Genomic DNA, 72,089 nt, shown 5'->3' on the forward strand with positions numbered 1-72,089 from the left:
GTGAGTGGCATAAAAATATTACTAGAGGTTTATTAAAGAAATCCGGTTCAGGTCGTAAAAGAGTTTATTTAATCATGGGAAAACGGAGACGGTGCCCCACAAAATGTAAAGTTTTTTTCAGAATTCCCAAGAATGCTTTCATCTGATTAAAATAAAGCGAAGATTTTTCAGATGCGTGAATGCTGTCACTGGGCCCATTGTGTGCGTGCCGCTTTGAGCGTATCAGGCTGGGGTGGAGGGGTCAGGGGTCAGAGGGTGGTCAGTAGTGTGGACAGCTTGATGAAGCTGAGGGGAGAGAGGGGCCTGCTGTTCCCACAGCAGGAGCGCTCAGAGCTGGGCAGGGACAGTGGGCAGGTCCCCAGGGGTCATGCTGAGAAATGGGTTCCACTCACCAAACAGCAAACACAAGGACAGACCGCAGAAATATGGGGGAAAGGGATGACGGAGTTTAGTGTCTGTTTCCTTGCTCATCATGGAAGAAATATGCATGTGGCTGATGCATTGAACCTGAAATTTCCAGCACAAGTAGTCTAATTTTGATAAAGGCAAAGAGTTTAAGATAAATGGATATGCATTTTTTTATAAAATACATTTATAATGCCATACTTTGTGTTTTAGTGCATTTATATCAGAAAACTAGAGTATTTCTCAGTCAGTGACAGATGCTCTTTGTAGTTTTTCCTCCTTTGGAAAGGAAATGTTATTTAAGGGTCCATTGTAGAAAAGGGCTTTTTTTATTGTTTTTATTTAATTGACTTCCATTGTATTGACAAAAAATGCAATGGAAGTAAATGGCATCTGAAACAAGTTAGTTACCAACATTCTTCAAAATATCATCTACTTGTGTTCAGCAAAAGAGAGAAATACAGACAGGTTTGGAATGATATAAAGAGGTGTATGATAGAATTAAAATTTTTTTTTTTGGGGTGAACTATCGCTTTAAGTTATGTAAAGATATTTATTTTAATTAGAATCTAGAAGCACTTCATTTGCGCTGAATGTCTTATTTTAACTGAAGAGCTCTGTAATTGGAATACTTGTCATGAGTCTGTATTACCAATGAGTCATACTTTTAATGAAAAGTGGTTTGCAAGTCTATTCTAGTATAATTCGTTAGCACTTCTTTGCAAGGATTTAAAAGCATACTGAAACTCAGAAAAATCCATCGGTTTCACTATGCCAAAACCGGCTGGTAAATAAAAAGGCACTGCAAGATGCAAGAATTGCAATAAACAGATTTTAATTTATCACTGAAAAAAGCACAACACTACAATCTCAGTGTTCCGGATTTCTTAATATGAAGCAGGACTCGCGTGGTTTCACTTTTGATGTTTTAAATACAAACTTTAGAGATCTTGCATAATTTCTGTACAGATACATGAGAACGTGGACATACCACATCTATAACGTATAAAACCACATCAATAAAACGGTGCAAAAAAAAACAAAAAAAAAAGTCCCTGCACATACAAAAATAAATTAATACACTTTATCCAGTCACCAGTCTTGTGGAAAGCCTGTTGGAAAAGATCGGAGCACACCGACAGTGCTTGGAAACGGTCCTTCACACCACTAATATGTATTTACAACAGAAAAGAGGTAAAAGTGTGCTAAACTAAATCTTATTTATTCTGACAGCTTATTCTTAATCCAATATGCATCTGTAGATTTACAAAGCAACAAAAGCGAAAGGGGTGGAAAACAGGCGTATTTACAAGACCACAGATTCATCAAGTAGGCTTTTTTCTTGTTTTAGAACTTCAGACACCAGGCAGACATGTTCATCAAAATGTTTACAAGACTCAAAAGAGCTGAGAATTTTGTACAGTAGTATAAAAAACATTTTTGCCAGTCGAGCGTTAGAATATATTACCTTGCGCCCAACATGTAATGAATGCAAATAAATAAAAAAGGAATAATAGAAAGTTGGCTTCAAAAATGATCAATGCAGCGCAAACAATCGAAATCATTTTTTTTTTTTTCAGTGTAGTCAGTCACTGTACAGGCAGAGATCTCTGGGACTCTCTGAACTGGTATTGCCTGAGCGACGCCGATTGGTATCAAATCATTTCACAAAAAAACATTGGATCAACTGGAGGGAAAAATAAAAAGGAGAGAGACTGGCAGCGTCTCCAGCTAAAAGCAGCATGGAGATCGGAGCCAGGCACTTGGGTTCAGGGCCTGGTCTGTGTGTCCTGGCTTGAGAGGTAGTTGCTCTTCAAAGAGTGCAGCAGGGTCAGTGAGACAGTTTGTGGACTTTTGGGACGCCTCCTCACAGGGGAAGCTCAAGATCAGGATGCAGAGAAGGCCTTCGTGGTGCACAAATGTCTGATCACTTCAGCTTTGAAATATTTGACGCAGACGGACAAATACGACAGGTTTTTATTGAGACTATCATTACGTGTTTCTTATTAAAGGGGTACAGAGAGGTAACAACGGTGGGCAGATACTGTTCCAGAGGCATCTCCATCTTACAGTCCCCATCCGTGACCTCGCTCTACACTGTCCGCTCACAGCGACTCGCACCAGCATGTCATTTCCAGCACACTGGCAGGGTGAGAGAGACTGTGTGTGTGTGCACATATGTGTGTGAGCCTGTCTTTTGGCCCCCATGGGATCCAGTACGGTTACAGCAAGTGATTTACTCAAACTCAGTGCAGCATGTTGTTTGCCAGATGGGCATCAAACTGGCAAGTGTGTGTACATATAAAGGCTGGTGCATGAATGTTCTGGTCTTGCTGCTCAGATTGCAAGTCTCTTGGGGTGGGGAGATGAGAGGGATCCATAAGGCAGAACTCCTCCAAAATGTTGTTTTGTACGTCAGGTCTTTTCTTGTCCTGTCACAGACACCGCCTTCTCCCCCAGTCTCTGAATAAAACACAAGCACGATTTCAATCAGTGATCCTCAAAATCTATGAAAAATTTTAATAATAAATATATATCTAAATTGTTATAAGAAACCTGTTGTAACAACATAAAAATAAACAATATAAAAATAATTATAATAAAAAATTAAATTATTGTAAATAAAATAAAAATTATATTTATAGTTATAATAATGCAATTATACTATATATATATGTGATATGTGACCCTGGACCTGGATCCATTAAAAAAATAAATTAAAAAAAGCTGAAAATTATAAGCTTTCCATTGATTTATGGTCTTTTGGGATATGACAATATTTGGCCGATATACAACTATTTAAAAATCTGGATTCTGGGGGTGCAATAAATAAAAAATATATACAATTTGAGAAAATCATCTTTAAAGTTGTCCAAATTAAATTCTTAGCAATGAATATTACTAATTAAAAATTAAGCTTTGATATATTTACAGTAGTACATTTACAAAATATCTTCGACAAACAATCTTTACTTAATATCCTTATGATTTTTGGCATAAAAGATATGACCATTTCGACCCAAACAATGTATTGTTGGCTATTGCTACTTATGACTGATTTTCTGGTCCAGGGCTACATATACTATAAATAAAATAGATTAATATTATTATACATTTTATTTTAACAGTGCTATATTTATATTATAAATGTGGTATAATTTTTTTTCTTCTTATAATTATTAATGTAAAACATGCCTATATATGCACACACACACACACACACACACACACACACACACACACACACACACACACATATATATATATATATATATATATATGAAAATAATCTTTTTTTATGAATGTACATTTACAATAACAATAATAATAAAATTCTAAAATATTATATACTACCACAATTTTTTATTAATTTATATATTAATTACATACTTAAAATAAAAAGACATGAAAATGAATCCAGAAATACTATGAGTGAATACTTTAGTCTGTTTGAAAGCTGCAGTACTAACTCCAGTTTTAGGAGTGTTGCTGTCGTTGTGTAAGGTGAGGAAGGGGTTTGTAGTGGTGGCGGGCAGGAGGCTGTTGATTGGCAGCTGCTGCAGCTGTATGTCATTCTGCTGCTGCTGCTGCTGCTGCTGCATTAACTGATAGAGCAGAGCCTGCTGCTGTTCCTAAACACAGACAGACAAACAGAGTATGATGAGATGTCTAGACAAAGACGGCACACCCACATACTGCTCACAGACCGTATGATGCATATTGCACAGAATAGTGGCAAGAATTTCCTCAAAATTGCAATTCCAAGCTGCCAGGATGCTGAAATAAACAATTCTGAGGAAGAAGCCGTTGTGACCTATGAGAGTTTTGTGGCATTGAATTAGCAAAGGATAAGGTTTGTTACATTATATTTCATTCAGACAGAATCATCTTGACTAATAAGAAGGATCATGGCTAAAATAAGCTGTTGTGTGGACTTCTCTGTGTGATGGAGCGTGTTAGCGCTCTTCTTACCGGTGTGACCTGCTGGGAGCTGAAAAGCTGCTGAAGTTGGTGCTGATGGAGGAAGATCTGTCTGTGCTGATCGCTGAAAAGCCTTGCCGCACTGCAAACACATGCATAAACCTTCATAAGCAGACTACATTTTCAGCATTTCAAAAACGTCTTGGCCGTGGCCACACAAAAGTATTACATATAAAATCAAACTTGAGACTTTTATCATAACCAGTGGTCTTGTTTTTGACAAAGGGAGGGCTGTTTAAACTGGACCTCGCTTAGAAAACATCAGCTGTTCAGTGTTAAGTACACAATTCTGTTTCAGAGACAGGCGTACAGGTGCAAGAGAATCAAAATGAGCATGTGAGAAAGAAGCAAGCGATCCTCACCTGGTTTTAACAGCGGGCATGCTGCTGCATTCCACAGCGCAAGCCAAAAGAGAGATCGGGAAGCAGAAAAGAGGAAGAAAAGATGAATGCAGCACACAATGCCAAGTAGTATGGATGAATCTAACCAACATGTCCAATAAATAACATTTAAATAATACATTTAATAAAAAGTTTAATTAAAAAGTTAAATATATCAATACATTTTAATAATATATATTGTTCTTAAATAAAGAGATAAAAAAGTATTTAAAACAGCAGCATAAAATATTAAAAAGTAAAAGAAAAAAAGCAAAAGAATTTAAAAAGCAAAATGTCTTTTAATAAGAAATGTTAATCATGTGACACTGATGACTGGAGCAAAGGCTGCTGAAAATTATGCTTTACCAACAAAGGAATAAATTACATTTTATATTAAAATAGAAATCTTTCATGATATTCTTTCATAATAAACTTTCATAATATTTCAAAATAACAATACTGTTTTCACTGATCAAATAAATGTGCTTTATATGGAAGCCTATTTCCACAACTGAATCAAAAAAAATTTAACAGTTAATTGCGAGATTACATCTCTCTAAAATTCTGTAATACAAACTCGCAGTTGACTTTTTTGTTTGAGTTTTAAAGTCAGAATTGTGAGATATAAAGTCAACAACTGTAAGATAACTCACAATTCTGAGTTATTTATAATTTATATTTATATTATACAATTTATAATTAATCCAGACTGTGGTATCATAACCCTGAAATATGCCTCCCAAAGCATTTGAATATACTATTTAACAAAAAGGACTCTCAGTGCAAAGTCTAAGTAGGAGAGTGCAAGTTTGTACCTGTTACTGAGACTGTTGGACATGGGCAGGGATGCGCTGGTAGCTGCTGAGGGATGGGGCAGGGGGCTGCTATTCTGGGGCAGGCTGGGGGAGGTCTGGATGACTCCGTTCAGGGTGCCCACGATGCCACTCATGGCCAGGTGGTTCCCCTGCAGAGCGCCCATCAGACCCGTCACCCCGGCTATGGCAGGGAGAGTCGAGTTGGCATTGCCAGGCTGGACGGCCAACCCGGCCATGCCAACTCCGTTCACCTGCTGCTGGGGGGGACTGTGGGCCGCAGACGGAGGGGTGGAGAGAGAGGACGTGCTACTTCCGCTACTATGGCCACCAGACAGGGGATGCTGAAAGAAAGAGAAAGAATAGAGAAAGCACAAGAGCATGAGAGAGAGAGAGAGAGAGAGAGAGAGAGAAAAGAGAGGTCAACGTGAGAGAGGCGCCTCCTGTACCTGCCCAACCAAACAGATAAAACATAACTCCAATCAGATTTATTCTGCAAGTCATTTACACATATCACACAGCCACCAATTATCCCATGAATCTGTCATTACGATGCAATTACATACTACACCACCACATCACTGCCACACACTCGACTATGTACAGATATACATAATATAACACTTGACTCAACTAAAGAGGTGCTCAGTCCCAGCAGATGGCATCTGCAGAGCAGGGGTAGAGGAAGTTACCTGAGTGGGCAAGGGTTGAGAGGACTCTGTTAAAACACTGCTGCCTAGCTGAATGCTCTTGCTGTGCAGCATGTCTGGAGGAGAGAGAGATTTTGCAACTTGACATGAATGCGGAGACCAGATTAGCTAGAGTTGAGCTGGGAGAGGAGGCTCCGTGAGCAGAACAGAGGGGGAGGAAGGGGGTCTGACGGGGGCTTGTGTGCGTGTATGTGTGAATATGTGGATCGGGGTGGGAGGTGTTTGGGGATGGGATTAGACTGTGACTGTCCAGATGGAGTGTGTGAAAACTGTACGAGTAGACGAGAGGCAGAAGGAAGCGTGTGTGTGTGTCTAACCTGCGTGAGTGTTGCTGGGGTACAGAGGAGAGGAGGCAGTGGTGGCCGTGGTGCTCGCAGGGGTGAAAGGCACAGAGAGCTGAGCGCTCAAGAGCTGCAGTCGTTCCTTCTTCATGGTGAGAGTTCGGATTTGTTCCTCCAAGCGCCGGTTTTCCACCTGCAGCTGGTGCAGGGACTTTAGCATTCCCAGAACTGGACATAAAAGCACACACACAAAACATACGCATCAAGATTTGACAGCAAAATAGCGGTGGTTAAAAACCACCGAGATGAAGCAGCGAACCCAATACCACAAGGCTGAAAACTACACTGGCACACATGTGGTTCAAGACCTCCAGAAAAAACTACAACGACAGACTTCCGCTCTCAGAGGAACACACAGCACTGATCGGGGGCCAGCAACCCCAAGCCAAATGCAAACCAGATGCAGTGTCAGCTAAACCGCACCACTGCTCTCATATCAGTGGTGAACAGAAACACAACTGCTTCCTGCTCTGTGACGGTCAGACTTCCCCCGTCGCCAGAAGAACCTCTATCATAACAGAAACAGCTGCTGCTCATCCACACAACTGTGACACTACAAACCAACCTGCGGCTACTGAAAGATCTGCTACCACCTCTGCTACTACACAAGTTACACACAGACAAAATACAGGTAATGAAGCTCATAATTACTGCACTATTAACCTATGCATAAATTACCCACATTACGGGGATGGATGTAATTACAGGCTTCAAATCGGCATATTATTTGATTGATATGCAGTAAAATAAGGTTTTTATGATGTAATTATTTTTGACTTTAAATCAATTATTTTCAGTGAAAGCAACAGACACCGGTTTATCACTGTGCACCCTAAGATTAAACTGGACAAATTAGACTGAATTTAAATGCAGCCAGTTTGCAATGACCATAATTAATAAAGGCTTTTAGCGTACTAATGAGAAATTCATTTGAAATGCCTTCTGATATCTCTACAACCTTCTTTAGCAAATCTGTAAACCCTCTCAGCTAGACTCTGAAATTGTTCTAACAGGAATTAATTGATTTTACATGCAAATTAAAAGTCATCACAATGATGCTAGGGTGTGTTGAGTGGGTTTCCAGGCCCACGGTGCTATATGGTTTTCTAAGTTGTTCTGAGTGGGTTTTTAGCATGATGCTGTGTGGTTGCTAAAGTCTTCTTGCATGGTTATTTACTGCCCCCGGGTCAAAAGTGTCAACTTTCAAGTCTCTATGACACTCTAATAAATATGACTTTGCTTTTTCATTTAATGCAAGTCCACCATTTTTTTTTGCTCCCTTTATTAAGGGAAAATCCTAACTCTCAAAAAAACAACAGCACTTGACTTCTCAACAAAGGCACATGATTAAAGGTATTATTTGTGTCTGTCGCACAGAGCGCAAAACCTGGAAGTCTAATACACCATGTATTCCTATGAAATTTTCTTTCATTTAAAATAAGTTCTGTATAACTTGACGATACTTGGACATTTTGTTGCATAACAAATTGCATTCACTCACAATCCAAACTTATGTAATTAATTAAACATACATCATCAGAATTCACTGCAGAGCAAAACATACAAATAGCAGCATTTTATATTTACCACAGACCTTGTTTTACTCATAAAAAACCCCAAGACATCATAGAAACCATCATAGAAATTGCTTAGGGAACCTAAGGAGAATTAGACTTTTGACGTCAGGGTTGCAGCACTCGATTTAGTGGATGAATTTGGCAAAGTTTTATACTCAAGCAAGCATTGTCCTAAGCATGCAGCACTAACAAAACCAGCACAACCTTCATTAGCTGACAAAAAACACCCATGTGGCCTTGTTGATTTCATATAACGAAAACCAAATGTTTGTCTACAACCCTTTTTCTATGACTAAGACAACATGGTGATTAAAAAAAACTAACTCTATGAACATGCAATGTTGTCAAAAAAATTATTTGAATGTAGTTTAATAAAGGTTGATAACATATAATAAAAGCCTACAAAGACATCTGACAGGACTAATTTAAAAACATAGGTGCCAAAATGAGCACTAGTGCAGGCTTATGTTCAGAAAGCCATCATTAGAACTGACAGGATCCTTTGGCTCAACAACATCCCCAGCAAGACCAGCGCAATGACAACCACAAAACCAAACCGCTCTGTGCTTGAGTTACGGTTTATTACTGTAAAATGAAGCAGCACGCATCATTATATGTAAGATAGCCTCTCACCATCTCCTTGTGAGCCCTGTTGGAAGAGGAACTGCTGTCCATCGTTCCATTGCCGGTCCAACAGCTGGTCAATGCTGGTGGCCACTGGGGGCAACGTATCAGATCCAGATCCCAGCCCCGGAACCAACGGTCCTGACGAGTCATACCGGATATGAAGCCCACTTAACGGAGACCTAAAGTCATTTATAGAAAACAAGTTAGATGTACATACACACACAAGCTCATCAAAATTCATTAAAATGGAAAGGCATGTCAGATCTGTTCACATTAGTACAATTCATAAATAATCAGCTTTCGCTTATAAATACAACACAGTTGAACTCCTGGTTTGGCATCCTGCCTTCAGAGGGAAACTGAGTCCACAGCTCGTCCAAGTGAGAGAGCCTGGGCCTGCCTCTCTGACACCATAAATCTCAGTACGCTCTTGTTTGGACAGACAGAGATCTGTGTTATTATGAATGCATCCAACCCTGGGCTCTACATCAGGGCTCTCGGGCGAACGGGAATCTATCTCTGGGGTAATTACGGCTGGGCAGAGATCTGCTCCACAAGGCAATAAATCTCCAGCACAGGACTGTGAAGCCATATCCCCCTGCATGGCTGCTCCGGTGCGGATCACAGAAACAGCACATACAGATATTCACATTTAATCTGACGACGGAGCAGAGCTCTTCTGAATTATATTCATGGATATTTGGCACACTTTAAGGCCCCTTCACAAGGAATTGTTTTTTTTTTTCATTTAAAAACATGCATGGATGGCAATGGAATTTAAAAAAGGCATTTTTTTAAGTTGAGATTTTCAAATTAAGTAACCTGTTTTTAAAACGCCGTCATGTGCAAGATGCTGCAAAAGATGCAGAATTTGAGATCAGCAGACGAACACAACCGAAAACAGAAAAACAACCGAAAAGCAACACTTTGGAATGCCAAAACGTGTTTAGTGTGAACAGTTTCTTGTAGCTTCAGTATTGAAAATGCTGCCATGCAAACACACAAACTGACAAGCTTGAGTTTATAGCGATATTGTGCTAAATGCATTTCTCAAACTCACATTTTGACAAAAAAAAAAAAAAAGAAACGACAAAACCGATCTGAAAAAAGTCAAACTGAGCATTTGAAAAATGTATGTTAATACTTACATCCATACATTAATATACTTAAGCAGCAATGAAAGTACACCAAATAAACCCACTTTTTAAATAAAGTGATCAAAATAAAGTCAACATACCTTTTCAACCAAACATTATATCCCGGAGGAATTTTTGTGTAGTATATATATACATGCTTCCACAGAAATCCGTTTTATATCCTCAATCACAGCGCAAAAAAGGCCACATCTCAGGTTACAGAAAACGAATGCACGGTTTCTTTCCGCGTTCGGAGACATCACTGCCAAAGTGAACTCTGAAGCCGGTTTGTAACTGCGATATGGACAACAGCTGAGTGCTCAAAATGCCTGCTGTTCGGAAAGCGAGCGCGCAAGGGAGGAAACGGAGTGAGTGAATGAGTGTGTTCTGTGGGGGAGGGAGGGACAGCCTGGAGGAGGGGACGTCTAGCTCTGGAATGTAAATAGGACTCACCGAGGGGAGAGGTTTGTCTTTGGTGAGTTTCCTCTTCTGGAGAAGCCGAGAGCTCCGTCTCCAAGCTCCTGATCTGAAAGGTAAACAGAGAGCAGTCGATAAGGAGCCGGCAAGAAGATGTGAGCGTTAGAGGAGCCTGGGAAATGCTGGGACGGGCAGCGTGACCCAAAGTGAGCCTGGTAGCCATCAGATCTTCCTCACAGAAATCCATCTAGGGGCGGCAGAGTGGTCTCTCTGGCGGCTCAGCTTGCACACTGACACCACTGAGTGTGTCACTGAGTCACCTCTCTCTCTCTTTCTCTCTCCCCCTCCCTCCCTCCAGCTCTTTCTTCCCCGTGGAGGCTCCCATCACCCTGCCTGCAGGCCCCATGCCAGACACTGCTTTTCATTTTCTGCAGTGAAAGTAATGAATCACATATGCGCCTCGCCAAGCACAACCCCCTCCCTCCTCTCTCTCTCTCTGTCTCGCTCTCTCTCTCTCTTTTCCCCCCCCCACCCCCCTCTAGTCACAGTTAGCCAATCCCATTTTCTCTTCCTTCCTGCTTCCTTCCCCCCTTCTTTTCCCTTTTCACCCCCGTCTTGTTCTTCTTAACACTTTCCAGCCCACTACCACCTCGAGCGCAGGCTGGCTCCAGTGGGGGTGTGGGCACATCAGGAAGGGGCCGGGCAAGGTCTGGACTGACTTATTATAGGCTGACCCCTTGTCTGACCCTGGATCAGCCCCGGGGCTACAGTGCAGACTGGACCCGAAGGCGTCGGGTATCACTTTATAAAATAAAAATAAAAAAATCAGAATGAACAGGGACTGAAAGACACAGTGGAAACCTATGAGGAGCAACAGGTGACCAGCGTTGAGAGGGAAGCACAAGTAAACAAGCCTTGTTCCACAGCCTCACTCATCCAATTAAACATTTTTAGACTAGGATTTTTATTTATTGACCAAATGCCACTATCTAGACAACAGGGAGGCCAGTGTATGATATATACCTGACTTTTATTAAATGACAGCAAATTAGATGAGGTATAAGAAATTTGCTCAATTATGATTAAATGATTATGAAAAATGCACTAAAAACAATAATGTATATATTATTACTACTAATATATTTAAAATATAGAAGATATATATTTTAAGAAATTGACTTTTATTAGTTTTTATTATTTTTTTATATTACAACTATAAAGTTATACGTACGTTCAAAGAAGACTTATTCTCTCCAAGGCTGCATTTATTTGATCAAAAATACAAATACAGTAATATTATAAATTATAAGCATTAAAATTGAAAGTCTAAAATATATTTTAATATATTATAAAATGTAATTAATTTCTGCAAAGCTGAATTTTTCTGGAATGCCAAAGCGGAATTTTCTCTAGCCATTACTCACTCCAGTGTTCAGTTCACATGATCTTTCAGGAATCATTGTAATATGCTGATTCGGTACTAAAAAACATTTCGGATTATTCGCCAATGTTTAAAACAGTTGGGTTTTTTTTTTCCAAGATACTTTGATAAATAAAAAGCTCAAAAGAATAGCATTTATTTTAAATATAATTTTGTTTTAATTATTTATAAACACCTTTACTGTCTCTTAAGATCAATTTTATGCATTTTTGCTGAATAAAAGTTTTAAATTATTATTATTATTTTTTTTTTTTAAATCTTACTAAACTTCAGAATGCATCTCTCTCAAAATGTCGACATACAAGCCAAATCATTAACCTGTTAATGTTTAATAAATATCCCCTTCTTTCTACATGCTGCGCTGTAAACTAATGCCAGATAAGAACTGGGCTTATGCTAAGAGCATGCAAGCTTTCCAGTCTCAAGCGGTGGTCTCTTTAAGGACGGGTGTTCTTCCTCCTATTGTTAGTCAAATGACCCCCTGACCTCTGTTTTAGGAGGAGGGCATGACTGATCCATTATTCCTCAAAGGCTGTGTTCCCCTTTTTTCCCTCTCTCTCTCTTGCTTTCAACTACACCCCACCCCAACCCCCATGACAGGGTCCTGCAAGCCCATTCGCTCATGACCGAGACCCCCAGGGTTTAGGCAGGGTCCGGGGAAAGTGTTGAGTGGTCTGGGAAGGAGGGAAGGAGGAGGGAGAGGGCTGAGTGTAAGGTAAGCCTGCCTCCTAAACCCAGGGCAATCCCCTCTGTGTCATCACTGCGGTCATTGTGCAGATTAATGAAATGTTTGAGTGCTAGCATGCTTCATTTAACAGGTATGCACACTTTCAGATTTCTGTCCCGGGGAGTTTTGTTCTCTGCCTCTCCCTCTCTCCGCGACCTGAGGAGGTTAGGAGGGGGGGATACAGCTGACCACACATTCCATATGCACAGGGGAGTGGAGAAAGAATGGGAGGATGAGGAGAAATGGGAGAAGAGAGCGCAGGAAGCAGGAGGAAAGGATTTGAGAAGGTAATCCTGCGCCAGTGGGAGGTACCGGCTAAAGATCAGCATGGTTCCTCGTCTGTGCGTCTCACCTGCCGGGGAGCCCTCGGACTGAGCGATCAGCGCAGCCATGGCGGAATTCGGATTTAGCCTGTTTCCGAACATATGGGATGGCGCCAGGTTAAAGGATCCCGGTAGAGAGTTTGACTGAGGAATAAAACACATAAGAAAGAGAGTTAGACTATGGAACACTGTCCAATTCTAATTGCTGGTGAAGCGCAAGTATACGTCTCTGCATGTGTGTGTATGAATGTGCGCGAGAGTGTTGGGCCAAAGAGCTGGAAGATAAAACACCATGTCAGCTGTATTTCCTGTGAGCCAGGAGAATTGGCTGAGCCTGTAACAGCAGACCCACAGCCCTGAACAACATACAGACCATGTGCTTCTGCAGCTAATTATTTAATCCAATTAAGCCATTTCCCTAATAATGGTTGGGATTGGTTGCGGTGTTGCTTCTGAGGTAGCAGCATATGTGCAACAACAAACTCGGTGCATGGTGTAAACCACAGAAAGGTTTACATGATTTTGCCCTTAAATTACACTTTAGCAGTGGAACAATGTTGTAAATAGCAGGAAACTGCTGGGAAAGTTGAAGAATTTTTACTCAAATTTTAGCTCAATATAGATGATTACTCGTTTATTCATATTTACAGATGACATTACCATTTATCCTGGTAAGGTTGCAGTATATTTTCATTTATTTATTAGAAAAGATTTCTATTTCAAATAAATACTGTTCTTTTGAAAAATAAAAAATAAAAATCATGAAAAACCAAAACTTCCAAATCCCTTAAGCACTGTTCAAAATGGGTAATAACAGTAAATGACTCTTGAACCCCAAATTAGCATATTACATGATTTCTGAAGGATTATATGACACTAAAGCCTGGAGTAAATGCTGCTAAAATTCTACTTTGCAATCACAGAGAAAAAAGCATTTTAAAATATATTAAAATAAAAAAATTAAAAACTAAATTGTAATAATATTTCCCAATATTAACGTTTTTACTGTATTTTCCATCAAATCAATATAACCTTGGTCCTTTAAAATAAAAATAAAAGACATGGGCTTCATACAACACATCCTAAATATTCAGTCCTTTCCCTCACTGCTCAAATCAATAAATTCTTTCCATTTTTTCGCTCGCTTCGAGGCCTTATCTGATCTGATCTGAAACAGGAAATAACACTATAGCTGAAATAACACTGTATTGGATTTCTTGCTCTGTTCCTATAGAATAATGTCTTTATGTTTAACTTAAAGATTTCTGACCGTAATGGACTAAAACATATTGGAAATCACACCTACGAGTGACCAGTGAATAGACAACCATACAATGCCAACATTTAAACCAACCTTGAAAACATGCTTCCCTTTATGGATCTTCTGCTAACAACTAAAGGATATAAAAATGTGATTTGTGGTCCTAAGACATGGAGCAAAAGAAACTGTAATCCTAAACGTGACATTGACTGCCTTAACTATTAAAGAAATCAGTTTAATAATAAAAAAATTTATTATTATTATTAATTATATAATAAAAAAAAATAACAAAAGTATTGGAATGGCTAATATTTTTTGGCTACAGACTTAAGATTTTTTTTTAAGATATCCTACATTCCCCTGGCCCCTCATGGCCCCCGCAGGTCCTCCCCGTTCCTCAGCCTCCTCTCTTTCAGGCCGTGTGGAGAGAGGAGGGAGCATGACCAGTGTGAAGAGAACCCCTCATCCCACTACACGGCTCTCTGTCCAGCCTGTCAGCCCTCATCCCGTCAGTGAGCTGGGCTCAATGCGCCCACACAGGGAAAAGAGGGACAGCCGGATTGTTTGAGGCTTAGGGCTCTCAGCGCCATTGTGGAGGTTAACGAAGAGTGGGACAGAGGTGGGTCTAGGGGGTGTGCGCTAGGGTTGAAGGTCACTGCTGCCCTGCTTGCAACCACTGAATTTTTTCTTCGAACCATTCTTCAATCCACAAAGAAAAAAAAAGAAAAAAAAAAAAGCAAACACCTAAGAGACAGGCATGCACGGAATAAAGGATGATTGTTTGCACAGATTATATTTGATAAAACACCACGTTATATATCTAATAAAAAATTTATTCTACTCCTGACCCCGGACATAGTTTTAAAAACCTCACCTGTTTACTGATCTGCTAACTACAACCTAGTGAAGAAAAAGGCTCATTGTATTAAATCTCCCATGCCATAAAGCTTAGGACTAATGGGGGATATATATTTGCAAGCGTGCGTAAGGAGGGGCTGGGCTGCTGGGAGCCCTGCAGCATTAAGGCCATCAGTGGGTCTACTTCATCTCCTAATGTAAGGCCACCCTGCCTGGAGAGAGGGCAGATCTGCACAAACAAAGCCCTGTTGCCTGGAAACGACCGGTTGCTACAGCAGCGCAAGTCAAGACAAAGATGCTCAGGAGAGCGGCAGAGACGGTGCTCAGTCTCTAGTGCGCTTCCAAAGGGCCCATTTGGAGCTGCGCTGGGAGCCTGTAAGAATGACTTGACTTTATTATTGTCATCCGTACACATGCAGTAGCGACTCTAAAGTCAGATTCATGAGGGGGTTTATTCACTATTTTTTCAAAAATCTTACCAAATTCAAACTACTATGCATGTATAAAATTACTGACTCCAAGGAATAATAACATTGCCAATTTAAAGCCAATGATGGCATTTTTCTCACAGTCCCATTCTGTTTATTTGACCACACATACTGCTCTGACTAGCTAATGCAAACACAATCGAAACACCCTGACGTTCATCCCTTAAGACCATATACTTAAGCAGCCAAGTCATAAATACCCTAAATGACTCAAAACACTGTCTTTCAAGAGCTGAAAAATGAGGTCTGAAGTGACTAACTTTACTTCTCACACTGACATGTTATGTACCGTTGTGGCCCTCACACGGCCTCCTCCATACTGATGATATACTGCTGCAATTATATAAATATTGCATTAGCACAAACCCGGGCACTTGCGAAGCAAATTCATTTGTTCTGTAGAAAGAAAAAAATCCTGTCATGAAGAAAAATACGAGTTACTTAATACATAAATAGCTGCAACCCAACGTTTACATCTGTGCCTTTTAGGAGTTAATTACTATTTGTGCCATGAACATGCTCAAACAGCATTTATCTTGATAAAACTGGAGCAAATTAACACGCAGTACAAAGATGATGAGTATAATTCTATTTAATTGGTTAATTTTGTGAGAGATGATATATAAAGAATACGTGTGAACTGAAAGCTCTGTGCGATTATAATCAGTACAATCTTTCTTCGCAGATGTTGCTTTTTTAAATAAAATCTAGGTATGGACTTTTTGCAGATATACAGTTCTGTTCAAATGTTTGGTGTTGGTAAGATTTGTAAATGCTCACAAAGACTGCATATATTAAATAAAAACAGAACTATTTTGAAATATTAAAATTTCAAATAATCTATTCCTGTGATAGCAAAGTTGAATTATCAGCAGTCCTTACTCCAGTCTTCAGTGTCACATGTTCCTTCAGGAATCATTCTAATATGCTGATTTAGTGCTCAAGAAAACCATTATTTTTCATTATCAATGTGTAAAATAGTTCTGTTGGAAATTGCAAAAAAAAAATTTCAGGATTCTTCAATGAACAGAAAATTTTTGTGAAGGTTGGGAATAATGTTGTGACAGTATCACCATGGGGGCGGGGGCGTTCCCTCTTTTTCTCACATTCCTTTGCTTTTAAATAGCATGTAAAAGCGGCATGCGCATTTTACTTTCACTTTCAAAGAGCGGCAATTTGGCGTAAAGCAATTGTTAGTTTTTTGTTTGTTTGAATTTTCCTCGCTTTCCTTCACTTTTAAATAGTTTAGCACCAAGCGCCAAGCCTAAAATTAATGGCAGTTATTTTAAACAAATGTCCCTTTTGACCAATTTAATGGAACCTTAAAAACCTGACCCTTAAATGTTTTAACTGCATCATATTTGCAAATGACTCTCTTAACCCCTTTGCGTGCAAACATCGCTGACGGCCCCAGTTTATTATTGTTTCACTTTCACAGCACATTAAACATCACTGTCTTACTTCATCTGGACAAACTGTGCATCAATGGAAAGTTTAAAGACTCAAGCTTCGATATTTGACCAATATTTTGATAAAACATTGTTGCAGTGACAGATATTTAGTGATTTATGTCAGGAGTGCAAAATAATAAATCCGTATTATGCCACATTTTGAATAGAAATTCACAACTCACTCATATTCAGTCACGTCAAGAGCGGTTTATTTGTGTTCACATAGACTCACTGAACAGCGTCAATAAGGATTTACAGACCAAAGATGCATATCTGCGGAGATATATGGATATATTTACTGATGTTTACTTCATATTTCTTCAGACAGAATCGTCATTTCTATTCATTTTCCACGGATTTACGCGATCAGATGATAAACAGCCTCTCCCAGCGATCTCTGTGTGCGTGCAGTAGTCACAGCTCGTGCGGTGTGTGACTCAGACTCTGATTGGGTCTTTCAAACGTCAATCTTAGAGTTTCATATCTGGACACCGCCCCATCGTGTCACATGCTTCCTGCACACTTCCTGGTAGTTATCTGGCCAAAACAACACTGAAACACCTCTGTACACACAAAATATCCGAATAATAAACCCGCGATTACGATAGTAAAGCTTGGTATGAGAATTTCTTGAGATCTGGGGCGTTTTTATAAAAAAAATCGAAAATGTACATCGGAAATGCTAACTTGTGCAGCGATGAAAAAGGCTACAAATAACATATTTTTACAACAGTAAACGACCAAATTCCACCCCTGATCGCTAAAGGAAGTTATTATAAACACTCGATCGGGGTTTAAAGTGAGTTTTGAGTAAAAGTGTACTAATAATTTCATAAATTGTCAGATGTAGCTTGATGCTAACGTTAGCACCAATGCTACTAATAGCAGGTGCTTTTCTTCTTCATAATGCATTTTTGTCTCAATAATTCACGTAAGGTCGTAAGAAAATGTTTTGTTGTATTTTTATAGTAAGACTTTTGATAAATAAGGGCTAAATGCAAAGAGAGACTGAAGTGAGATCGCTGCTTTGTTGCTTTGTAAAGCCTGAAAAACCACAATCAAGGCTAATAAAGGTGGAATAAAAACAAAAGAATAATGATAAAAGAATAATGCGGATAATGTGTCATACTTGGCGGAGGTGTGAAAGAACCGTTTGGTGAGAACAATACAATCATGATTCGGGCAGTTTTCAACAGTGAAACATACACAAAGAGCACAGGAAAGTTTACATGTGAGATCTTACAGAGATGACAAGGGCCATAAATCAATCTGATTAGCCTTCTCTAAAAACACACATGACATGGCCTTAGAAAATATTTCATAAAATTCACAGTTTTACAGATTCGATTATGAAATTTTTTATGAAGTCTTGGAAGACTTGTGGCCTTAGCTACACTGTGTTTTCAAACTCATTTCCTACATCAACATTTTTTTAAATACATTTAAAACATATGTTTTTAATATTTTTATTTTTGTTTTTATGTTTGAGCTTATATATCTCTATTATCATAACAGTCTGAGTGATTCTGATTCCTGAACAGTAAACTTTAAAGTGTCAGCTTTGTGAACAAAGGTTGATTATGTATCTAGTCAGAAAGAATCATGAGCAGAAACCTTTTTATTTTGGGTATGTAATTTCGGTCTCCATGCCAAAAAAGGGGGGTTACTAGTAAGGGGTTAAAGTTGTTAAAATTTTAATTAAAACAAAAACACCACATACAAAAATTTAATTTAGTCTGGAGTCATTCATTTGCCCATTTTCACAAAACCAAACGGGTATTGAAATAATCAATCACATAAAGAGTGACCACTGAGCATGAATACATAATAAGGTCAATTAAACACTCACATGTGTGGAAGAGGTGCTGGTGAACGGGGCAGTCGGGGGCAAAGATGTGAGAGTTGACATGGAAGTGACCACTGACTGATGAGCAGGTAACTCGGAGTTGGATCCGGACAGAGACCCTCCAAACACAGCACTGGGTAATGGGCAGGCTACATCGCTACTGCTGGAGTACGAACCTGCAAAAAGACAGCAATTACAGAAAATGATTAAAGCAAAACAGCACACTTTCGATGATAATCACTTGGCCAAACAATCTCTTTTGATTCCCACCGAGTCAAAAAATAACATTGTCTTGTTTATCAGCAGGAGATCTGGCATAGTAACTGGGGGATGTGAAACAAATCAACGCAGGTTATGACCTGTAATCTCGTGGTAAAAGCAACGTTTTAATAGCTGTAAGGGCAACCTCTGTCCTCCAATATACCTTGACTGGTTATCCATCTATCTTTGCCGCTGCCCCTGAGATGAACTTTGTGGACTTTGAATGGCCTGTCTGACCAGGCCCTCATCACAGCAGACTTTGAGAGCGAGCACAAAGCATTTCGGAGTCCTCTCAACATGCACTCTGCACCGGCCTCCCAGTGACCCAGAAAACAGTTCCCTGAATCTGACGACTCACTATTTCTTCGGTAAAAATGAGCTGGGGAGGAGTGCGGCCCATTCATATTTATGTGCCGGTTCATGACATGCACGCTGTTTGTTGTTGCTGTTGTTTTATTGATTTCCCCCCCCCCTTTTCTCTCTCCCTCCTCCCCTGCCACCATCTCAAATAAACCCAGCTGATGGCCCAGGCTGACCCATTGCAGGAACGAGAGAGAGGCCCCCTTGCCACACAAAGGAATGAATGGCTTGGAGCAGTCTACATTCACTGGGGAAACAAGGAAACATTGTTGGGCGGAGAAGTACCACGTGAAGCATTTACTGTACCAAGCTCCAAACTCCACATAGGAAATATGTAATAGAAAAAGGAAAGCTTAGACATCGCTGTGTCACGGTTTTCCCATTTAATCCCAATTGGTTTTACATTTGGGAGATTTGTGAATACCAGCCGCTGACTCGGCTCATTAATGATTAGATTCATCTTTAAATCATCATGCTGATCTAGTAATCTGGTTAATAATTAACATTTCAGAAAAGGTCAACCAACGGAGCATTTGATTAGAGGTTACTAGACATGAGCGACCAAACAAAGCAAGGACAAAGATCCTGTTATCTGGTGCTGATCGAACGGGCCCGATCGATCCGGGCTTAACATCTCCTCCTGAACCCCCCCCCCCCCTTATCAAATAAGAGGAAGGGAGGGGAAATTTCAAATTAGATTAGCCAGCATTTCAAGTCAAACCCCTGTCTCCTCTCTCAGCAGAAAATCCATGCGAGTTCAGAGGGAGGTTAATGACGAGGCTCAGAACCTGATAAGGATCTTCGGCACTTTCCTTACGGACGGAGAGAAGAAAGCAGGGACTGATTCAAGGTATTGTTGCACGCCAGCAGAACATATTTAGGCCTTTGACGTAGCAGATGTTTTTAATTTGAATGTATATCTTGAGCAGTGATCGATGTCTTGAAGTGTTTTGCGTTGGGTTACTAGCTTCAAGATATGTTCTATCACAAGCGAACAGACGGGCTTGACTTTTCTAATGCATGCCGACCGAAAGTGAAGATAAGTTACAGCACATGGCTGCAGTTAATGCAGCAGGCGCATGCTTTGCTCATCAATGTTTATTCGAATGAACAGGACGGCTGCATAGTTTCATCCAGAGTAATAAATCCAGTCTAAAAGGGATAGTTCACCCAAAAATGAAAATTCTGTCATTAGGGACCACTAATGGACACCGCGTAGTTCTAGGAACTAGTCAGCAGGGTCATTCCTAGAGAACCAATTTCTCCCTCGGGCCGTTTTCCTGGTAACAGGAACTCTGAAGCAGCCGACAGCGACGTCTTTTTTCACATAATTTATGGATGTCAATAACCAGATTGGAGGACGCCGTGATCAGAGCTGTTTTTGTAATGTGTCATGGGTTTCGTGATAACGGAGATGGAATGTAAACACAATTTAGGCGACTGAATGAGCATGAAAATCTGACTAAAATCTCCTATGACAACTTGCAGTGTTATCATTGAACATAACACTGCAGACAACAGGTAAATGCATTTACCGCGGTTTCCCATGTTTGTGGAGAAAATATTTTTTCATGGTTTTTAAAAATGCCAGGTAGCTGGTGTTTTGTAATGGTTTTCCCAATCAGCGTACACATGTAACTTGCCCTTTCACTAGTGGTGGTATGCAAGATATTTTATGTTCACATCAGGCAAGTGGACTCATTAAGGGGGTAAATTATGCAGTGTAGTCTTTATCCAGTCATAAAAACAAAATTCACAGTTTTACACAGAATGTCATGAAATTTGTCAAACTTTAAATTAATTAAAAGTAGATCATTACACTAAAATCAAATCACGAAATGTATCTGTAAATATAAAGCCGCAAAAGTCGATTTAAATATGAATCCTGCATGTTCTGCGTGTCTCTGTTAATGAATGGCGCAGACAAGTGTTTCATTTATTACACACAGAAGCGCGCGCCTGATGCTTGCAGTGATTTCAGTGTCTGTCGTCTCACTAAATGAGGACAGAAACACATGAACAACGTCTCCAGAACTGCTCTGAGAGTCACTTCATGATCATTTTACCATTTGATTTGAGTAAAACTAGTGTCATTTCATAAAATCCATAAAGCTACTTTAAGAAAAATAAATAAAGTTGTTTATACATTCAAATAATCAGACATGCTTAAACACAGAATTAGGTAACAATAAAAAATAAATATATTTGAAAAAAAAAAAAAAAAAAAAAAAAAAAAAAAAAAAAACATAGGGCCTTAAACTTGTAATTTTTTGTTAAACCTTTAATTGATTTAAAAATTTATGTTTCATGATTTTTATTTATTAGACACGATTTTTAATTGATAAAATTAAATTTTACTATTAAAAAAGGCGTTGAGAAAAATTTAAACGGAAAAAAATGCAATACAGAACAAAAAAAAAAAAAAAAAAAAAAAAAATTTGTGGAAAAAAATTAAATCAAATGGATTTCATAGGGCCCTAATTATCCCTCAGCCTTGCTGTGTCCTCCAGTTTGGGAACCACTGCTTTATTTTTTTTAAACGGATACATTAATCGTGTTTATTATATATATGGGATAAGTGTCTCGTCACAACCCAACTAATTTAGTTTCTCCAAACGTTCCCAGAACTGTAAGCCCCTATCATTTGTGTTGGGTTGTTCCAAACCTGTGCGACTTTAGTCTGTGAAACATAAAAGCTGTTCTGAAATGTTTGGAGTCCATATAATGAAAGACAATGGGGTCCAAATGTTGACCCACATTTTTAGAGCGCTACAGTATGTTTACATTCAAAAACAAAACCAAAAAGCAGCTCCAAAACGACACTAGATGCTGAAAGTCAGAGCAAGCCTGCAGATATCGGGCAGTCGGAGTTGACATTTCACAGAAACATTTGTCATGAATCTCCTAGCAACAAGGCACATGTTTCTACGCGAGTTTGTTGTGTTTGGAATAACTTCAAACAAAGTCTGGAAGTGTGCAATCGTCAGTCATTTTGTATATAATGCCCAGTTTTCTTCTGCAACCCTAGTGTTTTCAAATCTGTTTAGTATTTAAATGTTGTACAGGAGCATTCCAGCCTTTACAGTACATTGCGCTCATCTGTCTCATCAACCTTTTCTTTCTAATTTCAGTTGGAAACCAATAAGAATCGTTTCCTGCTCTCTCCAAATAACACCCTATAAAGTCCTACACCCGGCTGGAGCTGAGATGGATGTTTGCATTTAATAATAGCCTCCCTCTGATAAACCAGCCATCCAAAAAAAAGGAGCTGGGAACCGTTGAGGGAGGGTGAGACAGATAAATGAGGTGGAGCACTCTACTGTAGCCCTGCATTAGCCATGGCTAAATATTTACAGTCCAGCCAAAGGCCAGGAACAGGTGAGGGCAGGGACGGCTGGGAGAACAAGTCCCAAACAAACACAAAAAACCCATATGGCCTTGAGAGAACAGACAGGGTGATAGTGAGATGATACATAGTAGGGAATGACAGAGAATAAGGTACAGCAGAGTTTTCCAGTTCAGATAGAAAGGAACTACAAAACAGCCTGATGGTTGCCAAGTAACAGGGAAGCACCATAGATAAGGTCCCTTTAACAGTATAGCTGCCATGCATACGTGGAGCACTTATGTCAATGGTGAGATTTAGCAGGTGAGAGAGAGGAAGTGCCTGCAAATGAGTGAGAGAGAATGGTGTGAACATGTATTTAGGTGTTCTGGCTCCAGCTCAGTGAGCGGGAAGGCCAGTAGGGGTCAGGGCATTTCTACACACTATCTCAAGCCACCTCACTCTAGATCCCGAGAGAAGACAACGTCAGGGAGGAACAAATACAAAATTTGAACTAATTGCCTGTTACAGGCTCCTTCCCTCCTCCAGCTCCCTCGGGCTCAACAGGTTAATGTGCATCTCTATGGAGATTCAGCGGGCCACTCTAAGCTCTCAATCAGGTAGGAATGAGGAAGCACTTTAGAGAGCACCTCCATCCACTTTTACCCTAATGAGCTTCAGCACCGACCAAAACAACATCATGCTGGTTCCCAGGCTTCTCTTCGAGAAAAGTGGACCTCAAATGGATTCCTTTTTCTTTTTTTAAATAAACAGAGATGGAACCAATTGCGATTCAGGGAAAGATTAAGATGAAATACATGAATTGGACTGAATGCGATATTGAAAAGACCCTCCATGTGTAATTCCTGAAAAAGAATTAACGCAGCCAATTTCTAATAACCTATGTTTATAGGTAAGAGTCCATGAGAAAAGAAAAAGCTGGGAAATATTAGGAGAGAACTTTTAGATTAATGAGTATGTTCATGTCCATCAGTCATGGTAGACGTCATAAGCAATTAGAAAGGAATGAAAATTGGTTTGTGGAAGATAGAAAAATACAACAACAGCATGGGCAACAAAGGACCTCAAAGTCAACAAGAAATGTTTACAACCCTTTTTACATCTGTACTATGATGCATTTCAGAATGAAATGAACTTGACTGGATCAGATAAAGCGGTCTCAATATGGCAGATGGTTAATAAAACAAGAAAGGTTGGTGATGTCAGCTGAAAGTAACTTAAAAGCAAGGATGAAAACATGTTTTCTTTGGAATAAAGCATATTAAGGATGCACATCAAAGCAGTACCAAATTGGTTAGTGTTATTAGTAAATAGCTTTTTTCTTTTCAGTTGACATGTACATGAGGTTGGCTGATATATTGGTCGGCCAATATATCGGGCCGATATTTGCCATTTTTTTATATATCGGCATCGGTCAATATCTGTGTTTAGTAGGCACGTCGGCGGGCAGCCCCGTGTTATTGGTGCGGTGGAAAGTGCTACCGCTGCATGTGAAGGACCCCAAGCCAAAACTTTGGAAGATTCAACACCAGTCCTGGGAGATAAAGGTAGTCAGAAAATTTCACTCTGTAAATGTGGTGGAGAAGTTGGCAGCTCTCACAAACACTGCAGCGTGATTGAGGGCTACGTTACTCCGCCCCGCTCACAGACAGCACCGCGCTCGGAGAGACAGCTGTCCTGGAGCTGCCCAGAATGGTGAATGACAATTGTTCGGAAGCATGGTTTGATGCAGACAATAGCCAGGTTTCCATCCAACTCATTTGCATTTAGGGATGTAAATATTCGATAATTTCCATGATTGATCGTCGTTTAAATTAACGATCAATTAATAACTTTAATCCTGAAAAATGCGTCTGAAGCCGTATTATTATTAAGTGCAAATACCACCGTTTTAGTCCGTATAAAATGCTAGTAGCAGGACTATGAAATAAATAGATGTGATTATGATCATTTCATAAAATGAAGAGAGTGCGCCATACGTTTGAGATCATTTTAATTTGTTGACTGTTTCCTGTCAAGGAGACCACTGAAGTACTTCTTTAAATGGTTTTGTGGTGCTCGTTGTTGTATTTTAAAACGCAATTGTAATTTTTCAAATGACAGTATTAAATATGATATGATAGTATTAAAATTTACATTTTCCTAAACGTAACTGTGGCGCTCGTGGCTGTGCTGTGCAGTCAGTGAACAGCTTTTTTCACATCAAACATTTTATGCAAGTATTATGACCAGTACTTTATTTGATCATGTTCTGCAAAATGTACGATTTAGAATTTTTGCGTTACGCTAGGCCTATGTTTAAAAAAAAAAAAAAATCAAGCATTTACAGTGCAGATCGTGACAGTGCATGAGTGCATGCATACGAGGACGAGCGAATTCAGGTTTGACTAGATGTATTTGGAGGTTATTGCTCATGTCTCGTTCTGCACATATCCAAATGGTTCCATATTCGCAATGTATCTGAATGTTAAACTATAATTTTTTTTCTTTTTTCTTAATGTAAAATGGACGGAAAAGATCATCCTCTTTACATGAGCAAAAATGTCTCCGGCATAACAGCAGAGTGGACCGGTATACTACGGTCTATTTAAACTGACCAGTGTAACCTTTTATATGTTTGGTTGATTGTACTTTATTTTAATAATGAACAGATTTCGATGTAAGTTTGAAATTAGAATGCACTTTAGATGTTCTGTGTCATTTATACCAAACACAAATGTTGCTGGTTGCTGGTGTGTTTGCAGCACTACTATTTATTTTTTATACATTTCATTTTATTATATTTTTCAGTTTAATTGATTTTTATTTATAAAATTGTATTTATTTTATTTAAATGTGTATTTAAGTTTACATTTATGTTCGAACAAACTTGAAAAACTCTGCTTGATAAATGCTCTAAAACTTTTATGTAAATGATTTCCTGTCTATAACAGGAAATTATAAATTGTTATTAGCGAGGATTTTGTTTTATGTGAATCACAAAATAAAAAAAGGGGTACATTTTAATTTTATGTTGACTTTAAGAAAGTAGATCATAGCAAAACAAAAGTCTGCTCACCTGGTCCAGCAGGTGAGGAGCTGACAGTCATACCCTGTAAGCTTCCATTCCTGAGGAGGGATGGGGACTTCTGAATCCCCAGACTGCTGCTCCCAGCACCCACTGCTCCCACACCTGCAGTACTGCTGACTGCACTCCCACGGCAGGACATAGTGCTCATGGAGGACGGTGAGGGAGAAGTGGACGAGGGCATTGTGGAGCCGTGCTCTCCCGTATCAGTGGTTTTACTGTCCTGGGTAGTGAAGCACGGTCCATACCGGTTCCTCCAGTTCCCTCTCTTCTTCTTCTTCACGCCGTCTTCACCAGTAGATGAAGAGGATGTTGCAGATGAAGAGGACGAAGAGGGCTGGGGTCGTTTGTAGCCTGCTGAGGCCAGGCCTCCCAGCTCTCCGGCCGGGTGACAGTTTTCGTAATGCTTGCTTGAGCTTTGGGGGAGGGACATCATGCCGAAGGTGTTCAGAGCCACCATGCCTTCAGAGGCTGTGCTTTCTACACCACCCTTCATGTGGCAACGGCTAAAGGATGGAGGCGTGTACGAGTCGCCAGCCCTTAGGCTGGGATCAGAGAAGCTGAGGAAATCAGATGTGGGCTGGACCACAGACCCACTAGTGGCTGATTTACTGCTGCTGCTGCCTAATAAAAGACCTGCAAGAGAAAAAGGAAGACAAAGATGAAAGCACACCTTAATATCACAACCACATTAACAAAGAGACTACATAAACCACCAGAGGGTTCATAAAACTAAGACCTTTTGCAGCCACAATTTTGTAAAGACACACAAACACAGCACAGCTGGAGTGCAAAACTGGACATCAGCACTACAATCATCTTTACTAAGAGCTTGTAACACTGTGGCACATAAACCAATCAATTTTAGAGCAAAATAGTTCAAAACTTCTGTGTGTATATATACACATTATTATTATTATTTTTATTTTAAATGTGACCTTCATGAAATTGCAAAGCTTTTCAGTCATTACTCCAGTAAAATAAACATTTCTTATTATTACAAATGGTTAAAAAACACCTGTGAATTAATTTTTTGGGAAATCCATGATACATATTTTCTCAAGATTCTTTAATAACTAGAAAGATTAGCATTCATTTGAATATTAAAAATTCAATTTGATGAATCCTTGCTGAATATTAGTATTAATTTCAATGCTGTCAAATGATTAAAGTGATTTCACTTTTCACGGATCTGTTAATTCAAAAATAGAATGACTTGAAAATAACATTTCAGATATGTACTATTACATGAAAGGTGTAAGAAAAATGTTACTTGCATGAAATGAAACATATAATTCAGCCGAAAATGCTACAGAAATGTTTTTCCAGAAACATGTATACAAAAAAAATTAAGAACTCAGCACGTTTTAAGAAGATTCTCCTTTCCTTATCAGGGACCCTCTTATTTATCATTGAAAATTAATACAATTTCAAATTATTCCATGATTAAAAAAAGAAAAAGAAAAATGTCTGGCTTAAATCTCTACCAAACAAGAAAATAATCTACAGAACCTGAAATCGAGCAATACCATCATCTTCCACTCCAAGGCTAGCCAGTCGAACTCGCAGGAAGCCAAAAAATTAGGTAGGCTATCTAGGCAGGCAAAAAGGGTGACCCAGATCTAGGTGTTCATTTGGGCCCTCCCCTCAGGCAAGGACTCGTCCTTTAACCAAAGCCGGAGAAACAACTCCGACATGCCTGTTTTTACAGCTGTGGCAGGAGGCTGCAGAAGCTTTACTTCCCAATTTTACTACACAGTCGATCCCTTGAGCCTCCCGCTAACATTAAAACATGCAGAGCTTGCATGCCAGTTAACACGTCTCGAAGATAAAGCAATGTCAAACAAACAGCTGCCAAAACCAATAGATAACTAGCAGCATTCTATATTCTTTCCAAAACACATCCAGGAAGTTCTGCTATATCTTCTCGCTGGATCCTAGATTAAACAATGCAATAAATTTCCTGCCATTTCTCTCTGAAGACAAGCAAAAAATGTGTGAAAAAGAGCAAAATATATAGATGTTTGGCCTGAATCAATGAGAGGAGCTTTAATTACATTATTATGATGTTAAATTCAGACACAAAAATATTAAGTTACCGCTAAGAGTTTAAAAGGTACACAATTAAATTTAATAGGACAGGATCAAAATGGTTTTATACAACGTAGGCAAGGATTTCACAATGTTCAAAGAGTCCCAGATATTCTTTATGAACCGAACGGTGAACGAGATACTGCTCTACTATCACTGGACGCTGAAAAGTTGAATGGATCATTTGTTTGATTTATTGGTCAGATTTGGTTTGGATGAAAGCTACTGTAGATGGGTTGGATTACTTAGTAGTGCTACAGCAGAAGTGCTTACAAATAATATTGTCTAAACCATTTAGAGTATCACGAGAGTTTAGACAAGGTTCTCCCTCTTTCTCCTCTTCTTTTTGCAATCTCCATCCAGTCTTTGCAACAGTAGTAAAAAATTGGAAGCAAAAAGGCATTAAGATTGGACAGATTTGCGTAAATTTGCGTTATTTGCTGATGTTGTCATTCTTTTCCTAAAGCATCTTGATACATCAATACCTGCTTTATTAGAAATATTTCTGGATACAAAAGTAAACATTCTAAAAGTTCTATTTAATATCTAAATGAGATTGAAAGACAACAACCTAGTAATTTGGTAGCAACCTTTTTAAACATAGTTTACCATTTTACATACTTGGTTATAAAATTGTACCAGAACTAGGAGATGTTGTGCAAGTAAATTATGATCCACTTGAAACGCGTTAGTAGCTCTATAGAAAGATGGATGTCCTTACCCAGATCTTTTGTTGGTTGAATAAATATTTTGAAAATAAATATTTTGGGAAAATGTTTATATTTACTCCAGAACATTACTCTGCCTCCACCTAAACATCTATTTCAATTACTTAAGAAAAAAAAATCTATAAATTTATTTGGAATAACAGATGTTCCAGACTATATTTGACACATGATAGAGGAGGTCTTCAGTGTCCTCATTTTCATTGGTATTATTGAGATGTCCAACAATTGTGTTTTATTTTTTATCTCAGGACTGCCAGTCTTGGGTGGATATGGAATCAGCTGCCATTAATTCTGGTCTGCCTTTGAATATGTTTATATACATTAAAATTGAAAGATCTTAACAAAATGTTTCCAATCCTATTGTTATTAATATGAAAAAAATATTTAGGTGCCTTCTACCCTTTATCCTGTTTTAGTCCCATTTGGGGCAATGGAAAATTTAAACCAGGCAGATTAGACGCAGGTTTCAAGATTTGGGCTGACAAGGCCATTCGAACGATATCAGATATACATGTTAACAATACTCTTAAGTCATTTGAGAAAATTTCTTTAAAGGGGGGGGGGGGGTGAAATGCTATTTCCTGCATACTGAGTTTTTTACACTGTTAAAGAGTTGGATTCCCATGCTAAACATGGACAAAGTTTCAAAAATTAAGTTGTACATTTGAAGGAGTATTTCTGTTCCAAAAATACTCCTTCCGGTTTGTCACAAGTTTCGGAAAGTTTTTTTCGAGTATGGCTCTGTGTGACGTTAGATGGAGCGGAATTTCCTTATATGGGTCCTAAGGGCACTTTAGCGCGCGCCCCCCAATAGCAGAGCACAGACATTCACTGATCAGAGCGAGAGCGTCACGAAATGTCACAAAAGGAGTGTGTTTTTGGTTGCCAGGGCAAGACAACCCTGCACAGATTACCCCCCCCCCAAAAAAAATAGCATTAAGGGACTAGTGGATGGAGTTTATTTTTACAGAGCATCAACGGAGTTGTGCAAGTGTTTTTGTTTGTTCCCTGCATTTCGAAGATGCTTGTTTTACAAACAAGGCCCAGTTTGACGCCGGATTTGCACATCGTTTATTTCTTAAGGATAATGCAGTTCCAACGAAAAAGGGTCACGATCGTGTGTTGGAACCGCAGGCGGTGAGTAAAACTGCTTCAAATATCTCTGTGTTGTTAACTTAGCTATCGGCGCGTAAGCACATCAAGTAAACAACATGCGATGTTGTCATCAAACTGCACTTTCCACATGTACAGCTTAAAAAAAAAAAAGACGACATAAAGTGGAACTTAGTCATTTTCCAAAACGGCTAAGCAAATATATACAGTTCCAGTACATACCACATAGAGACGTCATTGCTGATGCTGCTCTTGTTAAATTTCTGCCTCTGGATCTGATTCTGGATCATAAATATACACTGAATCTGACTGTTAGCCATGGTTTGTTTTGGATGTTTTTTTTCCTCACGGTAATGTCACAGCTTCCAGAAGCTCTCAACGCAAAAGCTTACTCGCGTTCGTGATTCTTTAGCTCCGCCCACACGTCACGCCTCAAGCCGGTCGTGTTTTTCCGGGAATAATCAGTACAGACTATCTTTCTCTTATGAATATAATAAAACTAAAGACTTTTTGGAGTTATGAAGGATGCAGTAATACAGGTACTCAAGATTAACAGGATATTGAGTGAAAACGAGCATTTCACCCCCCCTTTAAGTAATTACAACAAATAAGAAATGTTATCTTCAAATCACAAAATAGTTCCCTCTTTGTATATGCCATCATTGTCTATTTTGGAAAAAGAAGTGACAAGAAACTGTTTTAATAAATGTTTAATTTCTTCGTTATATAATATACTGGTGTCAGGATCAAAGGACTCTTCGAACGATCAATCGGAAGCTTGGAGATTGGATTTTAAGGTTTATTATTATGATGGGAGGATTGGATGGAAGCATGCGAGGAAGCTCAATCACTAACAATGAACACACAATGGAAATTGCTACAATATAAGTGGTTGATGAGGATTTACTTAACTCCAGTTGTCCTGCATATAACACAATTAAAATATTTCACTCGCTTAAGATGTGGTGACTTTAAAGGAACACTATATCACCGTATATGGGAGAGTGGAGTAAGAATTTTTGGAAAGATGTGAAAGAAATTATAGAAAAGATCCTTGATGTTAACATACCACTGTGATCTTTTTTTTTCATTTATTTCCTAAGGAGATCAGGTAAAAAAAAGACGAAGTATACATTTATAAATATATGAATTCTTCAAGCGAAACTTACTTTAAAGCATTACTTTAAAATGGAAAAGTATATGCGCACCAAAACAGGACATGGCTAAATGGAATGGTAACAAATATGTTAAAGGAAAAGACAAATTGTATATTAAGATATAAATACAACATTTTTGATGGAGTTTTGGGACATTTTTCAAATTGTTTTTAAAATGTGATGAAGTTGGAAATGTGTTGATAGAAGACAAAAAAGGGGTGATAATATTCTATATAAATGTAAAATTCTGAGAAGTGTGTGTTTTCTCGGTTGCATGGAAATTTATTTGTAAACGTGTATTGTTAAAATGCAATAAAAAAATATATAAAATTAAAAACAGAGCTGAATTTAAGCAAGTGACCCAGAGATCAACCTAAACCCTGGCTGAAAGAATATTAGATTTGATCTGCCTTTCTCATATCAACAAGACTCAAATATTCTGCATTATAAAAAGCTTTCCATATTACTATAGCTCCCTGTATTGTCAAACAAAGGGCTCAATTTAATAAAAGATTGCTGATATTACAATCTCTCGCATACTTGGAATATTACATCAGGGCAGCGGAACAGAACAGTCGAGTGGCTCACCGACCCTGGGTCTGTGTCGGGTGTTGTCACAAGAGCCCAGACAATATGACATAAACCCAGGCAGAAGATTAGACTCCATAGTTAATCACCAAACATCTTTTGATCTCATTGCGCTCCGCTGAGAAAACACTGTATGGTTTCTTCTTCCAGGGTTCCTTGAAGTTTGCCTGTAACTCCAGCAAGGAGGCCCCTGCCGTACTTTGACACATTAATGATTAGTCTGAATTTTCCAGACGTGACCTCTGCTTCAATCCCTCCATCACGGCTTGATAGCAGAAAGGAAGGGAACATGCTTCTCCTCTGACTCCCAAACCTCCCTCATCACACACATAAACACACACACACAGGAGACGCCACCCACGGGACAAACGGCTCAGAAAGACTCGCCGCTCCACATTGCAGAGGCAGCCGGTCAGCCAAGCTTATGGCTTCTGGCTTTCATCCAGCACTGTCACAACAGACTCACTCAAGTGTCGCACAAAGGAAGTCGACACGAGGCTTGAATCTACCAGCTATTGAATGTGAATGTGAAGTTGGCATGTTTGGAAGTCTCACCTTGCTGAAATGGACTGGTTGAGGAGGGAGCTGTGGATGACGTCGCTGTGGTGACCACAGGGCCGTGGGGTTTGCCCGGCGTGGACTTGCGGCCCCTGGAGCCAGAGCTCGAGCTGGTGCTGTGACTGCTGGACTTCTTGCTTTTGCCATCCGAGCTCTTGCCATCAGAGAGGCTGCCATCCTTGGAGCTGGAACTGGAGTGAGACGGAACTTCCTGGAAGTTGGCATTGGTGAAACGACCTCCGCTGTCGTCCAATCGCTTCTGAGCAGAGGAGATTGAGGAGACACTTCCACCACTGCTGCTGTTGTAGCTCTGTGGCCAAAAAGGGGAAGGCACACATGGACAAAACTGCTCAAGAGTGCTTTTTGTACAATAATGCAATGACAAAAACGTAAAAAGAAATTAAATGAACATATAAAAAAATATTGTAAAAAATACAATGAAATTAATAGTATTTATAAATAAAATACAAATTCTCATGCATTTATCATAGTTTAAGTTACCTTCTCAGAGGTCACCATCAGTGCTGGCACCAAGGAAGGTGACAGTTCCAAAGCTTTTTTGTGCTTTGGTTTGTGGCGATCTCTTTCTTTATGTTTCTGTGATAAAACAACACAAACCAAAATATTAATGAAGATGGTTGCGCAAATGCTTTAAAACCAGTACAGCTTGGGAAGGACTTTAGCCTACACTGCCATTTCTGAAACAAAGAGGCAGAAAGATAAGAGTCCAACTCAAAAAGGTGAAACAATGAAAGTCAATCATTTGCAAAGATTCAAACCCAGCAAAGACAGCCACTTGTGCCGTCCATGAAGATCTTCATGTAAAGAAAAAGAAAGGGTTTTCCTGTAGATGGGTAAGGTTTCACATTGCAGGCCTGACCAGAGTCTACAGCAGGTTAATTTACACCCCGGTCTAGTGCCGCGCACAACACAGCTCTATTTGCGCCCGAGAAACAGGAGTGTGAACAAATTTACACCCTGTGCTCCAATAGCACACCTCCAACCTCTCCGTTTCTGTTCTTAAGAGTGCGGCTGTAAAAATATGCAGTGATCCTGAACCATTCGTAAAGAATATTTGCACATTCCCCACTGGAACGTTATACAAACATCTATCTTTTTTGAGCCACTTCCTGTCATCTTCCAGCCATTGTCTCAGTTAGAATTGACAATTATTCTGAACATGATAACGGTTTATGCTACTTCTCAGGGCAAGTGGCACTGACAATTCCAGAGGCCCTCAGGCTCAAGTTTTTCAATGAAAATGAAAATGAGCTTCCGCTTCCTCTACACCATTTACAATTTTCCTGCATATACCATTTTAAATGCCATTTTCTTAGAATGGGAAAATCATACACACTTGAAATGAAGGTTTTAAATAAGCACCCTGACAATTTTTTTTAAGTGGGTGGGAAACACTCAATGCTACTGGTTTTCATCTGCAACCTACAGATCCAAATGTCATGGTTTTTGTTATGCTTAAAAATAATTTACTGAATCATAAATTGTTATTTTAACGGGGCCATATGATTCAATTTCTCTTTGAAGTGTTACAAGCTCTTGGTGCATTAAGATCTGTAAATTTGCAAAGACTAAAGTCTCGAATCCAAATAAATATTCTTTATAAAAGTCAAGAGTCAACCATGCCTACCTAAAACAGCTCATTTGGCTCGTCCCCATGTCTGTGTAATGATGAGGGAAGATTTGCATAACTGCACCAAAATGTTCACGTAAAGAGAGAAGGCATAACTTTTTTTCTTGCTGTTGCCGCCGCCATGTTGTGGAGACACTGAGTGTGAAATCAGTGGTTAAGTTGTATTTACAACACTGTTCTGGAACAGTTCAACCCAAATATTCAGAAGTGTGCAGCGCATTTTACGGAGAGAACGAGGACTGTTTCCTGGAAGAGTAGCATCCATGCCAGTTTCTATAAAGTTCATATTTAAAGAATTTGCCACTGATGATTCAAACGCGAGTTTGAACAGTGTAGAGTAGCGCTTGTTGTTTGCTGTATCTTTGATCACAAATGCATACACATGGTTTTATGTTTACACGGCGCGATTTGCAAAACAACACGTATAAAGATAGTACAAGTCATTATTATCAGTAATTATGTCCCCACTTGATGCAACAAATGGCTCATTTATAATGGGTTTTATTGTTCTTGTCTGGTCACACCGGGACAGGGCATCACAGTATGGTACCATTTCATTACAAAAAAAAACATAAAATAATGTTCTTTTAATGAACGTCATATGACCCCTTTAAAAAAATAAAATAAAAAAAACAGTTTATATGCAGCAAAATGACAAGTATATTAATGGTGACAAAATCATTCAAATTATATAAGCATTAACTGAAATTATAAAGCTTTGTAATGCCACATTTACTACCCAAGAAAAGTGCTAATTTTAAATGAATGCTTAGACAAGAATCCAAATCTTAATTAACATTGTTTCTAAAAGTGTTGACAGGGTGGGTGTTATTGTGAGAGAAAAATAATAATGTCACTACTTGGCTGTATTTATGAATGGAAAAATAAAAATACACAACAACATTCATCTTATTTCCATCAAACAAATAAAGTCTATAAATGCAGACCCTTACGTAATGACAAAACGCAGGTATGAACTGATGTTTACAGGTCTAATTAAAATTCTGACACGAACGTCTTGCAGGAGTTTGACATAGGATGACAGCTATCTTAATTATACAGAGATGAATAGTTCAGGCAGAGGTGAATGCAAAAGAGAGAGAACAAAAAGCCAAGACATTTATCATAATTCATCAATGCCTTCAGCAGATTAGTGAAATGTAGCAAATCTCTTTCAGGATGAACAAAGAAATTACTCCCGGGGCTTCGGGTATTAAAATTCAACTACGGAAATGAATAAATAGAATAAATCTTAAAATAAAATAAAGTTTAAATACAAAAGAAGAAAACTAATCACCCAGAAAACAAAGCTAAAAAAAACCAAACAGATCAGAATTTAAGATATGTGAGGCAAGAGGAGGAAGAGAGATTGAAAACCTCATTTTATTCCCACATGCCGCTCTCGACCGCCTCTCAGAACACATCTGAACTAGCTGCAAATTGAGAAGCTTTTAGCCTCTATTGTTGTTTGGCCCTGGGGTTTGGAATTAGCTAGGTATACATCTGAGCCCCCCGACCTTTGACCTGGGAATGTGGAGTAGGGGGGATGGGCCCCCTTTGCTAATGCAAATCAGGCGTCGTAACAATAGCCATGGCGGAGCACAGAGCACTCCAAAACACGATCTTCAAGAATACAGCTCCAACCCGAATCATTGTTTACGTCAACCCCTCTCAATGCAGAATAAGGTGAAGAAGTTAAATATCTGAATAATTCTGGGAGAAATGGCTTTAAATGGCATCTCATATTTAATCTTTCGCTGACCTAGATTACACAGGCTGCATAGTCGGTCTCTGAGCAGCTTAACAGAGCACCATCCACTCCATTTTGGTATGCATTTCCAATGCAAACTCATTCAAACCAATTCAAATAATTAGTGAATTCATGTCAAATAACCAACAGCCTCGATGTCTGACCTCCACTCCCCGCTGTCAGTGCTCATCTGACTATTGCAAACTTTCAGAGTCACATTTAAATACATGAATGAAATGGCATTCCTTAAATGCAGTCTAATATTTTACTATTAATATATTACTTTAAAATGTGATTGAAATTGACTGAAATTGTTTTAGCCTTACACAAAATACAATAGCAAAATAATACAAAATTAATTTGTGACTTAATATATAAGCTGGTAAGCTTGCAGAACAGCAAGAAAAAAAAAACTTTCAGAGGAAATAAGGTGTTTTTACATTTCAAGGGGATTTTAAAAAGAAAAATTGTCATAAAATTCCCTTTGTTTAAAAAAAATAATAATAATAAAATCACCACTAGAAAATAATAAAGAATAATAATTAAGCAGAATTATTAAATGAGAAGTACATTAAAAATAGTAAATTAATTTAAATAAATTAACATAAATTCTTCCAACAAATGTCAAAAAGTAAAACATGAGACGAAACACTTAAAGAAACGTTTAATCAACATTGAGGGCCATTTTAATGACCCTGTTCATAAAGATCAAATGGCGACTCGGCATGGCTTGGTTTGGCACGGTTTGCATTTCCACTGCAGTTTAGCATTGCTTTAGAGAGGGCGGGATTATTCTCATGTCTTTATAGTTACGCTGCTTCTACTACCACGACTCCTTAAAAAAAAACTTTTTCATTCCATGTCGCACCATAAAGCTCTCGCTGGATCCTCTCCTCTGCTATCATCAAGAGAAACATCTTCACTACCACAACAGACTACAATTAATTTTGGTTGTTAAAAATAGGTGCACTTCAAAACAGTTGCATTCGATCCTTCGCTAGCTGTGCTGATTTTAATCTAGCGGTTCTTTTGTGCTTGTGTCACAAGTTCAGTGATGTAGGTAGAGATGATGCTGACGTTCAGAGGACCCCAGATGATGCTAACCCTGAATCAACAAATATTGCTACAAGTGTGACTGCATCATATAATAATTATTAATTGCTACTACTAAATATTGTAGAAACATAATTTTCTGTAAAGTTGCTTTGTAATGATTTGTTTTGTAAAAAGCGCTATACAAATAAACTTGAATTGAATTGAATTGATGATTCTCTCCAGCCAATCCGTGATCAGCAGAGTTTACACGTCACATTTCGGTAATGGTACGGTTCACTTGGAACCTCAACCGAGATGGTACTACAAAAAGTACCAGGTACCAGGTACTGTCCCACCGTGCCGAACCATGCAGTGGAAAACTGCCAAAATAGGGCTGTCGAGGTGAAGGAATTTCCCTTGCAGTAATTTTGAGTGGCTCAGTAGCCATATATATTATTGCCATATATACACGGTTAATTGAAGGTTTGTGTAACCTTTGCAGAATCTGTGAAAATGTGGGTAATTTTATCAAAATAATAGAAATCATACAAAAAGCAAGGTTTTTTATTTTTATTTAGTACTGTCCTGAATAATATATTTTACATAAAAGATGTTTACACTTAGTCAACAAGACAAAAAATAAATAAATGAAATTCTTAAAATAACCCCATTCAACAGTTTTTTTTACTCTTGGTTCTTAATATTGTGTGTGGTAACCTGGATGATTCACAAATGGTTTTTTTTGTTTTGATTTGTGAATGTTATTCATGAGTCCCATGAGTTTGTTGACCTTTTAATTACCATTGTGTATGAAATGTGCTATATAAATAAACTTGCCTTGCCTTGAACAGTTAAACTGAGCACTGTTCTTCAGCAAAATCCTCCATGTCCTACAGAATCTTCAGTTTTCCAGCGTTTTTGCTGATTTCAACCCTTTTCAGCAGTGACTGTATGATTTTGACATCCATCTTTTCACACTGAGGACAACTGAGGGACTCAAACAAAACTACTAAAAAAGGTTCAAACATTCACTGATGCTACTGAAGAATCTACGATTTATTAAGAGCCAGGGTTTTCCGGGAAACATGCAAGCATCTTCTGTTGCTTCCAAAGGGCAGTACTAAACGGATATAAATATATTTCTACAAAATAAGAACATTTTTGACATTCATCCTGTTCAAAACTTTTCACCCCCTGGCTCTTAATGAATTGTGTTGACTTCTGAATCATCAGTTCTCATTGTGAAAAGATAGATCTCAAAATCATACAGTCACTGCTGGAGAGGGTTCAAACATGCAAAAGATGCTGGAAAAATTCTGCAGGACACAGAGGATTTTTCTGAAGAAAATTCTCATTGGATCTCAGTTTAACTGTTCAGAACAAACAAGGGACTCATGAACACCATCACAAAACAAAATGGTGGATTCGTGGATCACCCAGGTAACCACACACCATATTAAGAACACCAAACTTTTGAATGAGTTTATATTAATAATTTCAGCTATTGTTTTTGTCTTGTGGACTAAATGTAAACATCTTTTGTTGTAAACATCTTTTATGTAAAATATCTTATTCAGGACAGTACTTAAAAAACAACAACAAAAAAAACATGCATTTTGTATGATCTCTCTTACTCTCTTATTTCGACTTTGTACACTGTCCATGTTGTATACGGGCTGTAAGTCAGTCTTTAAACCATTCATTCAACTACAAGTTTAAAAATGCGGTTTCATTCAAAGAGAAATTTAATGAAATATACTGTTGAAATAATTTTAACTGAGCGCCAGGTTAGAAGGTTCAGCTGACCAGCAATGCGTCGATGCGAAGACAGAGATTTGACTTTCCTTGGACATGACAACCTATTTTCACAAATATATATGACTCGCAAGTAATCACACATGCTCAGTTGATCTCTCTCTCATTGCTGTCTGTTTAGGGTTGTTAAATCTAAGGAGCCTCTTTACAAATCAGAATGGTACTCATTATGTTATCGTTACTAACTTATTTAATATTCAGTACACCTGCACAAAGTGTAAAAAGAGAAGGGCATAATCCTATGAAAAAAGAAAAAAAATGCAAAAATCACGGTTTCTGCAGTTCCTGCATTCCTCTGCGGTTTGCTTGTCAAAAGCGCGGTATTGCGATATTGCGGTTACCCCGACAGCCCTAAGAACAAATCAGGCAAGCTATCGCTGATTAAGACGGCTGCACAGAGGCTGAGTGTTTGAAATATATGGGATCTGCTAGGGACAGGCAGAAATGTATCAATGGCGATGAATAGATGTGATGAGCTCCTCCACACGTTTCACACTATGAGGTCTGCACTATTAGTATTTCAGATACCACCATTATTACAGTAAGAAGAGAAAAATAGAGCAGAGGCACAATCAAACATGTTTTCCACTCAGTACAGATCATCTTCTGCTGGTACGTACACATTTATTGATATGAGGCCATGTTACAGGGTCTACGCTTAATTGAATTAGATGGGAGGGCGAACAGGGCTAATAATGCTACATGTTTCATTCGGTATGGCTGCGTATGGAAAATTAGTGGAACAAATGACTACACTACCTATCAATACTGATTAAACGTACTCTGTGGAACTAATGGCCATGACGGATGCTTTTCTATGAATACAGCACTCTTTATGTTGATAATTTGTGGCAGCACCAAAATACTAATCACTTTGAGTGATAAAAGGCACTCTTCTCCCTCCCGTGGCTTTAAAAGCTTTGTGCGATATGAAAAGTGTGCATGTGAGGGGCGGCACAAGGTGACGATGGCTCGTGTGATTTAAAGCAAACCTACACGCAGCGGAGTATATTTCGGACAAACAAGAGTTTGGGGCTTTGCACGTTTACCTCATAGTCTGAAATCGTGAGGAGAGGGCATCGATCACACATGGCAGGAAGTGAGGTAGATCTGGAGGCTGCCTTACCTTCTTTTCCTTGTCATGGTGCTTATCCAAAGAGTGAGTGGAAGAATCACTTAAGCATTGAGCCCTACTACCACGGCCTTTGCTCCTTCTCTAAAAGGTGAAAGAGGAACTTCGAGTTACCATTTAAAGTCTGTCCAATTATCTTTTTTTTCCCTATTTCCTACTTCTGTCTTTGTTTTTTGTGTTTTTTTTAGCAACAATGAAAATAGCCCTTACTGAGACAAAGGAAACAAATAGAAGACAACGGAAGGAAATAATAAAAAATATATTTTCATGATAAAAAAATCAGGATCAATCAGGATATTTTTGTATTATGAGAAGCTACTCAGTCAAAAAGCAACTTGCATGAGAATATTTGTCTTCAGGTTTGTAACAGTATGGAAGCACACTTCCAAATATTTTTTTCAATTTATAAAAAAATAATAATAATTGTAGTAAAATATGCCTCTTTTTTTGTAGTCAATACGGTCTAATGCTGCTATTGTCAATAAATGCCACATAAAAAGCTCAGGTCACAGAATGGTCTTTGTTTACCAGCAGCCCACTGAAACAAAGGCCTACATGGAAAAGTCAGGGGTTATTAGCCAGCTATTGATCTATTAATCCAAGAGACAGTGCTGATGCTGTCAGTCCATTAACATGTAGACCGGAAGACATGGTACATCCTGCAGAAACATCATGCTGTCATGTACAATAGAGCAGTCACCACAATGGATGACAACAAACAAAATGAGCAATGTACAGTCAATTTATTCTCACAAAACAACAAAATGGGAGATGGCAAAACAGATGTATATTTATATATCTTAATTATATTTATATAAATGAACACTGCCATAGCTATTTTAAGCTTTTTAGAGATGTTTTTACGACATGTCCTTATATGATCAAAAATACAGTAAAACGTTACAATTGTGAAATATTACTACAATTAAATATAACTTTAAATCATCACCCAATTTAAAATATTTTCAAATGTAATTAACTTCAGTAATTGCTAAGCTGAATGTTCTTTAGTGTCACATGATCCTTCAGAAGTCATCCTAATATGCTGATTTCGCGCTCAAAAAACACTTTTGCACAGATTAATATTTTAGTCCAAACGGTGATATTGTTTCAGCATTCTTTGATGAATATTAAAGGGGGGGGTGAAATGCTATTTCATGCATACTGAGTTTTTTACACTGTTAAAGAGTTGGATTCCCATGCTAAACATGGACAAAGTTTCAAAAATTAAGTTGTACGTTTGAAGGAGTATTTCTGTTCCAAAAATACTCCTTCCGGTTTGTCACAAGTTTCGGAAAGTTTTTTTCGAGTATGGCTCTGTGTGACGTTAGATGGAGCGGAATTTCCTTATATGGGTCCTGAGGGCACTTCTCCCGGAAGAGCGCGCGCTCCCGTATAGCAGAGCACTGAGAGCACAACAGACTTCACTGATCAGAGCGAGAGCATCGCGAAATGTAACAAAAGGAGTGTGTTTTTGGTTGCCAGGGCAAGACAACCCTGCACAGATTACCTAAAGAGAAACAGCATTAAGGGACCAGTGGATGGAGTTTATTTTTACAGCGCATCAACGGAGTTGTTCAAGTGTTTTTGTTTGTTCCCTGCATTTCGAAGATGCTTGTTTTACAAACAACGCCCAGTTTGACGACGAATTTGCACATCGTTTATTTCTTAAGGATAATGCAGTCCCAACGAAAAAGGGTCATGATCGTGTGTTGGAACCGCAGGCTGTGAGTAAAACTGCTTCAAATATCTCTGTGTTGTTAACTTAGCTATCGGCGCGTAAGCACATCAAGTAAACAACATGCGATGTTGACATCAAACTGCACTTTCCACATGTACCGCTTAAAAAAAAAAAAAAAAAAAAAAAAAAAAAGACGACAAAGTGGAACTTAGTCATTTTCAAAAACCGCTAAGCAAATATATATACAGTTTCAGTACACACCACATAGAGACGCTGTTGTTGCTGCTGCTCTTGTTAAATTTCAGCCTCTGGATCTGAAATATACGCTGAATCTGACTGTTAGCCATGGTTTGTTTTGGTTGGTTTTGTCCTCAAGCTTCCAAACGCTCTCAAAGCAAAAGCCTACTTGCGCTCGTGATTCTTTAGCTCCGCCCACACGTCACGCCTACAGACGCTCGTGTTTTTCCGGGAAAAATCGGTACAGACTATCTTTCTCTTATGAATATAATAAAACTAAAGACTTTTTGGAGTTATGAAGGATTCAGTACTACTCTATAGGTACTCAAGATTAACAGGATATTGAGTGAAAACGAGCATTTCACCCCCCCCCCCCCTTTAAGTAATAAAACAGAAATCTTTTGTAACATAAAATGTCTTCAAGGTCACTTTTGATCAGTTTAAATGCAACCATTCTGAAAGCATACATTTTTCAACTTTAGGGAAAGGTAGTGTACATTTATACATTTATAAATCATGATTATAAAAATACATAATTTAATATAAGCCAACAAAGATGCTAAAAAGCCTCAATAAATCCATGAAAAACCAAAAACTAAAATATGAATGAATACATAAAATCAAAACACTAACACAAGAAAAAAAGACATGAAATCTCCAGCATCTATCCACAGTAACCAGAGTAGACATAAACGCCTTGAATGAAATAAAACTGTGTATAAATAAACATCACTATCCCTCCATCCTCAACTCATTACAATCCCCTACGAGAACATCACAAAGTGCTGGCCCTGCCTCCAGCCCCTCACTCAGAAGACCTGTAGAGGACTAGCAGTATCTGAGAAGCCTTTGTTGAGTGGGAGGACAGGCACGCACGCACACACACACACACACACATACACAGCACAAATCTGAGAAGCAGCAGGGGGCTGTGGCTCTAAAGCTCAGTGTAGCTCTAGGGCTGGAGTGAGTAAAACCCCTTGCCACACATACACGCGAACGCATACACACAGACACACACACAACTGCCCAAGCCCACAAGTACACTGAGGACTGAGCGAAGCTGGACAGAAAACCACAGGCCATTATGCTGTCACCGAGATCTGCCACTGGGCAGTCCATGTATCTCTCTGAAACCTTAGCCCTCTTTTTCTGAGAGGGGTATTAAGTGAAGGGGGAAATGCAGGAAAGGTGGGGAGGGGTGGATGGGAAGGAGAGGAAAGGAGAGCCACAGACAAAGGTCCAGTGAGTTGCTGTTGATTGTCAACGAGATTAAGGGGTTAAAGGGTTTGAGGGAGACCGAGGTGGGGCTGCAGGGGCCGGACAGGGGGGCTTATGCCACAGCTCAGCTTTCAGCAGCTGTAATTGGACCAGGAGTGCGAGACATTCGAGTAATGAGAGATATTCCAGATGAGGGAGTGTCTTTTTCGAAAGTCTGCTGCGTTCACGTGCGATTTTAGATGTGCAATAACAGCTTGAACGATGATGACATGGTCCCAATGATGTGCTCGCTACGATTCATGTACTGGCAAATGTAAAAATCAGTAGCTTGAGTGCTTCGGAAATTCACTAAAGACATGATATATACCTCAACATATGACACACTAATGGCAAAATACACAAACCATGGCCATCAAATACTCACTATTAAAACACGTAACTTATGGGAATAACAACATATACACTGCTGTTCTGAGGAGTCTGGGATCTGGAAGATTTACGTTTTTTACGTTTTTGAAAGAACAAGGGTGCATTTATTTAATCCAAACACAATAAAAGCAGTAACTGAAATATTGTTATGATTTCATACAACTTATTCTTGTGATGCAAAGCTGATTTTTTTAGAAGCCATTACTCAGTATTCAGTGTATGGGGATCTTTCAGAAATCTTTCTTACATGCTGATTTGGTTCTCAAGAGACATTTCTTATTCAGAGATGCAAAAACAGGTAAGGGGAAAAAGGGTGAGAACATTGCATGGATCGGGGGCATGCTCCACACGGAATTTCTTCTAAAGACATTTGCTTTACATGCTCACTTGTAGTTACTTTAAGTTTTTTTTTGTTTGTACAAAACTAATATTTCACCAAAAGAAAACAATTTTAACATCTTGTGGCAACGTTTAAAAAAATAGATAAATGCTGAATATACAGTATTTAGTCAAAATCCCATGTTAAAAAAGAAGTGCTATGCAGGCTATTTAAGACAATATTATGTAAGGTGTTTACATGAGTTGCTTTTAGAATATTCTTTTAATTTTCCAGTTTTCCATCTTGAAAACCACTTCTAGATACCATACAGATTTCCGGTATCACAACTTTTATTTATATTCAGCCTGGATATCCTTAATGATTTAATTTTCAAAATCCAAAAGCATAAATGCTGTTGGATCCACAACAGTGCTGCTTTGTTCCAGGGTGCTACAGATAGTACAGTCAAGATTAGAAAAACCAGATTCTTACCAGTTTGCTGTAATGGTACTTGCAGTATCCACAGTATTTCACATTATCAGCATCTGAACCCTGTTCTTCACACAACAACCCAGCAAACTGAGCGCTATATTCAAAAACACAGAAAAAGCACTGTCGATTACAATTAGTAATTTTTAAAAACTAATTTTTTTTTATCAACTAAAGGGGTCTCAAATCAATTCAAGGGAAGTCTGTTGCATTTAACATTTCTATTTCCTATCCTTTTAACAGATTTCACAATTAAAAACATTAACATGCTTATGGATGTAATGGCTGGAATATTATGGCTCTGAAACTCACCATGTGACATGAAAAGCCTGTCGGCAGCCATGTTTGTTGCATGTCATACAAGCTCCAGTAGCAGCTTTGCTCTCACGTCCCTGTTCCTCACAGAGGTGGCATGTCTAGATAGAAAAAAACAGTCACTAAAGTGATTCTTCACATACAGAAAGCAGTTATGATGGTATATAATGCATTGCTGCACAGAACACAGCTTGTTCAGCGTGAAGGCTCTACCAATTTAACAAGTCTCTCACAAGCCACCCTTCCCAGCGCCTCGATTATTAGGCAAGTGATAACCATGCCATTTTAAATTGGCTCACAGTGAGGACTCAATTACCAACAGAGCTGAATCTATTTTATCCCAGATTTTAAACCCACTATTTCAAGCATGAGATTAAACTTGGCTCCTTAGTCCTGCGAGTCATCAGACACAGTACTGAATCCAAATCATATAACACTAACTGATTGTATTTTACTTATCTACTGCATTGAAGGGCATCCATAGAAAACAAAACATAATTAGGTTTTCAAATGAAAAATGAAAGAATGGTGTCATGATGGCATATCCCATTAGTACTTGATTGAACATTGTTTTCTTTACATTTACGGTTGAGCGAAAAAGTTTTAAGCTAACATCTAAATATTTAGACTTTGCAATTAGTCTAGAGTTACAGTGAGGGCAGTATTATAAACCTATACCTGCAAGTTTTTAATAATTTAATTCACTTTTAATACTTTTTCAGGCTTGGAAGTGACAACTTAAATTATCTGATATTTGATGAAGTTAGTGCGATGGCGTTTTGGTTCCTTGCCGCTGTCGCTTCTGGACACATAATTTCCAGCAATATAGTAGACTTGATTGCACAGATACTATCAAAAATGAACTAAGCAGGACAATAACATCACTGAACTGCCTTTAACTGAAAATTGAGAGTTTACTATTGTCCTTTTGCATTGACACATTGTTTTCCTATTTGATACTGTAAAGTTTGACACAATCTGTATTGTTAAAAGCGCTATATAAATAAAGGTGACTTGACGAATAAGGATATCTAATGTCAAATAAATATGGTTGGTTCTTTTCATCTCGGACCGTGAGTGTAAATTCCCATAACATGGAGCTCAGCTTTGGTGCAGAATTAATAGCAATATTCTATGTTTATCTAAGGCTGATAAATGTAGAACTTGGTCCCTTAAGAAAACACATTCACAGTATAGACCTCGACTCCTTACATGAATACTGTTTACATTGTTGAGCTGATTTATGAGGCTCTTATGTTGAGCCTTTTTTTCCCATTGATATCCAGACTATCAGCATGTGTCTTTCAGTGGTTAGAGAACTTACCTTATTATAACGTTCATGAGGGACAGACTGAAGCACAATGGGTTCCATGGTGGATACGTTGGCAAACTCCACTTCTGGGATGTAAAGAGCACAAACCACATGGGCCCAACCTAAACAAGACACATGACAAATGATCAGTAGATGTTAAATGAAGTGGCTAAGGTTAAATTATTCCTTTATTTCTATGCAAACCTGCTGTAAAGATGGATTTAACAGTATAAAAAAAAAAGTTAAAAAAAAAACAACCGGCTAAAAATATTGTTTATCATTAATATCAATATTATTGGATAAAACTTACATATACATGCATAATTTATATACAAATTATAAAATTAAAAAAAATCTAATAACATTTTAAATTACTAAAACAATTATTTAAATTACTTTTGTTGTGGTTCTCACTTATTTATACTAATATGATTTTCTATTCAAATTAAGATGTTAAAATGATGGATGATGCCAAATAGGAGGCTCTTATATTCAACACATCTTCTGTCTTTCAGTTCTCAAATTTATTCGAGACCATGGTCATTTGTTTGCTCATAGTCGTGTTTATGGGGCACGCCTGGCTTCCTCCACAGTGTGAAAAACACTTATTAAAGCATGTGGGCTGAGTGTGACCGCAAAGACGAGACACCCAGGACTGGAAGAGGCAGAGGCATATTCTCTCCTGCCTAGTGTCTAGACCAAGTGTTGAACTATAGGGTGTCATCACAAGCACAATACATAAATATTATATCATAATTTCAGGCTACTATGAAACCTTATCTCCCACATCAGCTGTCTTTTAACAACAATACCCTCAGACTGTAAGGATTTAGATTTAATAACCATATTCTGCAATATGTTTGTTAGAGGAGAGCAGAAGCTACTGATATCAAGTTGAAATGAATCTAAAAGAAGTGAACAAATGAGTTTTGTTTATCCAGTGTAAGGGCACAATAACAGGCCTAAACTTAAAGGTGAACCCATGAACTGTCTTTGACCCCAGCCTAAAGGGACAGGGAGGTGGGTTTTGTTGTTTTGAAGTCCCTCCAAGAATCCAGCAGAAGCCTATAAAACCAGGCAATAAAACCCAAGCACACCCCAAAGAACTTCTAAACCCTTCAGACAGAAGGGTGGCAAACGTAAAAACAGAATAATTTGTCAAAGATGTCTTTTGCTTAGCATAAAGCACTCAAATAATCTTGTTTTTCAAATTCTTGTTAGAAAGAATACATGTCAAATTTTGGACTAAAGAAACAATAATAGAAAAAAAAAAACTTGAAAGGCTATAGCATGGAGGCAAAAACTGGTCTGAAGGCTCCACGTGAAGAAGGATGCGTTTTTCAGTTTTTATTTTCCTTACATGTGTTTCAACACATGGTGTTAGGCCAGGTATATTCATTGCTCAAGTGTTTTCATTTGGGATTATTCTTGTGTTTGCATAACTTAACAGAAGCAACACCTGTAAAAACCTCTCCATGTGCTGGTCTGGTCACTGCTGCCGAGTTTCACTCCTCAGTTGGCCGAAATGTACAGATATCTTAAAAGCAAATCGTGAACACCTACATCTCACTACTGGGATCATTGCTGGCCCAAACAAATACTTCCTACAATTTATGTTTCAGAAATCCTCATAAATAATTGCAAACCATGAAATGTTTACCACGAAGAATTTCAAAAGCCTTTTCAAATTCAAGCCAAAAAAAAGGAGATTACATGGTCTGAAACAGCTAAACCGTAAGCCTGGGGCAATGATGTTTCCCTCATGGCTGTTAAACAGCTCACCACCCCTAAAGATGGGGCATGGTCCCGCAGCTGTGTCCCATGCCATGTTTACAGTCTCTGAGCTGCCCTTGCCGTGAACCCGGAGCGTGAAGAAGAGGAGACTCCTCTCAGCCCCACAATGACCCCGCTGAGACCGCCCACCCATAAAAACAAGGTGAGAGAGATAAACACGTAAACTTCCTAACCCCCTTCACGCAACTCCTTTAAAAAATAAAATCTGATAAAATCTACAAATTATATGCCAAAAATTACGTAAAACTTTTGGCTTGTTCAAAAGGAGTTTAGATGCATTTTTTATAAAAAGAAACATTAAAAATACATCTGAACTCTGGATTTCAGGGAAATATTGCAATGAATAAATGCAAATCAAATCACGCTTAGGTGAGACACATGAAGATTAACTAATTAACAGCTTATTGAAGAGACACAGTAATAAACCCTTTTGACAGCAACATTTGAGTGATAATTAAAACTGCCAGAGGATAGCAGTGAAACACTGCATACAAGAGAAAGTCAATTCACTTCATTGTTGTTGTTGTTTTTTTACTATGACTTTCATTAGAGGCGTAAAAATAGAAAGGTGTCATCCTCGTCTGAGCATATGTTCTTCTCAAGAGCTTCCATCATTTTATCACCTCACAATAAAACTGGGCTGATTTAACTTACTTTTTTCTTCAAAGAATTGTTTTAATAATTGGTCCATGAAACACACTCAATTAAAAAAAAAATTAAAGCAATATATAAAGCATTACAAAACCGTGCACAGCACCGTGTGTGTTACCAATGGCTGCCATGTCTAACATAATTTACGCTACTGGCCTATATTTAGCAAATGAGTGACAGCAGACTATTCTTGTCGACAACACTTAGATTAGGCCTAATGCTAGAGATGTTTTCCCTTAGCAAGTGCAAAATCAAAACAGACAGTCTTACCTCCATTATCTGTTCGTTTCAGGGCTCCGTCTTTGTGAGGACATAGCTCGCACCTCTGTGAAAAGAAGAGAAATACATGAATCCACAATCCATCCGACCATCTGTGGGCCAGACACAAGCTCTGAAGGCTTTCAGGAACTCTACTTCTGACATGAACATCAAACTAAAGCAGAGTTTAAGGGTTAGACATCATTTTTTCTTCTTTAAACAGGAGAGCAGAGGATCATGGCAAAACTGATCAATGAAACCGTAGACAAGAGCCTTTGATAGTTGACTGGAGCTGGAAAACATCCCTGAAGAGCTCCTTCTATATTCAAGGATATTCAAGGATAAAATAGGATCGGTTTTCTGCTAAAGGAGAAAAACAGGTTTTCTGAAACAAATGACAGGACAAGAAAATAAAACTCTGTGAATATAAGATGAATGATGGGATAAAGACAACTAATACCCCTTTTGAACAAGAAAAACAAAAGACGTGGTTGAAAGTGTCTTAAAGAAATTGGCGCCGATACACGGTCCATTACAAATGCATAAATACTATGACATCTTTTCACTCATCTGTAAAGCCTTGAACAGGGTTAGATATTTGGGCATAACATTGTGCTTGGAACCATGCCGTTACATGCCACATACCACTATGTTCAAAGTTTTTAAACTTCTGCTCAGTCTGCTGTCCTCCTCCTCTTTCTTACAGGTGGTGGACAGTCGTCCTTCTTCAGGGGTCTGCCAGCTCGGCTTTCTCCCCCTCCACCCCTTAATCTTTAGGAATGAAGTGGCAGAGCAGGGCCCGTTTTTAGTAAGTGGAGGAATTTGAACAAATGCAGAAATTTGGTTTCATAATTATGCTTTTGGGAAAACGCTTCGTTTTAAGACTGCTCCAGTAAGCTACAGTTCTCTCAAATCTTGGTTAGAAGTGGCAAAAGCCACAAAAATATTTCACGTGACAAAGCAGTGGATAATAATAGGGAAGTCCTGTTTCTTTTCAGAATGAGAGCAGTTGGTATTGAAAATGTCTCTAACCTCATAAAAAGCTTTATGTGGGATGCCTTGTTTTGGCATGAATCCAGATCTTTCAACAAAAATGGCCACATGATGGGTTGTGTAACAAGTTTCCTCTTCTTGTGACCCACTGTTCTTTTGCTCTAAACTGCCACTTAGGTTTCGTGGCTACCTGACAGCTCAAGCAAGTCCCATGCACAGCCATCAAATCGCAGAGCTCTCGAAGGAAACTGCTGTAACTGCCAACACAACTTTGCCTATCCTAATCATTCATGTTTCCTTTACCCCAACCACAATCTTCTATTAATAAATACAAGAATGGCATTTATTTTAAGCTACAGCATGTTTTAAGAAACAGGGTCATTATGTAGGACACTTACATTGAACACAACATATTATAAACATGCAGCAAAAAATTCAAACAAAACAAAGGTATTTCCTCAAATATGGCAATTTTAAAAATGAACAGATTTAATCTTTTTTCATTGTGCTACAAGGATGTTGAATTTACTGAATCTGTTGAATGTAGGGCTGCACGATTAATAATCGCATGCGATTGTCATTGCTTACTGCGGCACTTACACAGAGCCGTAATTCACTGACAAGCTATGCAATATCGCACCGTAATCGCAGATGAATCGTATTCAGAACGCAATATTGCGTAGCTTGTCAGTGAACTACGGATCTGTGTAGTAAATGATGCTCCATTTGAAAGCAGGTGATGGACATTTATTGCTAATCACACAACTGGCTTAACTGATGAGAAATGCATGGCAATCACATGTGATTCATTGTGCAGTCCTAGTTGAATGTCTTATTTACTGTGTACTATTATTTATTATATTTGTCCAATTTTCTACTTTTAATATTTATCGCGTGAAAACTTAAATAAGCACAATATGCATTGGCATATTTAGTACATAAGTTATTATTTTCATGTAATCATCATGTTACCACATGATACAAATTGCTCCACAAATAGCCAGTGATTAAATAACACTCTGAAAAACAGTGATTAAATGAAAAAAGACATATGACCTCTGAAGCTAGACTTAAACTAGACCGAGCTTAAAAAAAAAAAAAAAAAAAACTTTTTGTACAATTCTGATATTTTTAGCTTATAATATTTCAAACCTCTTATCATTCAGACAAGTCAAAAAAGTTCAGTGTAATAGCCCACTATTAAGACTGATAACATCTGTTATAAATACAGGCCTAAGAGTTCTGCCAAGTCATACTGTTTTTATATACATGGCATTCATACAAACCAGGTGTTTGTTCAGTACACATTGGTATATATGTAATATAAGGTTAAGTACTTCAGCCCTCAGACACTATGATTTCTGAAGGGTTACGGTATATGGTTTTTATAAACATCAAGTGCAAAGTCTAAAAACTTTAAGCATTTAAAAGATCACACAGACAAAATGCAGTCTCACAAGGACAACCTTCATAATTACATGATACAAACACACACATGAATACATATAAATAGTTATCAATACAAGACCATGAAATTAAATATTGCTAAAATACATGACAGCAACAAACCTTCAACCAGACATATACACATTATGAATGATGTTAAATGTTAAAAAAGGTGACAATGTAAAAAGTACCACTGATCATTTTTTTGCAGTAAACAAGTGTCACATTCAACATTTTCCCAGAGTGCAATAGTGCCATTGTACATAGCGAAGATTAGAGTGACTGACTCTGTATGGAACTGGCTAGTTCATTTGTTTCTGGAGTTCTAGAAAATAACTATTTTTTATTGGACAAATTATACCTTTAACAGTAAAGCAACCGCTCATAGGCAAAATTTCTAAATAAAAGATTAAGTTTATCCATGCACACCCTGACCTTAAATGCATTGTATTTTGATCAGGATAAAATTGTCTGATCACAGGGAATTTCCCTGAATGCCTAAATGTCCTTTGCCTGGCCTTCAACCATGTTTATTATAATATGTCCCTCATGCGGGCTACCACAGCTTTTGAAGTGTAATCTGTAAGACCAGTTCAAAGTATCAATTATAAATAATATCGTCTGTCAAGTGGAAACTGCAAACAAATCCACAATATACAAAAAGAGGAAGGAGATCTGGACTTCAGCAAAACAGACAGTCTGAAAGATTTATATAAAGATGAGGAAACTCACCACCCTGGCAGCACGTTCCTGTGATTCACATTTCCTGCAGAACCAGGGTCCTGTGGGGACTTGGACAATTCCATAGCAGGCTGAAACAACAGGAACGAAGGACAGATCAGTTAAAAAGGCTTGCTTCCAACTACTGTAAATCTGACAGCTTGACTATCTTGTCCTGTCAGGTTTCGAAATTAACATGCGAGCATGTTAAAAATGATATTTTAAGCAATGTGTGAGATGTAGTCATCCTGCAACAACATCAGGGTATGAATTTAACACCCACCATGATCCACGTGTGTGTAATTTTTGCACAGTTGTGGGTAACTTATGTGGCATGTGACTTGTTGTAAACTGACATATGACAGGAAACTTCAAAACAGGAAATGCTGTTGATTAGATGCAAAGACACGCACTTGAAAAAGAAAGAAAAAAACACATGTATGATTGTATCTTTGTGAACAGAAAAAAAATGGAGCATGAGCACTTTGCAGAACAAAAGTGTGTGGGAAGTTTCCATGTTTTCTTCTTGTGTCACCGGTTCCACAAAATGTAGTCTTATACATGAACATTGTTCACTTAAGGATATTTTGTCATTTTGAGGTCAACCTGAACAAAGTTCTAAACAGACAACTGTGTGAACGAAAAGTTAAGTGGTCCAAAAACAGTTAAGTTCACTATCAAGGCAAGGGAAGACTACAAAGAGAACCTTTTTTGGTCCACTTACAAATGCCTTTGTGTGCTTGTTCAGTTTTACATATTAAAAAATATATACTTTAGATATATCAACTGGAATAATAAAATAGGTAGTGAAACACTAATCATCAATCGTTTATATTTGGTGGAGGAACAAAAATCTTACCCTGAATAAAATACTTCTAATAATATAATAAACTCCTAATTATAAACTCCTATCTTTGCTTTATAGTTTTTTTCTTGCAAACACAAATAAATGTTATGATTCCACTTATCAGAAAAGATCAATGACAGACAACAAACTCCCAATAGTCAGCCAATACAAAAACATTAAAGAATGTCTTTATCAGAAGCATGTCCAAACGCTAACACTAATATCTGTCTGCAAGTCTGTAGGTGACAACTTGATCCATTTGTACTGAATCATCTTCAGTGAACTAACAAACTAGACATCAGTTCTAGGATATTACACATTAGATCTGACCATATCAGCTTGAAGTTAAATAAGAAGTCAATATTAAAAGACATCCAACAGGATCTCAATATAGAAAAAGCAATCTTCAATGACAGGTCAGATTTCTACTTTACATCGAAAACAAAATGTTAACTTCGCATTTGTTTACTCAGTTTTTCGCTTTCACTTTTCTGCACCCATGGAGTTTCCTACAAGGACAACTTTCTTTGAAACTAGGTACTTGTGTATGTGAACTATTTATGTGAATGTGTCATTTAACCTAAAAATAACACAAGACAAACAACTACACGCGGAGAAAACAGTCAAGATCCAGTTTAGAGTCCCGGAATTAGTTGACGGCTTTGCTGACTAGCCTTAAATGAGTGTTATCAACCTATGTGTTATGACCTACAGAGCTTGTCTGAGTGTGACTCATCTCTGTTTCCATAGCTGTGACTGACACGTTGTTGGTCCTGAAACTGTGGAGATAATGAACAGCCACGAGCGACATGCTGTTACAGCCGAGTAGCGCTGGGGCTAACACATACGTTAGCTCTCCAACGGGCCTTCTCCAAACCGATGTTTCACAGCAACCGACACACCTTTAAAAACACCACGGATTAACCGTCCAAATATTTTAAAATTCTCAACTGTCATCCCAATAACGCAAGCACGCTCCAGCGGTTAAACTTAGGCCATACTGCCAGTTCGGTTGAGCTAAGCTAGGCTAGGTTATGCTAAGCTAATTCTCAACCCACAACAGAAGGGAACTTACCAAAACACCAGCATCGGATAACCTTTCCCTCAAGAAAAAATAACAGTATAGAGATTTCGAGACGCTTATATTTACCTTGGTGGACGGCGACGTTACAGCCGTGACCGTCGCAGTAGACTAGGGGGTTTTCGGCCCAGCCTCTCTCATCCGAGCAAACGCAGCAGCCTCCGATCATCTCCTTCATATTACTCGCCGAGTCGTCGTCTTCCTCTGCCAGATACAGCTCGCTGGATACCATCTACCATCGGAAGCGCACAAAGACCAACAAAAAGGCGGTCGGGCGTTTGTCTCACGAATCCCTATCTCCCCTGAAAGACGTATTTTATGTCCCATTTCGATGAAAAGCCATATTTCGGTTGCGTTGTTGTTGAAGGCGGTATTTTTTGGGCTCCCCACACAAACCTCGTACTGAAGGCTCTCGGGATGTGGAGGCGTGCGCGCATGCGCGGAAAAGTCGACCATGGGAGGCAGCGAACTGGAAGAGGCTTCGCGGGGCTGTTTGATCCACGCGGCGAACGCCATTGAATTTGACCGCGAGCAGGGCACGAGCTGCACTTCTACCGCGAAGTATGATCTTCTGGGAGTTTTGTTTTTACACTGAAACGACATTACTTTACAGACTCATTAAGCAGGTTCTGTTCACATTTGTTATTAAGGTCAAAATTAGGCTATCCTCAGAAGCTTAGGCTACCCAGAAACTTAAACTTTATATATCATATTTATGTAAACGTTAAGATAAAGGCAAATGGTGCATACAGTGGAGTTTTCCCTCAGAATTAATGTGTGCTCGTTTAAGCTCATTCTCATTTATTCTAAGACTAACAGATTTATGAGAACTGTGCAGCTTTATATTTAGGCTATATCCCATTCTAAAGTTTATTTCTTAAGATATTTACATAGTAGGCTATCGGCTATGTGCTAGATATAAATCTCACCGGGAATAATAATAATGCCACACGGTAGGCTGTATGAACGGTTTGCATATTGCTGGGCATATAAACTGCCTGTCATTATTTTTTTTTCAGGCAAGTTTTAGAGGTTATTGTCAACATCAACCAAAAAACGAACAAACGTGTAGGTAGCTTTCAGTTTTATTTAAAGCTTTTATTAACGTCAAAGGCTGCTTTCCAAGCCTGTGACAACTGGGCCCATGAAAACAAGTGCTGTTTAACATGAAAAGTCAACAATATGTCAGTCTTATTTTATTGCTCTGCTTTACATCTCAACTCGCCAAATTTGTGAACGTGCAAATGAACTATTTTAAAACCAAATCTGAACCGACGGTTTTGGCTTAGACCTTGACCCAACCGATTTCCATGCCCCATTACACAACACGAACCTGTAATAGGCTCCAGCAGGACGAAACTAATTATACGTTGTGGAAATTAAGTTATAAGGTGATGCACTCATATATAAATGTTCCTAGTTTGTTTGTTTTTATTTTAATGTTGACACTTATCGTCCCATTTAACGTCGTCCCCTTTGTGACTTGAATAATAAGTAGGCTACACAACATTAATTTAAGATATTTTATTTCGATGGATGACTCTTTAAAAGCTTAATTCAAGAAAGGCAGCTCGCTGGCCTCGCTGGCCAAAATGACCATGATCTGGCTGTGAATTCACAATATTTCACAAATAATTTAATGTGTTTGGTGCACTATCAGCTGTTGGTTAAATCACTTCCGCTGTTGTTATGGCTCACAACCCTTGTTCGAATGATACTGGGGTAACCGTCAGAGATATTTCGACCTGTCATGATGTCCATCAGAATTCTCTCATATTGTTGGTCAGTAGCCCACCTGTTATTCTAGACGAGCTGCCCCCGGGCCCACAGTACAATATTAATGCAAGAACCTTTTCAGTTAGAATATAAATTATTTAACTTTACACACGGAACATAACGTTCAATGTTTAATCATACGAAATGTTATTAAATTATACGAAATCTTTCTATATTAAAAGAAATATTCTAATTGTCAGTAGAATTATTTCTTTTTGGGGTTTCCCTGCTTTAGCCCCTTTTCACGGTAGAGTTTGGGGTTGCGTACGAGGCTTGTCGGACTCAGAGCAATTTAGTGTGTGTGTGTGTGTGTGTGTGTGTGTTGGTTGGGGGTATTGTTGATTTGTAAATTTGTAATGTTGGATTAATTTACAACATCCGGCTCAGGTAATTGGTTTGACACACACGCTGAAATAAACTATTTATTTTCCTTAATATTTTGATAGTGTCAGTTTTGTCGTGTACCAATATCTGGTTCTGTAAAATCGCATAAGCAAAGAAAAATTATCATTAGAACACACGATAAGATTTGTTAGCTGATATTAGACAAAGTTCTTAAATCAAACTTCAGCCTTATGCTAAACCTACTATTGGATGTAGACGTATGTTTTTTTTCTTCTTCTTTTTTTTTTTTATCAGAGATTAAATTACGTTGCTTCAAAAAAAAAAAAAAAAGCCTTGACATGTAGGCTAACTAATTTTACTATAATTTTTTCATTGAAATAAGTTGTCTCCTATGGTTTACTGATGTGTAGGCCAGTACGTTTCCAGACCCAATATGGCTCTTCAGGGTCATTTATATCCACAACAGACTAATATTGTATCCTCCTGAATTTGATCTGACAACTTGTTACGGTTAGCCTACTAAAAATGCTAACTATTTGAAAATAAATATTAATAAGTGAAGTATTTAATATAATATTACATGTGCTTAATTTAAGAATATGCGTTGTTGGCTTATATATATATATATATATATATATATATATATATATATATATATATATATATATATATATATATATCCTACATGAAGTGGCATAGGCTATTGTTTTACGGTTAAATAACAATAAGGTCTGTAACGAATGTCCCAATGCAATGGACGACGTGTTTTTCCCAGTCAAAGGCAGGGATGCTCCGCACGTGGAGTAGAAGTAATCAGAGTTTGCCTAAAACACGACTCACGAGTTCTATTTTGCGCAAAGACTTATGGGTAATTCAGGGGCAGGCACATACACCGATATGACACGGCAGGGTGAAAGGTTATTTCAGCCCACCCCCAACCTGTAAATTCAAGCTGCATGTACCAACTCATACGTTCTGAAAGAAGAATGTGTTTGAGATGGGAAGGAGCTATTCAAACTGTTGGCATGAATAACAACTCACTATATTTACGCTTGTTTCAGAAATGTAAATGGAGATTAGTTTCGACTTAAACAGGGATTGTTTAGCGAGTCGTGTTTAAAGTGTGCCTCGTGATTTTCATAGACACGATAGAAACTTCGGACTTACAGTCATGAAAGTGTTCTGTGTGCACGTGTGTACAAGAGCTGGTTATCCCCATTTATGTTTAGAATGTATGCGTCCCACGAGATGTTTGCATCGTGGTACTGAACGTCGTTCAACATTTACTAAAGCATCTTGAAGGCAGATTTTCGCCTTTTATAATTTAGTGAAGCAGTCGTGCAGTGTTTTGCTTGTGCTAGAACTTCAACGGCATATAGATCTCTTTACTTCCGCCGTGACTTTATAAGCTTTGCCAATTTATCATGCATGCAACTAAAACATTTTACTAAAATGTCAACTAAACAGTAGGATAAATGTTTCATTAAAGAAATAAGACAGAAATCGATTAAACATTTGAGCTGCCCCGTATAAAATTACTAGACAACCTAAATGCAAAGGAAATGTGTTCTTTGTTCTTCTATTGTTAGCTAAAGCGCGACGAACAAACGTCCTCTTACCTCACTCTCTCTAATGTGAGAAGCTTCTTCATCAAACTTTGAGCTCGCGATCCTTTGCGAAAAGTATGCGCGCATTTACTTAATTGAACTTAATGATAAATGGGTTGCAGAGAGCTTTTTTTATTTGTCACCGGACGTCTTTGCCATGCTGTTTGAGACTCCGCGCACGTTGTAGTGAGGTAGCCCACGCGGACCCCCACTTGGCGAGTCCGTCACGTTTGAGGGTCCAGGGCCCATCCTGATTCCATTGCAATAAATGAGTCCCCGAGTCCAACTCGCAATTGTCTCAAAATAGAAGTGACCAAGTCAAAAAGATTCAATTCTTCTCTTAATTATAAATAAATCACGCATATAAAAACAACAAGAGTTTTAAAATGTTGATTTATTAACATATAAATGGTTAGAAATCATAAGGCTGTTAGCCTACTAGCCTATATATTTCTATTAATATTTAATGATAATGCATCACTGCATTTCCTCACTGATTTGCAGCGTATGCATGCACTTAGTTCTGGTGATCAAAATGAAACTGCGTTTGTGATTGTTATCAGATAAACTCTGCTTTGTTAATATAAGATTTGTGTTTTGTTTTAATTAATTTGCACACCATATATTATAATATATCCTGTGCATAGTGTAAATAAATAAATATATTATATAAAAAAAATACTCCCAAGCTTCTGAAATATCTGATCAGTTCCAGTAAACTGTAGCCTAATAATATGATCAATGATTAATCTAAGCTATCCCGATTTTCCAAAAGCGATCAACTTTAAAATAAATCTTAAAACGGCAAAACAAAGCATTTCTGAAGGCAAACCAATGCACACTGGGTCGAAGATCAATCATTATCACTCATGTCACAATTGAGGGCTGTTCAAGCTGTGAGGTTTCAGAATCAAAGGACCAGGACCTGCGTGTTGTCTTTCAAATGATGTGTGCCCCTTGGATAAAAGTTATAGAGAGTTCAGCGAAGGTTGGAATAAAATTGACTATTAACAGTGCAAGACTGCAGAACGTTCAAGTACCACGCGAAAAAAAAAAAAGATCGTTGCACACTCTAACACGTGGAACAGCTCATTAATGCAGGTCCAATAACATTACAGAAATTTTCCCATCGTTAAATAGCCTACATTTGTTTACTGCTTGTCAGAACAACTACCTAGCTGCTCTCTGAGCGTAAATAAACTCTACAAGTGAGAAAATAATTAGCTGCATGCAGCATAAATTAAACGCTTATTAAAGTTAACAATTGTATATTTGTATACATATTTGTAGCATTTATATGCATTTATATTTTCCGCTGACAATATTTATTTAACATTTTTATAATAAATAAATAAAAAAACAGTGTGTTGCTTAAATATTTGCAGACATTCAGGCCTATAAACATTGTGTTTGACCGTTTGTTTGACAAAGCAGTTGCAGCAGGAGCCACAGTAAGAAGGAGCTGCACTAGGACTCAACGCTGAAGGTTTCACAGGAGACCGAGTGCTCTTAATCAACAGGACGACGACTCACTTCTAGGAAAGGTGGCCTATAGAGTGACTTACACTCCCTTGAAAATCTTTATGAACTAGAGTCGATTTATGTTACCGCCCCTTGCGAATGAGTGAGGTGGGATCGTGGACATTCTGACAAAAACCGATGCTGAATTTAGTACTAAATGAGCTGTGGTGATTAACACGAACCACTAACACCACTAAGCCTATATAGCCGTCTATGCACGCCATAATCAGATAACCGCGGATGCAATACAGCATAATATAACAATTCATTATCAAGAGCAATACTTGAAAATCACCGCATGGAGGGTTTAATTGACCTAAACTATTTTATGTCATAAACTTATTTCAACCAATATATCAGTAGACCTAATCAATTAATAGGAGGACAAATAGAAATCCTGAACTAGCACTTCCAACAAAAGCGTGTATAAATCGTATGATGCACAGTAAAGTTCAAACCCATGGCGCTGTCTTGTTCGTTGTTGTTGTTTTTTTTTATAATAGGCGAGATGTGAAGGATGGTAGTAGGGTCAGGTCATTTGCATTCAAATGCTGGATTGATTGAAACTGCACAATTTCATGAATAATCTATTTATCTTTATTGTAGTTACCATATAACATTGGCAGCAAAACATCGATCGCCTTTCGAGTTTTAAGAACCACCTGAAAAGCAAGGACTTATAAGTCTTCCCGGTTACATTAAAAAAAACATTCATGTACAGAATCACTTCGTATTCGAACACAATGGGAATTTCAAATACTGTATCAGGAGTGCTTGTTTCACAACATGTTTGTAAGTTTTTACTAAGAGTTTCGAAAAATATTGTGCATGCATTTAAGATTAGCAGAAGGATTTTGTCAAATGATATATGCCTGAAAAACAAAACTAAAAAACAACAACAACGGTATTGTAGTTAAAATGACTTTTCTGTTCATTCTCTTTCCTCACCATTGTAAAACGGCATATGTCTGTACACTGACACAAACGGGGGAGGGGGAAGTCTTTGCTTGTGAAGACCAGTTATTTTCTCTTTCACATTAGGAAGTGGGATGGAGGCCTGCCTGATCTGTGAGAGAGAAAAAAAAATGGACCGCAAAAAGTATGAATAATAGCCTATCTTTCTAACTCACACTTATCCAGACCTAATGTAAAACTGAGTAATTACGAGGGTATTAGATCATGCTGATTAACGTACAAATACTTTTTTTTTGTACACACGTGTTTCTTGCATTTTTAGCTCCTTCTGCAATTCGTATATCTTGATCGACAGTTCGTTTCAGGATTTTAATATGTATTAACTCGCAACTTAGAGAAAAAAAAGCTCTGAAGATTTCTTAAAGCATGACATTTTTAATTGTATTATTCTGCACATGCTGTTACCTTAAAGAGCGTGCCCGCAGATATCACATGCACAAAATGACAAAAAGCATTAACTGTATTTAATGTATATTGTGATTCATGTTTATTACATATGCAAATCAATATCAAAGAAATAAAACACTATACACACAGTGGTTGGTTCACGTCTCTCTTTTTTCCCCTTCTCCTGAATTCAAACGAGTTTTAGGATTGGTAAAATGCAAACATCGATATTTTCATTCTGCTTTTAGCTTTCCACTTAATATTGGCTTCAATTTCCTCGTTTTTTTTCTGTTTGAGTTAAAATGCGTATCTCCCTGAAATAGATTCATTACATTTTGCAGAGTGTATAAAGATAGCTTTAAAATGATAAAAAATTAAACATAACGGCATTGTTTTAATTTATAAAATAAATCATGTAAATAGCTGCACATCATATATATCCTGCCTACTGTCAGCATTAATAATTTTTCACAACCAGGACAACACAAAGTTGTAACAAGACTCCGACAAAATGACTAATATTAATTTCTAAGCATGAATTTATCACTAGCGAATTATTTGCTCTAAGAGAGGTGGGATTACAACGGTATGGTAATTAGCCAGGGGGATGGGGGTGGCCATGGGTGGAATATCCATTTTTATTGCATCACCTGTCAGTAACGTCCAATCAGCGTCGGCTTTGGGGGCATTAATTGATGAAGGTGTCTCCGGCCTTGCTCAGTTCCCACTGTCATTTTATTTGTGACTAAACCAGCAACGGGAATAGCAGCTGCATTTTGGGCTCTATTTCTCTCTCTCTCTCTCCCTCCCTCTCTCTCTCTCTGTCGCTCACTCCCTCTCTTTTTCCCTTCCCTACTCTCCTCGCTTTTTATCCTTCTCACTGGCAGTGCTGTTCACCTTCCTCTTTTCCTCATGGCCAAATGGGAAGGGAGCTGAGGGAGCGCAGGTATACAGGAGCTCAGACAGGCAGCAGCCGGCCTGTCGGCAACATCACACACATTCCATCGATCATGCAGTGCTCAGGTCAATGGACTGATTGTTTTCATTCAAACAGGCCATTTCATTTTTATTTTTCTATTTAAAACTTTTTGTTCACCACGCAGTGTGGACATGTCTAAGCCCATGCTGGACCGGTCAGCAGAATGCCTTGAAATAAAGCAGCAGCAGTAAAGCTACTTTAAGGACATCCGTCGCTCTAAATGTTGGAATTAATGCAATGAAGAAAATGGGGGACTTGGAATCCGGTTTTGAGGAAATGCAGGGTGTAAAGCTTGGCTATTTGGTTATCAAAGGCAAACAAATGTTTGCCCTTTCTCAAGTCTTCACCGACCTCTTGAAAAATATTCCTCGGACTACTGTACACAAACGAATGGACCATTTAAACGTGAAGAAGCATCACTGTGATTTGAAGGAACTGCGAAAGCTCAAAGCAATAAATTCTATAGCTTTCCATGCAGCAAAATGCACTCTGATTTCAAGAGAGGACGTGGAGGCACTGTATTTTTCCTGCAAAACTGAGCGCGTATTGAAATCAAACAAAAGAAGGGAAAAGACAAAAAATTCCTCAGAAAAAATGTGCGACGGCAAAAATCGCACCTCTGCCAGAAGTGACTTTTGGACAGAGAAAGTTTGGTTGAGTCTGCATGGGGTTCCTCAGACTTTCTCATTCAAAAATAAAGCTGTCCGGCAGGACCCTGTCCCTCGCACTCACTCAGATCTACCTCAAATTTACAGTAAATCCTTCGCTCGTGACTTCCAACCGGTCACGAAGTCGGCATCGACACCCTTTAAAAACTATAAAACAGATCAAATACCTGACAACTGTGTGGCTTTTAATCAGAAACATACGCTTTTTCGGCACGTTGTGACTCGGCAGCCGCTGCTCTATCAGTCCGCCATTGCAGCGCAGGCAAAGCACCAAGGCAACGCAGACCTACTTTACAAAAGGAAGAGGAAGCGCGAGAGCAGCGCGAGGCAGTTCTGGTCGAGGAGCAGACGAAGCCATCCGGTTTTGGTCGTCCCAAAGTGCTGTAAACCAAAAGTTCCCCACGGATCTTTAAGCCAGTTTCACCACCTCGAGCATGGATTATACGTCGATCCTCGGCACACCGGACATTTTCAGGAAAGCTGCAGCAGCGACACGGAATCTAGTTCCGTCTCAGAACGGGTGAACAACGATTCGGATTTCGGCTCGAGTTTCTCAACCACCAGCAACTCCGGGACTTCAGATGAGGAGGAGGATGACGACTCTCTCTCGGATTCTTCAGATGTCAGCAGCGATGAAGAGAGCTCCTCTCAGTCTGATTCGAGCTCTGTGTCCAGTCAAGTTTCAGTGCAGAGCATTCGTTTCAGGCGTGCGAGGTTCTCCAGTCTCAACACAAAAGCACCTCTGCTCTTACAGCCAACTTTTCACTACAGGCCTAATGTGCAGAACATCCCCACTAACCAAGGAGTAACGTTTACTTTGGATTGCCAACGAACTGGCAAAACTCAAAAATCGGACTTCACGTTGTCCAGGGACGCACACAAGGATGGTGATGCCGCAAACGTGCAGAAGTTCTGCCCGGTGCGGACCTGTTTCCCAGATTTAAGACAAAACGAGGGCTCTGAAGCAACATCACGCCTTGAATTTCCCAAAGATCCAAAGACAACAGACTCTGTCGCTAACAGAATTAAAGAGACTGGGCTTAAACCTAATGCAAATGGAAACAAGGCGTTTCCCCAACAAAGAATACCGGGTTCTGCAAACAAATGCTCCCAAGCCTTGATCTCCCACTGTGTTCCGGACAAAGAAATAACGGTTTGTAAGTCTTCTGACAGCAATCTTTCATTAGCAGCAAATTCCAAGAGGGAAGCGAAAACTTCCCTGAAACTGCCTTCACCTCTAAAACCGATCAAAACAGAGACCGATGAGCCCGTTAGTACCTCAGGCTTTAACAATGAGGCCAACAGGGCAGTAAAAACGCCACAATTTCTACTCAACAACGTGAAGATTAAAGTCGAGGACACCTTTGACGAATATGAATATGCAAATCAGCCTCTGGAATATCAATGTAGGGATCAAGACGCTGATGGTAAGCGCATCGGTAACGATTTAAAGGAAGCTGACCACTGCAAAGCCACAGAGAGCTTTGTTCAAAAACACCCTGCCTGTAACGAGGAATCAAGAAGCACTTTAAACACTCCTTGTTCCGAGGAAGGGGAGTCCAAGAATGGTGCAAGGGTCAGGAAAAACTACAGGGCGATGCTTTTGGGTACAAAAACCGAAAGTGTGAGGACATCCGCGAAATCAGTTGCAAAAGTTGACCGGAGCCCCCGTTTTGCAGGAAAATTCGCTAGCAGTGAGGGATCGAATGAAGACTGTGCGGGCGCGAGCAAACGCAAACGAGCGAGCGCCAGTGTAGCATCTCTGAAAAAGCCCTTCAGACTGATGGCGAATTTCCCCTCTCCTCCGTCTCTTGTTATTGGCAGCGATGGAGATTTGAGTCCCGCTTACTCTTTGAACTCTTTAAGAAGTAACCAACTGCCTCATCGTTCTCACCCAGTGTGGAGATGGCAGCTCGGTCATTCAGTTGTTCCTCCCCCTCCAAGCCACAAATTCAGGAAAGCCTCTGTTATCCCGTGAACTGTTGTTTTGAGCTCGGGGGGAAATGTCTTAAAACTGTGACAAGCACTGATTCCCGTTAGTTTTGTTTTCATTGTGGTGTTGTTTTCAATGCATAGGTTGCTGGCCTGTTGTTATGTAGCACACATCGTCCTCATATAGCACAGGCTGGCCTGGGACTCGGGAATATACGGAGGTATTTATAATAAGCTGGTCTAGTTAAAAAAAGAAGAAGAAGAAGAAGACGTTTTCAAAATGACATTGACATCGTGGAGCTGTTTTTGACCTGATGGACTGGACTCTCATGGAGCAAATTTTGCCTCATTTTGCAGGCAGGGACAGGGTTAACCATCTCTCAAAAGGATGGCGTTATAGTGATTGTCAGGTCTGTCAACTTAAATGTTGATTTTGTTTTTAAAACAACTGACTTTGGCGGTATATTTTGGGCCAATGTTTTGTATTTTCCCTTGATGATTCATCCACATACTGTATTTTTGAATTACTGTAGGCCGTTGATCCATACCTTATTTATTCATTTGATGGGTGCTCTCCAATTGTTGGCGCTTGGCTGTGTTCACTCACACGCAGCGCACCATAACATAACGGTAGGCCAAACACAATGGCCCTCGAACTGACAATCAAGAGCTGTTTGATTTGCACGATGTAATAGAGGGAAAACACCAAATCAAACTCCTTCTTTAGCACATTCATAGCTTAAGGTATAGAACAGGTAAAGCACAAATTTACCATGCATTGCACTTTGCTAATGCCCATTAAGGTGAATTAGTGACGTGTGTTTTGATTTTTCGATTTTCTTACGCAAAAGAGCCATCGCAAGTTAACCCAAAAAACTTTTTTAAATAAGTAATTAATAATGTGGTGCTATTTCCAATATGCTCGTTTGCTTTTGAGAGGAGGTTTTGCTAGTCTTCTTATTGTAAATGTTGCCGATTTAAATGGAGCGACCTACAAACATACAGACAACTGCATACATCAGTGTTTTTACAAACGTGACGAAATCAAAGGAAAAAAAAGACCTCGGTGCTAAGTGGAATACACACACATTCTGGTCAGGGTATGCTTAGTAAATGTTTATTTCTCTTTGACTCAAGTAGCCTTGTCCTTCTCGTATGGTGTTTTGATTGTATTTTCTTTTGCTAGGCCTGTTTTCCAAGGATATGGATTACCTTGGCACTCGAAAACGTAACCTTAAAAACATGCAAGTGTTAACTTGGTGTTCCACTAGAGTACCCTGCCCCATATAAATGCCTTGTGATGAATGTACTGTGACTTACCGTATTTGTTTACTTCAGCAAAAGCAGACTGCCTCCAAAACGGGCCTTTAAAAGCAAATTGTATCTGTGATGGGATCAGCCAATGAGATAAATTCTTACTTTTTTTTTTTTATTATATTGCCAAGGGACGAAACTATTCAACTGCATTCTAATTTCCTAAACAAAACAAATACAAAGCCTGTGAGTTATCACTAAATGGGCATAGACTATGCAGCTTTGGCTAAAGCGAGGCTACCGGGTTCAAGTCATTCTGAGAAAAACACGTAATAGACTTTAAAGGGTGTTTAACGTATTAAGGCATGGGTACATTACATGTACTGTTTTGATTAAGTGGGGATTGACACTATGTAGCCTATTAAGTGAAACTGCATCGCTTTGTGAATGTTCCAGTATGCGATATAGTGTGACATTCTGACAGGTGAATGATTAAAATATAGTAGTTCTATATTTTTGTAACGCGACTATTTAATGTCTGCTCTCTCGGGCGTATAAAATAAACTTTTTGGTCCGTTCTGTGTCAAAGTGCACTGCGGACGGACAGAATAGCTATGTCGTCCCAACTTCAGAGGAACGAATTCAAAACTAGCCAAATGAAAAAGATTGTAGCGCACACATCACAACCCCATTTAAGTTAAAGAAATGCATGATCTCCACAATGAACAGAAATGGAAAAATGGGCGGTGCCTCACTGTAAACATGGTAGGTTAGGAATTATCTGGTCAAGGTGGACTTTTTTTATCTTTCTGATTTTGCTACAATACTTGAGGTCAGATTTTGACATGAGTTTTTTTTTTTCTTAAATTGAAGTCACTGGTTGTTTATACAAATGCATATTTATTTTTGTGATTTTCCTGGTTTTTGTATAGATTGTTGTGTAGGATAAATGCACTCGAAATGAAAACTTGAAAACGTGAGGTGGATTTTGAAGCACTTTCTTTTTCTTTTTATGGTGAAACTGTTCATTAAATACATCTGAGTGTGATGTGAGATGATCATTCATTTTTAAGTTTAACTCCTTAATATTCATTGTTATTATAAGTTAACCGTTGTTTGGCCCTGTCTTGAGGTAACTTGCGGTTCCAGCAAATGTAAGATCAAACTTTAAGATAAGTTGTTTATTGTAAAGAAAAGTGTTAGTATGGGGGAGGGGTTTAGAAACCGATGGTCTCGTGCCCTGCTATACACACTATGGACTCAAGCACACTACTCATAAGCCTATAACCACACATGAGCGCGCTTATGCTACACAGGCTACTCTAATCAGAGAAAGGAAACAGGAAAAGCAAGGACGTCTAGAAACGGCACATTTCAAATGAGGAGATCTACATCAGACATGATCTGGTTACACAACCATGTTTCCATATAGTTTTTTACAACTGTCTGATCTGCATCTGAGACGAGGCACTATGTCTCTAATATAGTTTTTAGATATCATAAGATATTACGACCACTTAGGCTCAAAATAAGCTTCTTCGCCTGACTTCCCTTCTCCAATGAGGGTAAAACTTAGAGCAGAGGAGCAGGAGGAAGAAGAGTTTTCGAGAAAGGTTTAAAAATGACAATGTAACGGCGCGTAATTAGCCAGAACCTAAATGCATCGCAGATAGAGTTCCTCGTGAACGCTACGTCTTGATATATAGGCCTAGGGGACAAATTAAATAGTTAACTGGGTAATTTCTGCATAAGAAAAACAAGTTCTAGACAAGTTGCATAGCGAGTACCCACTTGTTTGTAGACCTTGGTAAATGCAGGGAGAGTGGAGGTTGAAAGAGAAGGTGCTTTACTAAATTACATGTACATTTTATAAGAATTATTTACTATTAAATTCACCCGATTTAACCTATGCACTATTAACTACATTTAATTGTGTGACAGTGGTTCATAACGTAAACATTTCAAATAAAGCCAACATATATATATATATATATATATATATATATATATATATATATATATATATATATACACACACATATATATATATATATATATATATATAATATATATATATATATATATATATGCGTGTGTGTGTGTGTGTGTCTAAAATCGTGGTCTTCGGAGTTTTGGGCCAGAAAGACAATGTAAGACAAATCTAAATAAGTAAAATTATAATAACTGCAAATGAATAACACAGTTGTAATAATAATAAAATAGAATAACATATTGCCTGATATTGTTTAAGCTTTATTATGTACACAGAGAAGCTGTTTCGCCCACAAGAAAAAATGAATCCGCCCTCCCCAAAAGACTTGAAGGCGATAAATCTGTCACACATTGGAAATACACACAGTAGCGGTACAGCAGGACTAAGTTTTAGCAATCTTGTGAAATAGCCTAGTAGCCTAGCATATAAATGCAAGTGTTCGTGGGTAATGATGATGATTACACATTATTATTTAGTTAACTGAGAAAATCGCTTGACCAGAGCATTTATACACAAACACTAAGTAGCCTACGCCTATTTAAACAAGGTCAGACATCTGAATCAATGTTCTGTGTATATTATCTACAGGTTGCCTAGGCCTATCAAATCAAACAGCCACTGCATGTTCTGCTTTACCCAAACCGAACGTCGGTGTGAAAACTGCCTTTTTAAAAAGTAGTTTAAGGCAGGCTACATCCTAGAAATCATGAATGGTGATCAACAAATGATTTCACGTCGAACACATGGCACAGCGAGACTGATCTTGCAGAGCGAAACAGACCGGTTCATTTGGAGGCCTGACTTCGTGGAATGGACTCGAGGCTTCATTCACAGAACTCAACAGGCCACCATTAGGCTGTTGAGCAGGAAAAGATTTTCAATCTCCTAACAAGTTTCTGCTCAACCTGTCGTTCTCCACTCTGGAAAAGAAACTAGAAATCAGCCCTAAGATGTGTAAGTGTAAAAGTGTATTGCATTGCATCTTGTAAATTATGAAACTTGAGTAACTGACGGACGAATTGAATTGCTAATAGAGAGTAGGCCTAAATGTGTGTGCGTTTTTGTTTTATATATAATAGTAAGCTAGTCTAGCTACACTATTCCGAATTGCCAGTGCAACCATAAAAATAAACAACACAGGCACAGGGGTCAACAGTAATCTTCATAAATTAAATAGCATAGGTTTTGCTAGCTAGGTTTTGCATAAATAGCCTATATGTTATAAAACACTTATTAAACATTATAACTATCACATTTGCTGACTGATAAGAACCGTTCGCCTCATATTTAGACACGTGGTTCAACCAACAGGATATGCGGACTCATGCAAGCTTCTTTTGTATGGGATCAGGGCGTGCAGGAAAATAATGCTGTTACGTGACCGGCAAAAAACTCATCAACATGTTGTTAATCCCACAAAAACAGCAGTTCGTGCTGTCGATTTTTCGAATGCATTTCCCTCCAGTAAATTACTCGAGAACGTCATAAAACATGAAAACCGGATTACAATGAGATACTGCACGATTATTTACAAACACCCACACACACACTATATAACAAACTGTCCCGTTAGATTTGAGTGTATTAATGCGTAATATATATATATATATATATATATATATATATATATATATATATATATATATATATATATATATATATATACCATAAACAGCATGTATTCTAAATCAGTTATTAGAGTAGTTGATGGGTAAACGGGAGAGTTAGGTCTAAACATCTGCATCACTTTTACTGTGATTGACCGAGGTCCTCGTCGGCCTTGTGGTAAGAGATTCCTCCGCAAACCGAACGCGTATCCTGAAAGAAACCTACCCCCACACAAACTCCAAATAAGAAGATGACAACAAAATAACATTGTAAGGGACGATGTTTAACTAAGCAAATAGAGCAGGCCTGATGCTCTGCTGGTCTTTATTTATCTATCGCTTCCCAGAATTCACCTTATAGCCGACTTCACGGTTAACCAGCCAATGTGCAATTTTATTTTAAACGGTGTCCCTGGTAATTAACATCTACCGGATTCAATTATTTAAAACTAAATTTTCTTTCTATATTTTTTTTAAATATAGGCTATTTTATATGCGTCTCCATTTACAATTTTTTTCTTAAGTGCATATTGACCCTCTGACCTGTATCTGAATCCGCACAGTGCACAGTCGATGGGGAAACAAATATTAAATACTACTTTCCTTAAAAATCCTAGAAATTTGTAATTTGTACTACATTTGAAATCGACTCGGTTTTCCTGCAATAGTGACTTCTCCGAAACCCTCAAGGGCTTAAATCCAGGTATGAATTAAACTATTTATTTGAAATCATTAAAGTTAAAACAGAGACTAGCCTCAATGTAAATTATTGTGTATCCATCTGTTTTATTCGTTTTTTAATAATCAAAAAGCTTAAATTTAATTCTGACAAGCTTACATTTAAGTAGCAAATGAAAATGGTAGTGATAGGCTATTGCTGACAAGGATTTCGGGTAAAAATGTCAAAATAACTACTAGCAATATACTTTTGTCCCAGATACGTTTATATTAAGGTTTTCATTAAGAAATGCTTGTAATAAGGGTGAATAAACTAGATTTCTGATACTTGAAGATGTTTCTCATGACAATGACTGAAAAAAAGAACGTAAAGAATGTGAAACAAATTAATAATTTACATGGCAAGCAATGAACAAACCAAAGCAAAATTATGTTTGATTCATTCATTGAAACGTTTCATGATCAGTTTCTCTTTCCTTTTCAAGATCAACCCCTATACTATACTTCAGACAAGGCCAGTTCTAATCAAAGTGTCAACTATCATTTCACGTGTCGAAATAATTAATGATATTAGTAAAATGATTCGTGATTTGGGCTGCAGTCAAACAAATCATTAAACCCAATTCTATCCCGAGCAACGTTTCTTTCAGAAACACTTGTAAAAACAAGTCACTGATCCAAAACAACAAGCTCCCTTAACAGTTCAATTAGATGACGTGCGTCTTTCATAACACTGATGAAAAATGTGCTGTGGGTCAGTGATATATTCTGCTGAGAGCCTGCCTAACAATCTGACCATTCTGGTCAGTCCACACATTAGAAATAGCAAGGAATTAGCGTTTTAAGCACACTAAGAGGGTTTAAGCACACTAATATATACATACAGCGTACACTTATATAACCGTAGGATGTAATCTGCCATATGATTGTATAGTAACGTGGATTTAACCAATTACAGAGGATCTGTTCAAACAATCACTTTGAGTGAGAAGATGTAGCGCATGTTTTAATCATTCCCAGCAGAATGTCAAAGGGAATTAGCATATTTAGTCTATAAGGCAATTTTTTTTAATGAAATGAACATTTAGAAAACAGACCAGCCTTTCCCACAGAAATAATGTCACCTGTCCTACGTGTCAAATAAATGTAGCATTTAAACCGTCGCATTTAGTCTGGTTCTCCACTACCGTTACAACGACTGCTGCAGGTGTATTTATATTGTCAGAAAGCAACTTTGTTATGGATGTCAAAAAATTATCCGAAAAGAAAAAAAGAAAGAAAAAAACGAAGCCCATTGCAAGACTGCTATGGCAGCCACATGGTCAAGTCGTTTTCCGCACAGCAGGCTACGGCGAAATAGCCTTTATTCCGTTAATTTCTCTCGGTCTATGTGTCCTTGGGCAAATATTCAAAATAGAAACGAAGGCGTGGATGTATTTAATGCATAGACTACACTTCTGATTCGAAGAGCGTTCGCAAGCCATAACCACGGCAATGCGAGATATTATTATAAGCCTACTGAATTAATTTTATATTCATTATTGTATCGAGTAATGCTGAAACCAGTCACTATTTTAATAAACTCTAACGATGTGTCTATGAACTACGCGAGAGTAGCAAAGAACGAACATTTCTAAATTTACAGGCTTGTTTTTTTTTCATTTCGCTGAGGAATTTGAGATAACAGGACATGTTATATATATGTATAAACGATACTTTTTAAGTATTCTCCCAGCTTACCTCAGCTGTGAATGTCTTTATCAATATAACAATCGACTAAATTAGGTTTTTACTAAGGAGTAAACAGGTAAGAATGCGAGCAGTTGAGGAAAAGCCGACGCCGAGAAAAGACGAAATGCAGGGTGTAGGTGAGGGTAGAAAATACCCAATAAAACAATACCCTCAGACATGAAACTCATTTTGACGACTGCGCTGTGAGCTACACAACAGTTGCGTGGACATAAATGATAAAACACTGGAGGTGTTTCGACATGTTTGAGTAAGAACAGAAGCATATGTGACAGCTCTTAAAAATATGGCTCGCGAACGTCTCGTCATTCCACGTGCTATTGGCGCCCCCGCTCGGGCGGGAACGTTCGGAGAATTCTCTCTTAAAGGGGAGGACACGAGGATTTAAGGTGGAATGAAGAAATAGCACCCAGCGATCTTGACCCCCGGTAAACCATGATTCGAATTAAATAATGAATTAATATAAGGATTACTTCTCCCAAGACAGAAGAGCTTTATTTTGATGATAAAGATGGGGTTTTCCTAAAACTGCAAAATATAGGCTAGGCTACTCTTGCTATATCGTCAAGGCAAAGTTGGGAAACGCGCTCTCTTCTTTTTCATAGGCCTTATAAAATATGATAAAATGAAATAAAATGATGAAATTTTTTTACAGGAAGCGGATTCCGAAGTGCATGCATATCCCGCATTTATAAATTAAGGAAATAATTGTGTCTTCATAAAAATGAAGAGACTGCGTTTTCGGCGTATAATCATTATTTGATAAATTTTCATATCTGATGTTTTCTTCTATTATTTCATTAATTCATGTGATTGACCTATGGGACGCATTTGGTATTATAGACTACTAATATGGTTCTAAATATAGGCTTCTTAAAGAGAAGACGCAAAACAAATGAAGTGGAAACAGTAGGCTACATTTCCGATTGTAGCAGTCGGTGGATTTTTAGTGGAGAATGTTCAGTAGATACATACAAAAAAAGAAAGAAAGAAAAAAAGGCATGCAAGTCATTTCAAGAAGCCGAAGAAAATGGTGAATAATGGAGGAGACGTACACTATAGCATAAACCTTATGCTTTCAACCGAGTAAAAAAAAAAACATTTCTTGGTGTACTTGGTGTGGAAGTCCTCCAGAAATAGACTGTCCTACACAGTAATGTTAATTAAGAATGAAGCCTGGCCTATCTTTTCTATTTCCAATCTCCCAAATGTTTTAATTTGTCATTCAATACCTACTTTTTTTAAATAAAAGGTAAGGTAATACATCAAGGAAGAGGAAAGAGAAGTCCTGAGACCAGATGTGAAATCAACATTTGAACACTGGTCACTAAGTACTGGAACAAAGATTTAAAAAATAAAAATAAATAGAAAAATAACCCTTAAAAAATAAAT

At 38.4% G+C, this 72,089-nt stretch overlaps 2 protein-coding genes and 1 long non-coding RNA gene across 15 annotated transcripts; 2 read left to right on the top strand and 1 right to left on the bottom strand.

Moving 5' to 3' along the window:
• Window positions 1-1,223: 1,223 nt before the first annotated feature.
• On the bottom strand, window positions 1,224-57,132 carry mllt10 (MLLT10 histone lysine methyltransferase DOT1L cofactor). 13 transcript variants are annotated; one of them, XM_052596802.1, is made up of 22 exons: window positions 56,967-57,131; window positions 53,296-53,458; window positions 51,311-51,390; window positions 48,152-48,206; window positions 45,449-45,558; window positions 44,122-44,225; window positions 43,813-43,906; window positions 39,428-39,517; window positions 32,552-32,647; window positions 32,048-32,360; window positions 25,807-26,451; window positions 18,785-18,957; window positions 12,907-13,021; window positions 10,423-10,495; window positions 8,840-9,012; window positions 6,606-6,797; window positions 6,271-6,344; window positions 5,582-5,922; window positions 4,749-4,769; window positions 4,378-4,468; window positions 3,846-4,037; window positions 1,224-2,868 (listed from the first exon to the last, which is right to left on the bottom strand). In XM_052596802.1, exons 1-22 carry the CDS (start codon window positions 57,039-57,041, stop codon window positions 2,821-2,823), a joined length of 3,318 nt encoding a protein of 1,105 aa, XP_052452762.1. In that variant the 5' UTR covers window positions 57,042-57,131; the 3' UTR covers window positions 1,224-2,820. The 13 variants fall into 13 exon arrangements, with proteins under 13 accessions (XP_052452762.1, XP_052452764.1, XP_052452761.1 ...); XM_052596804.1 differs by having other exon boundaries at window positions 3,876-4,037; window positions 4,749-4,772; XM_052596801.1 differs by having other exon boundaries at window positions 4,749-4,772.
• LOC128013676 (uncharacterized) lies at window positions 48,178-49,478 on the top strand. The gene is made up of 2 exons (XR_008183369.1): window positions 48,178-48,332; window positions 48,846-49,478. It is a non-coding gene; the product is annotated as an uncharacterized LOC128013676 (long non-coding RNA).
• A 3,465-nt stretch (window positions 57,133-60,597) lies between the features above and the next one.
• skida1 (SKI/DACH domain containing 1) lies at window positions 60,598-65,718 on the top strand. The gene has a single exon (XM_052596814.1). It carries the CDS (start codon window positions 61,054-61,056, stop codon window positions 63,460-63,462), a length of 2,409 nt encoding a protein of 802 aa, XP_052452774.1. The 5' UTR covers window positions 60,598-61,053; the 3' UTR covers window positions 63,463-65,718.
• Window positions 65,719-72,089: the final 6,371 nt, after the last annotated feature.

The sequence above is a fragment of the Carassius gibelio genome, chromosome B24, assembly GCF_023724105.1.
Source record: "Carassius gibelio isolate Cgi1373 ecotype wild population from Czech Republic chromosome B24, carGib1.2-hapl.c, whole genome shotgun sequence".
Classification (NCBI taxonomy): domain Eukaryota; kingdom Metazoa; phylum Chordata; class Actinopteri; order Cypriniformes; family Cyprinidae; genus Carassius; species Carassius gibelio.

Bases quoted from the DNA above. Each gene is read 5' to 3' on its own strand.
- skida1 (XM_052596814.1), top strand. From the start codon at position 61,054: ATGAAGAAAATGGGGGACTTGGAATCCGGTTTTGAGGAAATGCAGGGT.
- mllt10 (XM_052596801.1), bottom strand. From the start codon at position 57,041: ATGCGCGCATACTTTTCGCAAAGGATCGCGAGCTCAAAGTTTGATGAA. The intron at 26,452-32,047 runs GTGAGACTTCCA...TTTCTCTTGCAG, and splicing joins AACCAGTCCATTTCAGCAAG to GTCTTTTATTAGGCAGCAGC. The intron at 6,798-8,839 runs GTGAGAGGCTAT...TTTTATGTCCAG, and splicing joins ACAGGGCTCACAAGGAGATG to TTCTGGGAATGCTAAAGTCC.